At 25.2% G+C, this 72,089-nt stretch overlaps 3 protein-coding genes across 3 annotated transcripts; 2 read left to right on the top strand and 1 right to left on the bottom strand.

Annotated features, from left to right (window-relative positions):
* Positions 1-7,740: 7,740 nt before the first annotated feature.
* Positions 7,741-11,360, top strand: LOC145829991 (uncharacterized). The gene is made up of 4 exons (XM_082937881.1): positions 7,741-7,996; positions 8,690-8,869; positions 10,499-10,648; positions 11,077-11,360. Exons 1-4 carry the CDS (start codon positions 7,741-7,743, stop codon positions 11,274-11,276), a joined length of 786 nt encoding a protein of 261 aa, XP_082794007.1. The 3' UTR covers positions 11,277-11,360.
* Positions 11,361-19,792: 8,432 nt separating this feature from the next.
* On the bottom strand, positions 19,793-26,011 carry LOC145828881 (uncharacterized). Its single transcript, XM_082936628.1, has 7 exons — positions 25,903-26,011; positions 24,235-24,357; positions 23,495-23,656; positions 22,476-22,567; positions 21,877-21,992; positions 21,315-21,404; positions 19,793-19,911 (listed from the first exon to the last, which is right to left on the bottom strand). Exons 1-7 carry the CDS (start codon positions 25,993-25,995, stop codon positions 19,793-19,795), a joined length of 795 nt encoding a protein of 264 aa, XP_082792754.1. The 5' UTR covers positions 25,996-26,011.
* Positions 26,012-31,322: 5,311 nt separating this feature from the next.
* Positions 31,323-35,055, top strand: LOC145828880 (protein max-like). The gene is made up of 4 exons (XM_082936627.1): positions 31,323-31,364; positions 32,646-32,753; positions 34,233-34,356; positions 34,961-35,055. The coding sequence occupies exons 1-4, from the start codon at positions 31,323-31,325 to the stop codon at positions 35,053-35,055; spliced, it is 369 nt and encodes a 122-aa protein (XP_082792753.1).
* Positions 35,056-72,089: the final 37,034 nt, after the last annotated feature.

Below are 72,089 nucleotides of genomic sequence, written 5' to 3'. Positions count from 1 at the left end.
CTTTTTAGATTTTATATTTACGCACTGATGCGGTCTTTGACCGAATTTTAGTTTGTAAAATAAAGTCTTAAAAGAATAAACTGATTAAATATTAAACAACACATAACTTTTTTTTTACTGTATATAGTAATTATTTCTTATCTAATTTCATTGCGTTTAATAACTGTTTAAAATTCATAATCTTCCAAGTTCTTTTCCTAAATTTTTAAATGCCAGTTTATTCTAGTTTTTTCAAATATTCCATGTTGAAAGGACACCCTTACATGAGCTTTCAAAGTTACTAAAATCAATAAAGGTTGATAAAGAATAGTATTGGTACAACCAAATTGCAAACACTACTTTAAACGAAAAACTGGACCAATTATTATGAAACCACTAATTGAAAACAACTAATCTTGTATACTTATACTATTTGTTCATGTATATTCATCCATTCATGTTTTCTAAGTGAGCTTGCATAGAATCATGTCTCAGTTTTATCAACAATAATAAGTACTACTTCTTTATTAATATCTAATACATCAAATGGTTACAGTAGTAATTAACTTTTGATTATCAACTAAGAAGTAACTATTTTTAAAAGTTAAAAATAGATAGTTGTTTTATTTTTTTAATTAAACTACAATGGAGTTATGGGGAAGTAGTCCTTTGAAAAATCTTGTTGTTGGAATATGCAATATGGAAACCCAACAGTTAGCACATATACAAAAGAAATTTATAATAAATAATCCGCAATAGTCAAATAAAGTAGAATTACTGTAATTTAAGTAAAAGAACTGAATGATCATTAAAAACAAATAGATTACTTAAGGTACTAAATCAAAGTCATGTAGATATACTATGGCAAAATAAGTTAAGAGAAAAATATTTTGTTCCATTGAATATTACTAATTAATAAAAATTTTTGAAAATTTGAAACTCCCCTACGAAGTTACCACAAATTGCTTTAAAAACAAAATTCGACTAAACATTTCAGCTTCGGCTGAAAATCTTCTGATTAGCTTTTATTTTACTTGTTTTAATTTTTAATTTTAAGTATTTTTTTTCGGTTTATCATTTATATATTTTAGTAAGATGGGTAAGGGGTATGGTATAAGTATAGATATTCTTGATATTCGGCTGTATTATCACTTAACCTCATTTGAATAATGTTATGAATAAAAACATTTCCAAAACTGCAGCGCAGCCTGTATAAGTGTTTACCTACTTTTCATTACTTTTATACCAAGAAATTTATTTACAGAAGACCCAATATTTCATGTGAAAAAAAGAATTGTGATTGATATAAAATAAGTAAGCAAGTTGTAAAAAAAACTTTTTGAATAAAATTTTTTCAGATAAAATCGTATATCAAAAATAAAATCAACATTTTTCAAAAATAATTCTAGATACAAAACTAGTTTTTAATTTAAGGACTCAATGAATAAAAAAGTAAATAAGTAATGTTAGTCTGCATAACTTAAAAATAATTAGAATAGAAATGTGTAGTTATTTTATTTTTTAATAGCTTTAAAACTTGTTTTTGTTAGTAAAGGTTTTTAATCTGTTTGGTTCTACTGTAAGATCTTTACGGATCAATTTACAGCTTCGAAGTCAATTCAATAAAAATGAAAAACAGAAGCCTAGAATCTAAGAGTAAAAAGTTAAAGATTTCAACAGTATGTATTATGAAACTAATTTGCATGTTTGCAAAAAAAGAATCAATGATTTTCGTACTATTTCTAAAATTGATAAATTTTTATTGATTTGCTTAAATATGTTTAGGTAAGGTTGGTTAGGGATAGCTATACTTTTGCTTGTATGGCAAAATATATAAACTTGAAAATGAAGGTAAGAACGTAAAAATAACATTTCTAGGTTAAGTATCAGTAGAGTTTCGTGCTTATCAGAATTCAGGACTCCTTAATCGTTCAAGCTATTAGTTTTTATTTACATATAATTAATTTTTAAACAATCTATTATTCAAGAAAAGGTTTTGAAAGTTCTATCAATCTTTTTAGTGTTTTATGAATTAGAAGTAGCAGGATATTTTATTCCTTAAGTGTTAGATAAAACAATAGAACAAACTTATACTTAGATGAAAATTTTATCTGAAAGTAAAACAATAAAATTAATCACCTAGCTGCTGCAAGTCTAAGGCACTTTTAGGGGCTATTATTTTTTTAACTATATTTTAAGTTTTATTTTATTATGTGTTTACAAGTTATCTTTTATATATTTAGGTGCGTTAAATTTGGGATATAGGTATTATTTAAAATTAAATTTTTGTTAATAGTTCTTAGGGATAGGGGTTTAGATGTAATTAATATACTGCTGTGCTTTGACGTTACCTCTTTTGCATAACCTTATAAATAAAGAAATCCAAAATCTTACAAGTGCAGGCGAACTTTTAAGAAACTTTTAGAAAATAATGGAAATGCATTAAGATATATTTTTTTGGTTAGCGTATAATGTACAAAGTTGCTTAAATTCAGAGACCAACTTTTAATAAGTTATTACTTATCAATGATATACACTTTAGTTATTTTTAATACAATATAAAATAAAACACTTAAATCAAATACTTATTTTTCAATTATATGTAAACTAGTTGTCTTGACATAATAATAAGTGCAACTAAAATTAATTCTATTTCAACAATATAAAATAATTACTTGTCAGGGATGGCTTTCTGAAGCATGTGCTGTCCCGAAAATAATGAAAAAGAAAAATAAAATTTCTATTGTTTACTGAAAATTTGATAGAAATATGACTTATGACAATGAGTTTGAAAACCAATGTTTAGTTGTTTTTAACAGGGTGAGTTATATATAATTTTTAAAAGTTTATAAGATTTGTGAAAAATTTCATTTTATACTTAATAAATGTATAAATCGGAGCCTGAATACGATAGTTTTTTTGTTATTATTATTATTATTTAAACTTTAACTTACTGATGAGTATATGGGGTTATATTTCTCATATACGAAACGGTCGTATAAACCTAATGTTATCAATACAATCAAATATACATATCTCAAGATATCCAGGTAGGAAACATAAGTTTAACTGAATTAGTAAAAATACTAGTAGAAGACAAATAGAACTTTAGTACATACTTTAGCACATGTAATATGAGTTGTTGTCAAGCGCAACATCAGTTGAAACAGAAAACCATATATTGACAATCTGATTGACGTACCTTAACTGCAGCTTAATAAAAATAAAATAGATTGTACGTGTTACCAAGTGATTTAAGTATTTGTGATACTAAAATCTTGTAGTTCTTTATTAATTGGAGCTATTTTCGAATTGCAATCAGAAATAATTTAAATACGAAACCGTATATTACCTGACAATATGCAATACAGTCAGTTGTAGGTTCATGATTATATAAGCATTATTTATGAAAGTAAGGATGTAAAATATAACTTCCTTCTTTTTTTTTAATGATTTTTGTTTAATTTTGATAAAAACTACACTGGTTTTAATTTTATTAGAAAAGGATAAGTCTTATTCTCATTAATATTTTTGTTAGAAGATAAAGCATAACATTAAATGCACGAAATTTAAGGAACTAAATATATAATTTAAATATTAATACTAATTAAAATGTTTTATCATCAGCCTTACCAAGTTCCTATCTAAATAACAATGCTTAGACAAGCTAGATTTTACTTTAACACTCATCAAATAAAACTTTACAAGGAATTAAACTAAAATAAGACGATTAACTTATTTTTAAAAATATTTCAGACCGTAAAATTATCAAAATGAGCGACTGAGCTACAAAAAAAAACAAAAAACGAGACAACTCCCCAAAACCAACCTAGAACGCTGTTTGAAGTGAAAAAGATCTATGCCGTGGTTACGTGGTCATACGACACCAAGATTGGATAAAAAATCTGCCAACACCACCTTCAGGACGACTGCATCCAGTGTCTGTCCGACAGGAGAGTGCTTGTTGTTTGAAAAATCTAGTTCGGACCTACTAAATCTTGTACTACTTTAATTTATAAAAATCTAAGCAATAAGTTTTTTCTGGTTTTTTTAGTACTTGTTTTAGTAATATATTTATTCCAGTCGCTAATGAAACATCTATACGTTGTATAGTTAGTATTTTTGTTTAATTACAGTTTAAATAAGTTTTCAAATCTTTTAAGTTAGCAGTTCACAACGACATGTTTTATTATAATTTGGGCGGTAATCTTCAATAAAAAGCATTAAATTATTGGTGTTTGTTTGCAGCTTCATACTATTATGTGGCGGTTGCGATTTTTATTATAAGTTGTCTGTTAAATTTCACATTAATACCTCTACACTATCATTTAAATTTCATCAAATGCTTCCTAGCAATTTAAAAATCAAATTATAAAAAAATTAGTAAACAAATTTTGAAATCTCTGTTATCCTAAAATCATAATGTTTAAAATCAAAATATGTTAATTCTTCTTCAGATATTTTTTGTTATCCGTTACAACGCTTAAAATTTTTATAAGTTAAGAGGAAATAACTAACTAAATATGTTAAACGAGTTGACTTAAGATGCATGAAGTATTAAACAATTGGCAGTTAAAACTTATTCGAAACATTTTTCAAATAGCTTAGTATGGTTGTTTATTATAACAGATAAAAATTGAAAATAAGTGACTAACAATTTTCATTCTTAAACTTTAACATATAATAAGCAGTAGAAGTAAACTACTATTATAACATTTTCAGAAACTTAAGTCCTTCTAAAACTAGACATTCTAAACTACGACACAATTAAAAGATAAGTATGTAAAAAAAGACTTAATCCTTTCAGTTCTGTTCATCTTTTTAATTATCTTAAACTAAAATAATTTTTTTTTACTTATTATTTATCAAATGCAACGTTTTAAAACTGTTTTACGTTTAGTACTAAATTTTAATATTTTTTTATAACTAAAAGCTATAGCTTTAGTACTAAGGTAAAAGTTTATGTTGATAGTATTTTGTAATGAGTTGCTTGGTTGAAGTTTACATAGCATTTAACTAATAGTGTCGTTGTATAAAAGTAGCTAATAAATTTTTTGTTTAGAAAAAAGTTTATACAAAATACTTAAAAAAGTTATGCTTTTGTTTTTTGATCACTTAAGTTTAATAATACATCAACCAAATAGTATAACTTTTATTTGATTATATAATTATGAAAAAGTTCTTTAATTTTTTGGTTAATACTGTACTATTAGTATATTTTAACTTTAACTTTAAGATACGCACGCAATTTGTGACGAAAAATAAAACCCAAGTGTTAAATTGGTTAGGTTTAATTAAAGTAACACATTACATTTAAGTGGTAAACTGTGTTATTATTGAAAATTTACTAATGTTTGAAACATTTCTTGCTCATTTACATTAAACTTGCATGGGTCTTATCTTATTGGAAATTAATAAATTTAATAAAAAAGTATTTTAGCAATGTGAGAAAACATTTATAAGTGTGTTAAAAATTAAAAATATATAAATTTATTTTACACTTGCACTAAAGTTGACGAGAGAAAAATCAGAAACTTTTTATAAATTGTTTTTCGTTGAAATTATTAGTTGGGAATATTTTATTAATAATAGATAACTTTTAGAAAAAAAGTGCAAAGCATTGATATTTAGTTTAAAAAGAAAAATAAAGTTTTTTTCTTGCACTCAAATTATTGAAAGAAACGTGCAAAATAATTAAATATTTTAAAGGGGACCCATTATAAATTTCAAATCCCAATTTGATAAAAATTGTGGTAAAAAACAAGGCAAAGAAACGTTCTATCGATAAAAAGTTCCTAGTTTAGCTTTAAAGACAAGATAGGAAAATAATAAGACTTTATGTTTCAAGTTTGAAAAAGCCAAAAAAGACTGTTGAAGTGAAACACTTCGACTGTGAAATTCTACAACCATGAAATTTTAAAACTTTGTTGCTACCAGCTAAAAGTAATAAATGTAAGGTTGAAATAAGGTCAAATCAGCATATAAATTTGTTACCAAAAGTTATGAAATAGTGCAAGATACTAAAATTAAAAAAAAAATCATAAAATATGACTGGTCTTAATTGATAATAAAGATGAAATAAGTATGTACACAACTTTAGAAATATTTTTTTGTTTTATCTCAATAATTAAATAATTTTAAAAGTTTTGTAAGGTGTAAAGATATTTCAGGTAAAATTTTATGAGGTTAAAGAAAGTTTTTTATGTTTAGAGTTTCAGGGTCGCTACACACTTATGCTAGGTCAAAGGTCAGAAAACTGCATTTTTGAATTAAATGGGATGTTGCCGATAATAGGTAAATGCAGCCTACAAGCATGTAAATTTGGCCCAAAAAACAAAAAATTAAACTTACACCACATATTCTGAAGTTTTTACTAATTAGTAAAAAAGAAACTTAATCACAATTTGCAGAGAGTTCAAAACTTTTTCCTGATATTCATGTTTCTGATTTAAACAGTAAAAATGAAGCTGCTCATGCAAATACTTTTATTTTATAACCGTCTATGACCACAAAAGAAAGAAAATGTGAAGGCTTACAACTATAGTCAATAGATTGGTGTAGAGAAAAACTTTTTGGTTATCTAGCCTCCCACCATATATCTTGAAAATCAATTTTTTATCATCATTTTAACCCATCACTCCAAATATTAACCATGAAAAACAATGTCTACATTGGGGTTGACACTGTCTCCTCCCCAACAATTAAATTTTTAAGTTCATAACTTTTGTTGCCCTTTCTACAAAAAAAACTACTATAAAATATGCTAGTGAATAAACCCTGTTCTAGCTAACACACTCTGGGTAGTAAGAAACTTTTATAGAAATTAAGAAAACTGACAAGCATGGTTGCAGCATTGAGCTCTATTTCAGTCTGTTCAGTATTTATGATAATACAACAAAAATTTCTTCAAAACTATTATCTAACTCAGAGTTAGGATATAACTCAGAGTACAAAACAATATTTGATATGTAAGTTTCTACATACTCAGGCTAGTTTGAAAACAAAACTACAACAAAGTAAATGGCAACTGTAACAAGGTTTCAAAAACTTTTATAAATTATAACTTTCTTCATTTAAACTAGAACAGAAATAGATAGATTTAGTATTTTTCATTGAATTGCCTGTCACACTTCTCAAAAAATAATATCAAATAAACAAGCAGTTTTAAAAAGAAACAAGAGTTTTCAACAACTTGTTTTAAGTAGAGATACAGAATGCAGTGTATAAGATAAAAGAAAAGGCTGCAGCTTAAACTGAAAAAGCATCGTATACTTTTCAATATTTTGATTACAACAAAAGTTTAATGTTTACTCAGGAGCTCATCACAAGTCAATTGCAATCCAAACCAATCCTTTAAAGGCTCCTTATAAATACAACCATCTTCTCTCACTGTTTTACAAGGCAATAAACAAGCATGTTGCCTTGTACAAGCAAATTTATTTTGATTTTAAGATCAACTAACAGAAATACTTTTCAAACTTTGGCTTGTTTTAATTGTTTTTTAACTTAGTTCAGTACAAAATTAGGATGGTTTGAGCTTCCAATTTTTATAAAAAAACCACCTTATTATTTGTTTTAATCTAAAACTTTTATTTTTCAGTCAGCATAGTTTTAGCTCACTCAGGCTGAGTTTTTGTCACAAAGAGTAGCAACTCTGTACAGAGCAAATGTCAACTGTGCTATGCTAAAATTAAATGCTAAAATTAAAAAAAAAAATTATTTAGTTCTTTATAACAAAAATACTTTACATACAGAAACTTAATGTTTTCTAAAAAGCTCATCACAAAACAACTGCAATCATCAATCAGGCTTCTTTCCAATGCTACCAAAGCAAAATCTTCAGTATTACTGTTCCCATTCTACAAGGCGACAGACAGCATAATAAGCAAGCATGTTGATCTGTACAAAAACATGGGAATTGACAATGTAGTTGTGAGAAAAACTACTGATCATGACGTCACAAGCTATTTGTATTTTGATAGAGAGCTGAAGAAAGAGTTCTTAAATGAAATAATAGGTGAGTGTTAACTTAAGACAAAAAATAAAAATACTAGTACAGGTTTTTGACTAACACATTATTACTAAAATTGTTGACAATGAATTTAAAAAACAATGTTCGGTAATCGAGTTTTGCTTAAGTTTAAATTATTTTCTAATATTTCTCTTTACTTTAAAAAGTATCTATTTCATATATTTTTATACTTATAACCTAAAAATTAGAAAAATAATTTTGGTTAGGATTTAAAAAACTTCAACACATACTTATAACTAACTAAATTAAAAAACTGTTTGTATAAATGAAATTAAAAAAAATTTAAAGTGTTCTCAGAGTAGATAATTTTGTATAAATTTGAAAATCAATAGTGGTTAACAAGTAAGTTGCAAAATATAAAGCAAATTTAATAATTTTATCATTATATATTCCGCAGCAAACATTGATTTTTTAAACTTCTGTTGAGTTAAAATGATGCCTGGTCTACATTGTAGTAATAAATTTTAATTAATTGTGTATAATAAAAGAAATAAAATGATGAATATAACAAAAAAGTTGTATTCTGTCAGTCAAACTTGTTCTTAACACAATTTTAACACAGAAACTGAAGGATGACAACAAGCTCATAATTTGTTGAATGTCAAAGTATTTTTATTGCCTTATTAATATGATTTTAACAGTAAAATTTTTAAGTAATATGGATAAAAAATTACACAGAGGAGTTAAAACTAACAAATGACAGCAAGCTCATCGTCCATGGAATGTCCATGGGGGCATTCCATTGGAGCAAGTGCGTCAACTTGATAATTGAAAATCCTGATGAGTTTGAACTATTGAGAAACTCAATAAAAGGTGAAATTATTGATTCACCTCCATCTGCCAGTGATGAGTACGCAGGTTTGATTTTTTAATTTATTTTTATTTTTATCTTTTTTGTGAATTATTGACACTAATTATTTAACTGTTTAATTTCAATTTTGCATGTTTGATGTATATTGTATATGTTGTTTTATCTTTTTTTTTTTACTTTAGACATTATGTACGTTTAAACTTTTATTGTTTTGTCTATTATGAATTTCATTATTGTTCTATATTGTATCTTCTATTTTTGAGCTTTAAGTAATTAAAGCGCTAAGCTAATTTTTAGAAAACTATAATATGATTATATTTTACCATTGATGAATATACAGCTTTGGTTTTTATAATCAGGTTCTTTTATGAGTTTTAGATGATTTTTTTTGTACATATAAAAGTATGACAGCTAAGCTTGTTTCCAACTCTAATATGTGTACTGTTTGCCAATTTTTATTAGTAGTTCTGTACTTTGAAAAGTTATAATATATTAAATTTTCCTTGAAGTTTGTGCATAAAGGTTCTGTAAAAAATGTTGTTCAGTAACATTGTTTTGTATTGTATAAAAAGATAACACAAGACAAATACGCTAATAATCTTTATATAAAAAGTATTACCACTCTAAAGTTTTTCTTGAGATACTGTAACAGTTAATTCTGAATTTCAACTTTGTTTCTGTTTCATATCTATTAAATAAAAGGTTTGAAAAGTGATAAAACTAGATGATATATTTTTGCAAAAGTTTTGTTTTGCTTTAAGGTAGAAATATTGTTAAGACTTTAAAATTTAAAAACTAAAGACAATATTTTCCAGTTAGAATGCTTATTAAGTTTGAAATTAATTTTCATTAGTCTTTTGTCATAGTTTTTGTTATTATTTAAAAAAAAATTCCTGACAGAAATTTTAATGAAAATTTTGTAAAACTTGAGGTATTTATCTGAAAAAGATAGATTTTTAGTGACTTCCATTTATTTGGTGTTTTAATTTTTTCTCCCATATGGAACCTTTTGTACTCTCTGACTTTAACCAGCTTTATTTAAACATAATTTTAAATATAAAATATCTGTAAAAGGTAACTTGTAGCTTATTAAAACTTTACAAAGTAAGATCAAGTTGTGAAAGAAAAACTTCCACGCCCCTTTGCCTGTTTCTCTGAATATAACTTTGCAACATGTGTAATTATTTGTGGTAACTTGTATTATTATGAGTACTAAAAAAGTTTAAACTTTGTTCAAAAAGTAAGTTTGTTATATATTAGCATTTTAAAGCTTTTGTATTGTGCAAAAAACATAACCTAGTTTATACTAAATAATGAAATAGTTTTTACTAAAAGCTTATGATTTTTATTACTTTTTTGGTCAAAATAATCCACCTAAAAAGTTTTATTGCTGGTTGAAATTTTTACATTAAAATAAAAACTATATAAAAAAACAGTTGATTACTTTCATTAGGGTCATATCAATAAGCTCTTTATAGTTCAGTGTCACTTTTTTTCAGTTTCAAAAGTTTATTATTAGTTGTCTTTTTGATAATTTTCAAATTATAATCAAACAAATATTTCACACATAAATCAGTGTTACTTTTTTATGGTCAAAGTAATGCAGTTTCAAGAAATTATTATTCTTTGACTTTTAAATAAAACTATAATTACAGTTAAACACGTATTTTATACAGGAAGAGCGATGAGTTACCCAGTCACATCAGAAGGAATATCAAGAACCATACTGAAGAAATTGATCATGATAACTTACAATCTGGTATTGGAGAGGAAATCGTTGCCGCTGTTTAAAAAGTGCATAAAAGTGATGCAGAATAACCAGCTAGGTAAAGTGAATATATGTTGAAATTTTTTATTAAGTTATTTAGCAGTAATAAACATGTATAACCAACATAATATAGATTTCAAATTTTACTTGAAATGTAACATAGTTTACAAAAATACCAATCTTAATAAAATACCTAAACACAACAAAAATAAACAATTTTTAATCAACTTTTGTAAATTTATTACAACCTCTAATGAGAAAAAATAGTCCTATTATAGATTAATAACTTTCTTTTCAGTTAAATTGTGCATCAAAAAATATTCATAAGCAAACTTTGAAAAAATAAGTTAATATTGATCAACCAGTAAAGAGTATTTTCTATTCCCAAATTATTTTTTATAAAAAATAATAATTTAACTTAAGTTAATTTAAGTTTACTAAAAAATTAACCTTAAAGTTTTTTTATTCTTGAATAAATAATTCCAGGTAAGAAAAGTCTTCTGTTCACAAGCCAGGGCGACCACTTGGGAATGGACACTTATCACGAAATCAACAAGTATTGGAAAGAAAACAATGTGAATCATTTCAGCAAGATATGGCATGACAGCAGTCACGCAGCTATATACAAGTATCATCCTGAATTGTATAGGGAGACTATTATGAACTTTATTGAGGAAGTTGTTTGAATTTTTTGATTAAAATTAATATTTTTCGATACTAATATACAACTTTAAACCTCAGTTGTATTGTAAAATTATTGATAAATTTATCAATGAGGTACTTTTACTTTGATTTAAATTTTATACAAAGTTTTATTCTGAGTTGTATCAGTAGATTATTTAAAAAATTTTCAAGGAAGTAGTTTGAATTATATTTTTTAAAGTAGTAGCTAAAACATGCTTATTTCGATGATCTTGAATTTTTAATTTGTTTACAAATTCTATGTTATTCTTTGATATAAACTTTATTAGGGAAATTTTTAAAATCAAATATAAATTTTATAAATATTGAAATATTTTTAGTAATGGTAAAAAATTATTTTAAAATACTTATTTGATTTAATTTCTTAAATATGTTAACTTCTCAGCTTAATTTCAACTTCAAATTATTTTGTTACCTCTTGGATATATTTTTATTACAACATGTTAAAAAAGTTACAACGTCTTGAATTTTCAGATCTTATGTACTTAACTTGAATTAAGTTGCTTATACCAAGTATTTTATGTTAATTTACATTTAATAATATTACTTTTTTATTTATAAGGTTAGCCTTATGATTTTTATTTGATTTTGTTTATTAGAAAACTGTTTTTTAATCAACTGAAAAAAAAAAAACAGTTAATGCCATTGAGATTTTGTTTTGTTTATTTTTACAAATTATTAGTTTTCTGCTATTGCCAGGTTTCTGCCTATAGGTTATTATGTGTTCACAATATTTTAAAATTTTGTTTGAAGTACTATAATTAACATATATATGTTTTAAAGTTTAAGAAAAATTTTCGTTTCAAGTCTATGATCTAACTTAAGGTTAAACCTTAAAATTTTCTTAAAGTTTAAATATTGTCGTTGTTTTATATAAGGATAAATGTTACATGTATTACACTATGTATTTCTAAAATATATTTAATTCATTTTTGAGCTTTGTTGTTCTTCTTTATAATATGTAAGTATACATTATGTTTCCATTTAAAAATTATTCAAAATTTTGTGTTCTCAAAATTTTATCTTTTAATGTATTAGTTTAAAATAATTTTATGCCTTAATCGTTTTAAGTTTTGTTATTTTCAATACTTACTGGTAACAATGTAGCATATAATTTATTTTATTTGAACTGATCAATAAATTTAATTACCTTATTTTTTTTTAATCTAAGCTGCATCATTCATTTTAAATAATGAATTAAATATAAGAGTTTTATCTATTGTAAAAAATTTCATTCTTTATATTTTGAAATGAAATAAAGGTTGAACTTTTAATTGAAATTTTAAAGAAAGAATCTTTTTACTGTTATTTAGCTATTTGTTAATAACTTATATTTGTTAAAAATAAGTTAAGTAATATTATACCTAACTAGATTTAAAATTTATTTCTTTTTTCTTATAGAAGTTACCATTGTAGTGAAAGTTTGTAATTTTAAATCTATAAAATTTACATAAATTTTGTTGGAACCCACAAATAGGACCTATAAATGTTTTTCAATTTTATTTAATGTTTTTATCTAAATTAATTGCTGTTGCATCATATATCATACAAAAATATTTTTATTCTTAACTCTATTTAAATTAAATTTTTTTATTTAGTGTTTTAAATATCACATACTATCAAAGTAGACATATTTTATATAAAATCTTCTTTTCATTCAATAGCTTGAAATGTATTAATACATCATGGCTAAAAAAAGATGGAGTACTTTTCATTTTGTTTCATATATTTAAGTGGCCTCTAGGTTTTATCATGATAAGTTTAATTATTTATGATCTGTTACTATTATATAATAAGATTACAAGAATTATTTAACTGAATAAAATTGTATGTTTCAAATAAATAATGTACTGTGTTAATTTATATCGACTTTATTAGCCATTGTATACTTGGAGCAGTTTTTTTATAATAGTTGTGTTTAGAAGTTTAAATTAAAGGTGCTATAGTTTCAAGTTTTCAACTTTTTGCACGCAGTTAAGCCAGTATATAATTAAAAATTTTATCAGTATGTATTTTAATCCATTTTTAAATAATCCCAATTTATAATAAGTTTATACACAAAAGTTGGATAAGTTTATTCATTATATATTTTCTATTTGAATAAGATTTAAATTGTAACTGAAGATCTCTTAAAAGGTGAAACTTAGTTTTGCAAATAAAAATCTTGAATAACTAATCTTGTATACTAAAGCTTTAAAGCAATTTATAAGTTCAAAAGTATTATACTTTATAGAAATTAATACTTAAATTGCATACATTTCGATAATAATATTTTTGAACTCGTTGAATAGTGGCTGTAATGACATGTTTTATTGTGACGTAACATCAATGCTTACCTCAAAGTTTTAAATTACATGTCGAGAAAGTTGTTTTTTTTATGATTCACTGCTACAAACTTCATATTTACTCATGCACTACGTAATTGCTTACCTAAGAGGCACAAATTTGTTGTTAATTTACAAAGTTAATCTAAGTATAGTAAAAAATTTATTTGTAGCTGACAACATATAATTTTAATAGATGGATACCTATGGTTAGTAAGGCATTTTTTATCTGGCTCAACTAGGTTGTTTTGAGTTGCTTGATTTATTTTTCAGCTTCAAATAAAAAAACAATTTAATAATTTGTTATTGAATACAACATTTAGAATGTTCACTGTTTACATTGATTTTTTTTATAATTTTTCATTGAACCTTATTCTTAATGAAATCCTGGGATAACTGAGATAGCTATATTAAAAAATTCTAAGTTAAACCACAGTTTGTAAAGTAGTTTACAATATCGTTCTTTTTGCATAAACTTAGTATCTCGTAATATTATTATGTAGAACTTATTCTTTTAAACTAATCTTTGTACATTAGCCATACATTACTAGTTTGCTGTTTGCAGGGTTTTCAAAACATCTGGAATTATACAATTGAAATTTGAATAAAATAACAAAAAAATCGAATTTTAAACAAGTGTTTACATTTAAAACAAATGAAAGTATTTTATTTAATATGAAAATTCTATCAAAAACAATAGTTATTTTATCTTTACTTGTTATAAAACGCATACAAAATAGCATAAAAGTTTTTTTTTATTTTCTACTATTCTAGCAGTTTTAAAATTTACCTTATACCTTAAATTAAAAAAAAAGAACTTGTAGTTTTAAGAACCTAAAAAAACTCAGAAATAACGTCGAAAAATCTTTGACAATGTTATCTGAATAAAATGAATAATAAGGTAGTGGTTTATTGAACAAAAACGAAAAGTTGCTTAAAATTTTTTGTTTCAAGGACCTGGATACGCAAAATGACCTCTCGGTCATCGAGTTGCAAATCCAAAAAACCCAAATGTTGTTTTAAATTTAAAGTTTATAGTGTAAGTATCTAATCAAACTTTTTCATTGTAAATTCTGAAAGATTTTTCGCTTGAAACTGTTTATAGTAAAACTAATAGTCCAAGTAATTTAAAAAAAAAATCTAATATGTAACAATGTTTCACACTTTTAATGATCTTTAATTAGAGACTTTTTAAAGTTTAACTTCTATAATTATATCATTGCAATACAATGGATTTCTTAAAAAAAATATTTATATTCTTAAACTTAAATTGAGCACTCTAATAGTTACACTTAAAACCAAAAGTAAAAAATATCGAAATGTTTGAAACTCTAATGCTAACCAGGAATATGAACAAAATATACAACACTTTACAAACGTTTTTAAAGTTAAATGTTTTTTTTTATTAGTAAAGCTATATTTACTTTAACTTACTTAAACTTCATACAAAGAAGAACAAACTAATTATTTCAGATATATATCAGAGAAGAAATTTTCTTCTAGTAAAAAGGATAAACTAAAATCTTTAAATCATAATCAAACTTAAAAACTTCTAAGAGGCTTCTAAGTGGTTTACGTTGTTTAATACTTAATAAATATTATTTAGTATGGAGTAAACTAACGTTATTTAAATATTTGAAAAAGTTTTTACACTTCAATGTAGCTTTTGAATATATAGATATTTTTTTGCTACATCTGATAAGTAAATATTTAATGTCATGACATAGTTATTTAATTGTACTTTTACTAATTCATTTACAAATAACTAAAATGTTTTGTTTCTGATCTGGGCAAGACGTTAAAAGGTACCCAACTGGTGTACGACTCGATAACCGAAAGGTTTATTCGTGCACCATTTCATAGAACAAACTATTTCAGCATATTTTTTTTTGTCGTTCAACAAACTATACTTTAATAAGCCTTGCGTATACTTTGTATACTTTACACTGCAAAAATCTTGTGTTTGACTATTTTTATGCATTTCAGACACTTATAGTAGAAAAAAAGTAGAAAACATTTAATTTTTCAATTAACTTAAACATAAAGCAGCCACAAATAAAAATAAATGTTACCAGCTTTATTTTTTTACTCTGTTCAATTTAACTCAGCACAAATGTATACTTACGCAAAGATATTATTTATGTATATTATAATCACAACGAATACTGATGTTGTTAAAAATTTTTGAGTCAGTTAAAATTTAAGATAAATAAAACTGTTTTTTGCAATAGTTGTCTTTTTTTTCACATATTTAACAAGGTTGTGATGTTTTAAAGAGTTTTTTATCTAAATCAGGTATACAATGTTTTTGAGCTAATGTTTAATGAAAACATAGTTAATAAAAAGTATGGAACTTAAAACAAACACAGCTAGCTTTAAAGTAATAGTTTGAAAAAAGGAATTTAAAAACCTGTTTTTGTATTTTAAAATTATTTAAAAATATTTTACTTGGAAGTAATGCTTTTGATATCCTAAATTAAACTTTTTTAAAACAAAATGAGCAATTTAAACAATTTAGAAGAATATCTCTTATATTGGTAGCAACTGAAATCAGTACAGACTAAATTTGTTTTCTTATATGTTATTGTTTTTGAAATAAATTTACAGTAAGCTATCAAAAAGTATAAGTACAATGGCTTGTAAGTCAGAAAGATTTTGCATAGAATTTTTATTTTCAAACCATAAAAAGTATAGAGGCTACAATTGCAAAACTTTAAAACTGCTTACTAACTTGTTAATAAATTTTTGAACTCTAAATACTTTTTGTACTTTTGATCGTTTTTTTAGGTTAATTTTTCAAATAAAATGTTATATCTAGTTTACTCATTAATTTATTTTTATTTTAGAAAAAATATACTTTAAGCTTCTTGCTTAAACTTTTTTGCTTCATTTTCTTATTTTTTGATTAGTCAAGGACATTTTACAAGTCAACATATGAGCTCTATTAAAAAACATTTCCTTAAGACTTTGATAGCAAAATAATTAAATTTTACAGTACAAACTAATCACAAAAACATCTTTATTTATTATATGCATGCGGTCACTAATAAAAGTTTGCATTGTTTCTTGTTTTAGAAATTTTATACCAAAACTGTAACTAAACAGTTATAGCTCAAACTATAATGATATATGTACAGAAGCAAAATTTTACATCATAACATTTTATTCTAATTTTTTGTATGTAAACTAATATTAAAAACCAAATAAATAAAATATTAATAGAATTTCTTAAAGTTGTGTATAAATGAAAATCATAAATGTTATAAGACTTTGAAAACTGTTTATTATAACCATATTGCTTTTATATTCAAAAAGTTTTTGACTCGGGTAAATTAAAGTCTATTTCGGTTGTAAAAAAATTCACCTCCAGAAGATAATAAATTACAGTTTAGTATGTATTTATTAAAGATAATTTTAAATGGTTTTTGTTTCTCAAATACTATATAAAAATAAGGATTTAAACCTTTTTTAAGAACCATGTACGTATATTTATTTAAACTATTAGATTTGAACCTCTTCTTTACTGTGCTGTACAATTTTTTAATTCTAGTGTGAATTTTAAAATTAAATAATGTTTTATATTTATTGATATTTATTCTTAAAAACATAATTGAAAAGTAAGAAGACTTTAGGAGCAGTAGTACAACTTGTTTTGATTAACATAATTTAAAATCCATTAATTGCAGAAAAAATTGTTTAATTCACTTATAAATACTGCATATAAATAAAAAGTATGTGCTAATATCTTGTTTTTTTTTTTAATTTAGTTGTTTAAGATTATGTATAAGTGAAAAACTGTATGAATTAAAGTGCTCAATCAATATAAAACTAGAAAGTTTATTTATAGAAAATATATTCAAAAGATTTTTCTGCTGACAATGTTTCAACTATAAAAATCCTTAGAGGTTGAAGTAACAATATAATATAATAAAAAAATTACATAAATAGTGAACTAGTAATCAAACTGTGAGAAATCATTAATAATTAAATATTCATTATTGTTATATGTTTAACTAAATTTAAGGGAAACTAATTGAAGAAAGATGTTTTAAAAAAATTTAACAATACTTATAAAAAACTGAGTAAAACACTTATCAAAGTGAAATGGTAACAATAAAATTACAGGAAGTATATAAAGTCAGATCAAGTTATTAAGTAATGAAACAGTGAGAAAGTAATAAAATACTTATAGTTTAAGTAAAAGTAAAGGAAGCTAGATGGCGAAGATATTTAAAAGTATAATTTCCAATACTTCATAAAAAAAGCTAATGTCTAAAGCTTATTGATCATTTTACTCACTACATGATCTTACTATAAAGCTACATTTTTTATTGTAATTTTTAAGCTTTTAGGATCGTTATAGGTGAGCTACTGTCAGCTAAGTAACAATCTGTTGAATAAACTTTTAATCAGAACTAATTATAAATTTTTAAGTTAAAAATGCATAGATCAAAATACTAATGCTGTTTAGCTAAAATGAATGTTTTACAAAATTTATTTTTAAATTAAACAACATCAAAAACTGTTTGGCGAAAACAGAGCACTTTTCTCAAATTATGTTAAAAACAAAGTCTTTATGTGAACTAAACCATAATACTTATTGAGTACCTAATTTTGAAAACAACTGATGGAAATAACACTTTTGCGCCATATATTTTTAAGTAAATACAAATGTGGTAGAACAAAATTATAATGTCAGTGACTGAAATTATAAACATCTTAAATAAATTAATTTTCACACTAATTTACTTAAATTTTTTGTTTTTTGCAGAGGCAACGAAAAATCTAAATACAACATTGAAAAAACGAGGTTTAATTAAAAAACTTTAGTTAGCAAAGAAGTTTAACTCTATTCAGTAAAATTAAACTATAAATAGCTTTACTTGATTAGAAAGAAAAACTAAATCACAATGTGTATCTTAAGATCACAACCTTTTATTTCATGACTTAATTTTACTAAACTGCATTTATCAACTTTATAAACTTTTTAAAACAGTTATGCAAGTAAAATAATTTGTTTACTAATATATGTTTAAATCTTTAATTCTAAAGAAATAAGATGTCTAAACAATCCATAAAACCACTTATTTTGACTAAACAGCTTACAAAGCTTTTAAGTATACTTGCTTTTAATACTTTAAACAAATTATAAAGGGTTTAATTTGATTAAAATTTGAAAAGGAGATATTTCATAAGTTTATTAGCTTTGGGATCATTTAAAGTTCATACTTACTTTAATACTAAACCATAATACTTTATACTTAATTAGTAGATTTAAACGAATGTAATCGAAAAGTTTTAACTTTTACAGAAACAATTTTAACTTATTGGCGACTATAATTTATTCTTCTATCCATTAAACACTTAAAAACAAAATTAATACATAAAAAAAAAGCAAAATGAAAAAGTTCTAATCACCAAAGTATTAAATAATCTAACAACTAATGAAATTAATTTTATTTATAAATTTCCTAAATCCTATGCTAGAAGTATAAATTTTAGTAAAATTAGTTGGCAAAACAAACTATAATTTTTGTGTAACACAAATATAAAAGCAAATAAAAATAAAATAACACGGAACTTATTTAAAACAAAAATATTAGACACTTAAAAACTAATAGAATGCAAACAGCATAAACTTTATTTAAAACTAATACAAAATTTTATAATTGTTAAAAATATATTTGACAGGCTAAGGAATGTTTTTTACAAAGCAATTGGGCACTTAATATTTACATAAAATAATCTAATCAATATATTTTGTAAAAGCTTCTTATTTTTGCTAAAAATATTGCTAAAACGAAAAGTGCAACAAGTTCTAAGTTGAAAAGCAATATTCAAGGAATGAGATATTATTAAATTTCTAAAATTATTAAAAATGTACATTGTGTAAAATAGATTATAAAGCGAAAAAATCTAGTTAACAAAGCAATGTGTATTTAACAGCAACATTTTTATGAATATAATGTTTTTAAATTTCTATCACGAAGAGTGCAACAACTTTTTAGGTAAATGACATTTTTGTAGACTTTTCAAGGTAGTACTTTTTTTATATAAATTCTAAAATATAATCTATAAATTATACTAAATCAACTTTATAAAGTGTAACAAATTATGGTTAGTTAACAAAGCAATACACTTAAACAGCTATATATTTAAGGAATGTAATTTCATGATTAAAAATAGGAATAATGGCTAACTAATTTATTGGCATAGTTCTCTTCTTCATCAACCCAGCTACTACTAAATTCTTCTTTGTTGTCTATTTGCTGGGCTGGTAACGTCATAGGTGTTTCTACAAAAATACTTAATAAGGTTTTAGTATACATTTAGTTTGCTGAGACCTACGATGATTTGTAAATAAACGTAGCTTGATTATTTCATACAGAAAAATACTGAGTTCTATTCTTATTTCACTATGTATAAGCTTATTGGTCAACCTCAATTAGTTTTACTGAGTTATTATTTATAGTCTGTTTTTTGTATGGATAATTACATTGGTGTTTCTGCAAATCAGGGTTTCCCAAACTTTATTTAAAAGGCCCCTTTAAAAAAATGAAAAAAAAAACAAGGGCCGCTTTAATAGAATTACTCAAAATACTACCATTAAAGAACTTTTTTTTTTTGATCTTCATCATCAAATCCAGAATATCTAGTGTAAGTTTAAAACTATGACCTCATGGCCCCCCAGTGGCTCCTTTGCTGCTCATGGCCCCCTGAGTGTCTGTCATGGCCCCAAAAGGGGCAACTTAGCACACTTTGGGAAACACCGCTGTAAATGTAAGTATATATATAAACGTAATAATCATATTCTATATGTTGGGTTGGTAATGCCATGGGTATTTTCGTAACTGTAATAGTTGTAAAATTACATTTCACTAGGTACTAAGTTATGTAAAAGCAAAAAAAAACTTTTAAGGTAAAAATAACTATCAGGGTTTCCACAGATAGAGCTGAAAAAAAATCCTAACTTTTTTAAATAAAATTCTTAATCAAAAATTAACATGAAACACTCAATACATTTTCAAAGTTTTAAATAAGCACCATGTTTTTATATCATGTAACAAAATAGGGTGATAAAAATTCATTTCCATACAGCAATAAAAAGACTTGCAGAAGTAGTAAAGCTCAAAGTTTAATAGTGCAATCAACTACAATTTATACCTAATTTATAAAGAAAACAAACTATATCGACAAATTGTTTAACAAAGTTTTGAAAATAAAAATATTTTGATAGAAATTTTAAATTATGTGCAGTTTTAATTTATACTACTAATAATCTGCCCTAGAAGTTGCCACAGTATAAATTATAAGTGCTAACCAGAGTTAAGTAAAACTAACCAAGTTTTAGCCAAAAGCTCGAAAAAAAAAATGACTTACTATTAAGAAACTTAGCATTACCTCTTGTTAACAAAATCAATTTTAAATGCATAAAAACTTATAGATTAAAAACAATCAAACAATATCAAGCACTTTTTGGTTGGCCTGAGCTTTTCAAAAATTTCAAACTTTACTGAGTTAGCTTGAATGCGTGGTAACCCATTAAACATTATAAGTTTAAGGTAAAATGTTACAAGTTACAAAAAAATCAATAAGCAATTTTTTAACTGATTTTTTTAGTTTTTACAAAAACAAAACAACAAGTAGATTTTTCAATATAAAAAACTAAAAGATAACATAACAAAATTATACAAATACCTTCGTTTAGCCTCAACTTCTTACAGATGGTTTCATTTTGTAGTTGTGCTGAGTTTGTGTAGCTCCTTTTTTGTACGTTTCCCGAAGATCCTAAATAAATAAATTTATATAATAAAATACATCAATTACTTATAACATAATAATAAAATATTTTTATTAGGTAAAAATAAACAATAAAACCAGCCAAAAAAAAACAAACATTTTATTCTACATCAATTACAATCAATAAAAATATTAAGTTCAATGATTCAAACATTTGTTGAAAATATATTAATTATTTATTACATAATAGTGAAACATTTAAAAAATCTATAAATACCCCGAAAAAAATATTTTATTAAACATCAATTACAATCATTATAAATATTTAAACCATGTCCAATAACTGTATATAAAAAAATAAAGTTTGTGAAACTTTTTAATACAAAATATCAACATTATGCTAAACACCATGGAAATAGTATTCTAAAATAACAATCCCAGTTTAAAATGAGTATGAACTGCAATTTTGTACCAATAAACATGAAATTGCACAAAAACATAATACAACTAAAAAACATACCTAGCCTAAGCGGGGTGTTACTAATACTATTATATTGCGACAATATCTTTAAAATTTCATCAAAACCTCGCAACCTTGCGAAATCGATGGCGTTAAGGCCTTGGTAGTTCTGCAGTCTGTAAAGATTTTCAATTAGTATTAAAAAAAAAAAGAAATATTTTTAATGAAATTGAAAAAAAATTGAGGGTAAGCCTCAACCTTTTAGTTGTTAATATTATAATGCTGTTAAAACAATTTGGAAATATTAGTTTAAATAAAAACTACGTCTTACTGGAAAACTATATCTGGGTGTTTTAAGTTTTGAATACGTTTTAAAATACAACTACATGCAACTTTAAGATAAACAAAACACTTTGAGTTTTTAAAAACTTTTAAACAAGCAACCAAGTTACTGACAGAACTTTTTAATTAAAACAAATTAAGCTATAAAATGTTTGACATCAAATATAATTTGAAAATTATTGAAAAACTTAGTACTTTATTCTTGCAATGATTAAAGCCGTAGTGATCTAGTTCAGTTAAAGTGTGAACATAACTGTAAAACTCATAAAACCATAAAAATCATTGACTACTTGAAAACTTTATTGTAACAAACTCACTGGACATCGGGTGTTTTTGACAGAAAGAACTTGATTAAATTTAAGTTTCTAGACTCGACAGCTTTGTGAAGTACTGTATTGCCATCAACATCCTTAAAACGTTGTTAATTGATAAAAAATACAACAAAAACTTGTTAAGGCCATAGGGGGGAGGGGTCCGACATTTTTTTTACTAAAAATAACATTGGCTTTTATATGAAAGCTTTAAATACAAACTACAAGCCAGTTTTTATAGAATTCAAAAATATGATTTAACTTTTGAGATATTTTATTTTTTGTAAAAAGTTTCCGATACAAATGTATGGACAGCAAATTTTTTGTGGTCAATTTTCTTGAAAATTTAAAAATTCACTAAAAATCTATCTCCTCCTTCATTTTTCAAACAATGTTTTTTAAATTTTTAGGAAATGTTCCTTATATTAAAAGGAAAAACATTACTTATGAATTTTGATAGATTCTAAAATTTAAAAAAAAAATTCTACAATTATTTTTTTAAATTCCCAAGTAACGTTTTTTTGTTATAGTATAAAGATTAGACTATGAAAGTTTAAAGAAGGTTGCAAGAAAAAAAAGGAGATAGATTTTAAATAAAATAGTATTTTTTTGCTATTTTAGTTTTCCCTTCCCATAGGGAGCCTTTTATGCGACCCGACTTTGACTGGTCATATCTTAAAAAATTAATTCAAATTTTTCAAAACGATAAATAGCATCTTGAACCTTAGAAAAAAATTAATAAAGGAAGATCAACTTGTAAAATATCCACCCCCATATGGCCTTAATTTGTAATACAATCAAAGAAGAGTTTGAAGTTTTTTTATGATTAGATGTATAATTCACAATTATAGATATTATCTCTAGAAATCTAACATCAGAATTCAGTTTGTATATGAAAAATATTACTACTTAAAACTATACTTTATAAATTAAGGTAAAATATAAGCAAAAAGATATATCACAATTCAACTTAACATTGAGAGTTTTTTTAAAATTGATATTAACAAATTAATTAAAAAACAAACTTGAACATTGAGATCAGCTTTCAGTTTGCACACAAGTGTTTTGACTAACACCTCCTTGTTGGATCTTGCATACATTGAAAGGTATAACGGTGTCAGCTTGTGGTCTGATGTTTGCGTATTCACGCTGACACCTAATTTCACCAGGCCTTCCAGGATTTCTACCTAAAGAATAATGTTAACTATTTGTTGTGCATACTGCATTAGTTCCTCTGTGTATTGCATATGACTAACACTTTCATGATAAAAAGATCAGTGAATTAAAAAAATTAACATTTTTGTCACAACTCTTAGTGTATAGTTGTACTCCTGCACAGAAATTCTAAATATAAATCTAATAAAACTAATGAATCGATCAACTAATTTAAAACTATATTTCCATAAGAATAAAGAATACAAAAAAAGTATTAAAAATTAAATTACATTTCAATAAAAATAAAGTACATAATTAATGAATGAAACGATTCAAACAAAACTTTTATTTCTATATTAAGAAGCCCGGTTAAAACAAGTAGTGTTTAATTTTAAAGCAATAACATACATTTCCATAGTAAGCAGCTCAGTTTTAAGAAAACTTTTATTTCTATATTAATAAGCCCAGTTGAAACAAGTAGTGTTTATTTTTATACTTTTGGCATACTTTTTCATATTAAGCAGCCCAAGCAAAAAGTTGCCCAGTTAAAACATACATCCAAACCTGCAATTGAATTATTATATTAACATTATTTTTTGGTTTTACTCACGTTTCCATAGTAAGAAGCCCAGTGTATGGGTGCCCAGTGGAAATGTGGATCCTCCACCTGAAAATCTTGCAATGTGGTTTTTCCGGAATGCACTGCTCTGGTCAACAGTTCGCGATTGTTGACCTGTTTAATTAAAAAGTTTGTTTGATATATGTTTACCAAGTTATAAACTTACAATATTTTTAACATTTTTTAACAAATTTGTTTTTGTTTAAAAGGCTACAAGTTGACTTTACTGTGTACTTAAGTTTTTATATAATTTTGATAAACTAAATGTAGAGGTTTCAAAGTTTAATAAAAACACAAAAACTATGTTTAAAAGTCTATCCAATTCAAAAAAAAAAAAAAAAATTTAACTAGCCTGAAACTAAGTTCAAATAAAATTTGATAATATTGAAATTTGATAATTTTTAAAACTTAAATTTGATAAACTTAGAAATCTTGTTATTAAAGAAATGTTATGTTAGTACAAGAGGTTGACAGGAATTAAAATTAACAAGATATAACTAATTTTTGGAATCTGTTTTGGAATGAGTTATTTTTAGTTTTGTTGAAGGACATACTAGTTTCAAAATGTTACAATAACAAAAAGAAAAAAACAATTTCAAACAAAAATATTGTTAATATAAATAAACTTTTTAAGTGTTAACATTGGACCACTGTTTGTTAAAATCAAAACAGCTTTTGATAGGCTTCTAAAGGACACATTACAATACTGAACATAACTAAAACTTTTGTAACTTATGAAATATGCATAATTTTATTTAAATTTTTAGATGGTAATAAATGTTTTAAAATACGTAAACAAATTTAAACAATTAAATACAGTACATTACAAGAAATAATTCTACTTCATGAAGAGCTAAAGTATTTTTTGTTAAAAACACAATGTTAAAAATATTAGTTACTTAACAAATTTTATTGTTACATTTTTCTACTGAAATTGGTTTTAACTATTTCTTTCAAGTTAATACAAAAATTAAAACAAAAATATTAGAAAACAACTTATCATACACACCAAGCATACAACTGCTACTTACATAATATATTTTTTTTAAATCATCAAACCTACAGGGTTGCCACTGACTTTTGGCAAAGTTTCTCCAGGTTCTCAAAATATCTTCCAGGTTTTTTGAAGCCTATTTTATGTTTAAACTTGAGTTTAAGGTAAAAGACCATATGAAATAGTATAAAAACATTGAAAAGATACTGTATAACTACTTCATCTGTGTTTTTTAATACCAAAATTTTGGATGTTTAAAATTTTTTTTTATCTAAATGGTGAATTTTTTGTGCCAAATCAAATTTTTCTACACTAAAATGTAAAAATTGTTTAAAGTTCCAGGTTTTTATGTGATTTTTGTACAAACTTATTAACTAAGTTGTTTTCAAAATTTCTCAAGTTCCAGGTTTTTTTTTTGCCTAAATTGTCAAATTCCAGGTTTTTCAGGTTGCCAGGTAAAGTGGCAACCTTGTTTTTATTATCAGTTAATTTTCAATAGGTTTGTTTAAAATTATTTCTTACAAAATAACTAAAAATTTAGTAACATTTAAAAAAATAAATTATCAGACATTGCAGGCATAGTGTATGGGAATATATTTTTAATAAATATGATTTTCTACAAACTAATTTAAACATTAAGTTATAATTCAACTATAAATACTAACTTTGCAGGCATAGTGAATGGGAAATTTATTCTTCATGAACTCTTTTGCATCCTTGCCTTGCAAATGGAAGCTTTCACTGTGTGGAAAGTCCATCGCTAGATAGTTTAGTTTAAAAGTTCCTATTGCAAAATAATGTTTAGATCCTTGCAGCATTTATAAAACTAATAATAATAAAATATTTGGATAATGAAAAACCATTGCTACCAAGGTCAAATTAAAAGATTTTAAAACAAAGTATTGTTAAATGTTTTTCACACACTGGTGAAAAAACTATTATTCAATAAGCCAAATGCAGCCTGCATGCAAAGCACAATGCATTTTCATCTTAAAATGTCCTTTTCAACTATTTATCACAAAAACTTACAATTAGACTCTTAACTTGTAATAAGCAGTTGTTAATAAAGCTTAATTTTTGAAAAAATCATTTTCGTGGTTTTATTGATTTAATACAATAATATTTATAATCATGGCCCAAAGCTACTTTTTCTAAGAAAGTTAGCCCTTGACCAAAAAAAAGAAAAATGCTGACTTCAATAGTAGGACAAATCCATGATTGTAGAACCAGAAAAACTTATTTACACTTATTATAAACATAGTTTATATAAAATAAAGTATGGTAAAAGAATATATTTTGAAAGGTAATATTTGAACATGAAATATTTTATTGGAATAAAAATATATCTATGCATAATCAACTTTTACAGCTTTTTAATAATTTTTTAAAGTTGTGTTTAATGTTGTTTAGGAAATAATATCAGTATAAAATATAAAACAATTACTATTGCCTCTTTACTAACTTTTACCCTCTGATATTTCTCAACTTAACAAACCATGTTTTATTTTACAAGAGGATATAATATTAAATAGCTTTAAAAATATAAATTCTATACTGTCTAACAAAATTGCAAAAAGTTTTCAAGAAAACAACCACGCAAATAATTGAGGAATAAATTTTAAGTTTTAAACTATTAAAAAATAAAAGCATTAAGTGTACAATTAGAATAGAAACTTGGCATTCTAACAACTTTGCTAATCAAAAACCATAACTTGCCCCAATGTTGTAAATGTGCGACTGGGTTTTTGACTTAACAAAAGTTCACAAATGAGGATAATTTTCTTATACTTGACTTTTACTGTTGGTTCTTATTTGTAATAGTTTTTATCTATTTTGAAAATATCAGTACAATGTTTTGTAGTTTTAATAATGTTTGTTTCATAACTATGAACAAAAGATTTTCAAAAGTATAAATTCCCCATCAGTGAAACAATAGTAATGATATGTTCGAATAGTGAAATATATATACATATACTACTTGTGTTTTTACTTTTTGAATATTTCATTAAATATGACTAAAAACTTTTACATTAGTTTAATGTGAGAAAAAAAACATTTTTTAAGCAACATATACTTATAGTTTTTTTTGTTATTTTAGGCTGTATGTGTGAATATACAACCAGTGTATCTTTACTTTAACTTAAATTACAATTTTTTTTTTTTAATTCAAAATAAAACAGGTAGTTAGATATAAAAAGTTTTTAGCTCGTAACTTAATTTAGGATTTTAGGCTAAAAAACTATACTTTGTCTTAAATAAGCTATATAAATACATAGAAAGAACTAAATTAAAATTTTATAAAAAAAAAAATTATCAATTTTATTTCACAATATCATAATCAATAAAAATAATTGTATTGGTATAATCACTTTATGTTGTAAAAAAAAAACAATTACATACTTTAGTTTATTAGTTTTTAATATATAAGTTTAATTTTGTTTATGTATTTATAAAATTTTTAGCCTTAAATTATGATTAAATAAGACATCAAATGTATTATAATTTCAACTTGATATTGGTGCTCACCTAAAGTTAACCATAACCCAAAATATTGTTGATTGTGTGTTTGTAACTTTATGACTGTTGAACAACTTTTAGTTTTTGAGAATAATTAAATAATTCTTAAATATATTGACAGAAATTTATTTCCAAACTGTGATGTAAAATATAAATCTACTACTTGTACACTATTACTGTAATTTTAAAACAGTATTATTTTGTGCTCAGTAAACTATTACACTTGCAATAAAAACTGGTGCATATTTAAAGGAAAAAGTTCACGTTTGACAAGACACCCTACATATACTACTTGTGTTTTTACTTTTTGAATATTTCATTAAATATGACTAAAATTTTTTACATTAGTTTAATGTGTGAAAAAAAAATTTTTTAAGCAACAAATACTTATAGTTTTTTGTTATTTTAGACTGTATGTGTGAATATGCAACCAATGTGTCTTTACTTTAACTTAAATTACAATTTTTTTTTAATTCAAGATAAAACAGGTTGTTAGATATAATATTTTTTTTAGCTCGTAACTTAATTTACTTTAAACTTTTAAATGTTGACTTCGGTGTCGGTAGCACGGTTGCCATTGCAGAAAGATGTAGTAACCAAAAGTGTCATACACTACAATTAAGCAACCTTTTTTAAACTTCGAAACTCTATATCTAATTGGTCGGCAATTCGAAAAGGAGCTATTTCAATCAATTTATTTTCTATCTGGTACTTTTCAAAAGGGGTAGTTTTAAAGGCGTCATTAAAATTTTTTGTATAAAAAATTGACATAAATTTAGATATTATGTAGCAAACCAGCTGGAAACTTTTAGTCATCGATTTTGTTAATTTAAGAAAAATAGCGCTCAAAAATTTGGCCTAAGGACTTGGTGTACGAAAAAAAATATTTCGGTTATCGAGTCATACACCAAGATAAATCACTGATTTACTACAAACACTATCAAGCTTTTTGTATAAACCCCGCTTTACTTTTACAGGTAGAACTACTTACACTAAAAAAAGATTTCTGAATAAACGGTTCTTTGTTTTCACTAAATGTAATTATTGAATATTTTTAAGCTTTTCTCAGAATAAATTTGTTAACTTTAGTCGTAATTAAAGATTTAAATATTTGGATATAGGCAAAAAAAAGGGTTAAAGTTTTAAATTTGTACCGCTGCATTATTAATACTGTTTTTTTATTTCTGTTAATGAACCAAATTATAAAATTTCATTACTATAGACAACCCTCGTTTTTGTTGTTTTGTTATTTATATATTGATACTGACCATATTTTCGCAAGTAACAGCATCAAACTCATTTCAACATTTGAAGCTAATTGTAGAAATAAAAATAATAAGTAGTCAATATTAAAAAAAGTTTCACTGTAGTTTTAAGCTTTAAACAAACTTAGAATTAACTATATGGGTAAATATTAAAATTTTGATGTTTTATAAAGTGTTAAATAAACGAAAACCTATATTATAGACATTTAACATAGTTTTCCTCTAAAATACTTAAAATTTACTAAACTAACTACCACTGAAGTTGTCGGTGTAAAATTGATAACACTCGAAGAATAGATTGCTTACTTTAATTTTTTTTAATATGAGATCTATATCTAGAAGATAGTGTATATTTCCAAAAGATTGTGATATTTTAAACTCATGGTTGTTGTATAATATTTATGACGTTTTTTATTGTATTTAATAGATAAAAAACTTGCACCTAACAATACAAGTTTTCTTTCTGTAGGAGGAAAATATATCTACAATTTTACTTTTAGTACTGTTACAGAGTAGTTGTGAACAAACATATTTTAGCAAAGCTACTAGTCCATAATATTATGTAAACTTGTATATATCTTTAAAAAAAAAACACTACTAATGTAACCCGATACATTCAGTACAAACAAATACCTAGTCTTATTCTCAGTTTGATAAGTAAACTGTTGATGTTTAGTCATAATTGCTTAATGGAGCAAGTAAAGATTATAAGACAATAAAATAAAAGACTGTTTGACATACTATTTTTCTGTAGTAACTATTATAAAAATGCCATTGTTATTTAGAACTGCACTATGAGAAAAGTGTATAAACTCATATTTATAAGAAAAGCAGTTTTACATAAACAAAATCAAAATTTACAAGGTATTAGTACATTAGACAGCCTTTACCTTTTTATTTTTATCCTCTGGTAATATTTTGTATTTTTTAAATATTAGACAATTATTTATAACAAATTTACACAAAACATTTATACAAACTATTCCAAAAGTTTAAACAAAAGTTGTTTTTTTTAGAGATCAAAGTTTTCTTTTTAGATTTTAACACTTTTAGTAAGAGTTACCATAGTATAAATTATAAAGAGTTTTTAAGATTTTTTTGTTTTTATTCATTTTGTCGTCTTCCAGTAATTCTGGTCAATCTTTTTCAAAGAAATCTATCAGTGACATTAGTAAATAACCACTATATTATATTTTAACACTTTGACGATTTCATGTATATAATCATTATAACCTCATTAATTTTTCAGTGTATTAAAAGTTATTTTTTTAATGAGAAACATTTAAAACTTATCTTTTTGTTAAGCCTCATACATGCATGAATACTAAAATTTGAAAATTTATAATTAGAAGAAAAAATTTCATAAAAAACTTTACAAAGTTTAACACTACTATTTTTCAAAACTATGTTATAAATTTTTTAAATATAATAATTGTTAAGTTTTTATAAAGTTATGGTTTATTACAAAATAGCTAATGTACAGCAATCATCTCTCTTTAATTTAAAAAACAATGTTTCAAGTTTAGTCATAACAGTAATAAAAGTTTTGTTTTTTAGAAAAATTTATTGTAATTAAGGTGTATAATGTTAACATTTATGTAAACTTAGTACAACTGGATTAAAGTTCTAGTTTTTTCTATCAATATAAACAATAAAGCTTTTCAAACTTTCTAGAAGTTATTTTAATTTATTTTTTAAAAAAGAATAATACAATAAAACTTTTGGATATAGTAGACAAAAAATAAATATGATGCTAAAAGTACTTATTTCAGAAGTTCAAATTTCAAGATTTTTGAAGAACTATTGTATAAAAAATGTTTTTCAAACGGCAAAGTCTTTAATTTAAACTAATCATTAAAAAACTTTTTTAAATAAAAGTAAAAGATAAGTTTAATGTTTTTTGTTTTTATTTGTTTAAATCGCTTTTAAAATTTGTTATTGTGTTAATTGAGCTAGTATGTATGTAGAAGTATTGAACTGCTACTGATTTTAGTATTATCAATGTTTATCTTAAATAAGTTCGTTTTTAATTATCCTTGTTAACTTTTTAGGTTTTTAATTTTAAATAAAGTAATTAAACTTCTCTTTAAATACTGCAATGAACTGTAAAATTGATTTTTTTGAAACAAAAAAAATTAAAGTAACAGCATAAAAAACTATATAATTTTTTTTTTGTCTTTGAAAATCTTTATTCACATCAAATATAAAAATTCATACTAACTATTTCAAAAATTGTACTTTCAAAAAAAAAAGTATTTTTTACATATTTAATAAAAATTATATTCAGAATAACAGTATATAAAATGGCTGAAAACTGCAATACTGAAATCAATCAAGACATTAAAGTAAGTAAAAACGTGTTTTGTTACAATAGATAACTATTATAATTGATAATAGTAACAATCATACAACATTTTAAGTTATTGAAGCTAGATTAACAGGAAAACTTTAAATAAAATTAGATTATTATTTATATTAATACCTTTAAATAAAGTAAAATTTTAGTCAGTAGATTCTTGTTTTGTGTATCAATTTTTCATACTCTTTTAAATAATTGTTTTTTTTGATATTCTTTTTTTTTTTGAATAAAGTTTAATTGATATAAACTGTTATACCTAGTGTACTTTTTGGTAAAAATCTATGTTTTAAAATGTCTTTGTTATAATTTTTTGAATGTATATTCTTTTGCTTTTAGAACAAAAATTTATTTATTGAATATTATTTGTGTTTAGCAAGTTTTTAAAAGTTTTTCTGAGAAAGAACTTTTATCAATTTTAATTTTTTTTTGTGCCAAAACAAAGTTGTCAGATTTTTTTTTAAAATAATTAAATCAATATCATTCAGTTTGATCGTGGTGGATAATAAGTTTATTTTCAAGTGTTACAGCTCTATTTTTTAAATGATGTAGCCGTAAATTTAATATTACTAAGCTAGAAAAATACTCAGTAACAAGTTTTTGCACTATGGTAAATATATTTTAGATATCTATATATTTTTTTGTACTATACATTTTTTTTTAGTTTTTGCAAGATGTATAACTTCAGTTTATGTAAAATTTAAGTATTTTTGCTTTTGTTTTCTTTTATATTTACTTTTATCTTAGTTTTTTAAGCAAAAAACAAACTGAATTAGATCAAACAATTTAAAACTAGTTAATTTTTGATTATCAATAAGTGTAAATCTTGAATAAAGAAAATAATTTGATTCTACTTAACTTTGTTTTTCAACTATTTTTAAACTTTTACATACTTTTTGTTTTTGCAAATAAGCCTAAAATTAAAGTTAAATGCTTGTTTCGAATAATTTTCTAATAAATCTGTTTTATATATTTCTCTATTGTATTCAAGTGATTTGCTGTTATAAAAGAAAAAAAAATCTTTTTGAATATTAGAAAATTCAAGTCTTTTTCAATTTGGGTTATATTGAATAGCGAATAAAAATGTTTTTTTTTTAATAAAAGATCGCTGTCTAATTGCTTTATTTTAATAATTAAATCAATTTTTTATGCTTTTTATCCAAAACTATATACTTCAAACTATCACAAGAAGTCTAATTCTTTTATAAGTTCAGAGCAGACTACAACTTTTTACCTTCTTACAACTTAAATTTAAATAAATAATTCACAGGTACTGAGAAGATCTTACTTTAACGAGTATGAGCGAATTAGAAGAGGTCATACCAAAAAGGTACTTGACAATTTGAGAGATTCACTGCCAGAATTAAAAGGAACGAAAGTAAGTAGTTATTAAACTTGTTTATAAATAATACAGTAACAATATCAATCTTGATAAATGCATTGACAAATGTCAATGAAGTCAAATTAAAATATTGTTCAGTGCAGTTGACTGTTGTATTGATATTTGACAAAGTAAAAATGTGTTTTTTTCCCACTAAAACCTGATAATAAATAGAATAGCTTATTTATACTCTTATTATCATCAATAAGGACACATCAAAAATAGTTAATTTTAGCAGGTTTTAGCAGATTAATTGCAATAGTTAAAATAAAATGAGGATGGAACTAAAGTATGAAAAAAATAAATGCAATCACATAGACATAGAATCTTTAAATATACAAAGAATTTTTTTTTTATTATGAATAATTCTTGGTAAAATATTTCTAGGTTAATATTTCGTCGTAATATTTAAAAGGATTGCGGTATAGAAGAAAAATTTATTTATATTGGTTTTAAATATTAAGACTTAAAAACAAGTAATATAATACATAACTTAAAGTTAAGCAGATGAAAATTTTTGCGTTATTTTGAGTACAGTTTAAGTATTAGAACTGATACAATTTTTATTGTAGTTTCATTGGAAATTCTAAAATATTAAAGTCAGTACAAGAAAACTACTGATGCAAATCATAAAGTCTATTATTAGAAGCGTTCAAATTCTACAGTTAAACTTCTTAGTCGGCTTAATGTTTGCTTGACATGACTTGCTAATACAATAACCTGTTGCTAATCTCCGCATTCACGTATTCTAGATGTTTTAAAAATACAAAAAGAAATATCTATAATATTGTACAAATTAAATTTGTTGTATGTATCGAGTTAACAGTTTATTTTCATTTTGATACATAATATTTAATGCTTAATCATTTCCCTATATCTTTTACGCTTACTCACCTCTCTGTATGTTTACCGTTTTTAATCAAATGCAATATCATAAAATAGCAAACATAACACGTGTATTTGCTATCTCTTTTTTATTAACGCACTTTTTCGGTAAGCGTAGTGTGTGTTGACTTTTAAAATGTTACAGTCACTATAAAACTAATTCTGTTTGATTTTAAACACAGATTTTACCTCAAATGTTTTGCGTGTACACTAGAATATTTTAAATACATACCAATACTACTGTAAACAATGCACGATGATTAAAAACAATTGTGCCAAAAGCAAAAAAAAATTCTAATTAGGCTGACTTAAGCCAGTTTTTTTCTTTAATGAGTTGCAATCCTGTTTTAAGGCCACAAGTTCCTAACAAAGGAATCTTTTTTTTGTTTGAATTTATTAACATTTCTACTTAACTATCAAATTCTTTTTACTGTTTAAACTGATTTTACTGCTTTACTGCCAGGTGATTTCAGTATATTTTGTTTAAATTTTCTGGAACACTTAAGTTTTGTTTTCTTCAATCAAAATCTTAAATAATTTAGTTTTTAATCTTCACAAAGACGATAACTAATATTTATTTAATTGTTTAAGGCAAGCAAAAAACTTGTATTGAACACTGCAACCGAGTATATTTCTTATGAGACGAAGAAAAACGAAAAGTTCCAAAAAGATATTAAAAAACTTGATAGGGAGAATCAAGAGCTTGAAAGGAAAAGTTAGTTTTTAGTAAAAAACTGTATTGTTTATTTTGTAAAAAGATGGTGTAAAAAATTATTATTTTTTCAAATATATCTATTTTGCCTTTTTAATGACTACTTGTATATTACCTACTAGATGTTCTCACATAACTTAAAACTCTGCTTACAAAAGTTTAATCAAAATTAATAAACAAATAAAAAAAGTATAGTAAAATTATTAAAAAAAAATAAAACTTATAATTTTCTAGAAAACCCGGACTTAAGTAGGGTATATTAAATATTTTTGTGAATATCATTGAAAAAAGCTTTAATTACAACAACCTTTGCCTTTTGTTATTATACATAGTTGTTGAATAAATTCAAAATTAGAATTAATGTCAATTAATCAATATAAGTTTTGAGATAGGAGGTCAATTGTTAAAACGTATGTTTACCTAGCTAAATTTGATATTAAAATTAAAAATGTATGTAAAAAGATGTCTAAATATTTAAAATCGAACATAAATAACAGTCCTTAGGTTAACAGACTAACATAAAGTAGTAAAATGTCTAAGCTTAACAATGCCATAATTTACTAAATACTTTAGTATTAAAAGCAAAATAAAGATATATTTTTAACAGTCAAAATACTTGAAAACGCAAGGAAATACAATCTGATTGACAAGCAACAAAAAGAAAACAAGGCACCTTCTCATTCAAGTTCTGACAACTCATAGTTGACTTACTAGTTACAAAAGTAGGGTGTCCTAAAAAACTGTTAATGTATTTGTTTGAATACTTATTCAAAGGCTAGCTGTCATCAATCGATTTAACATAAAATAGTAAATCTTTTAAATTTGTAAATAAAAAGTTAAACTAACTTTTACAATGTTTATTTTCATTCAATTTTACTATATAATAAGTTTTGTGTTTATTAAAATTTTGTACAAGTCATTTTGATAACTAATTTTTTTGGACACCCTGAAATGGATTTTATTTTTATTGCTTTGACTTTATTTATACTAAGCTAAAATTTTCCAAAATTTTATTACAGAATATTGTGTTTTGTTTTATTATTAAAATAACTCTTAGACATAACTTTTTTGGAAGTCGCTAGTTTAAACCATTGTTATTACAATTGATAAATGTAATCATACAATATTGTTTAATTGGGTATATTATTGAATTTGTTACAAATATACCTATTGCCCAGAATTCAAGCTAATTTTAAGAAAAAAAGAATGTTTTTTCTTATTGTTTGAAAATTGAAACTGCAAACTATTGTAAAACTAGCATTTTGATTAAAGATTTCAAGACTGTTTATAAATCATATCAAGTTTCAAAGTTAAGTTTAAGAACACTTATGTAAAACAAAAAATTAAGACTTAGAAATAATTTTACGTTATAAGCAAATAATACATTGAAAAATTATAATTTATGCATGTTACTTAAAACATTAATGTTTTAATGCAATTTAAGGTTTTAAAGAAATAAAAAAAAAGTGGAACTTCTTTAAATATTATAAAAAAGTATAAAACTTTGAAATACTATTTATAAATACTATACTTCGTCATTGCAACTTGTTAAACTAGTGGTTTTACATAAAAAATATTTTTGTTCTTATTGTTTATTATTCATAAACTACACTGTTTTTATAACTTGTGGTTAAAGTTACTTTCAACAACATGTCCTAATTTATTGAATACAAAAATTATATCTAATAAGTTAAAAAAAATTTATAATCCAATACAAACTTATTTCATCAAAGTATTTTTCAAACTCACGTTTTTAAAATTTAGTCAGTATAGCAAATATATTACTTTTCTATTGTCCGAATTTAAAGACTTATTTAATTTAATACATAATCAAACAACTAATAAAATAAAGATATATTTGCATATGTCACAATTAATGTTTCCAGCACTACTTTATATAAATTATTCAAAAGAAATAAATCATAATTACAAATGAAAGAGTAAATCATAAAACAACAATAATGAAAGTAGAATGTATAAGTAAACTTGGAAATAAAATTGCCAAATAGTTTTTATATAATAATTTCTGAAGCAAAAAAACTCAAAACACAACAATAACTGTTACAAATGACGCCGGCAAAATACTTTATAAAAAATGTTTGTTTGCATAAAAAGTTTGTAGAAAAATATAAAATAACTGCCATCTCAATCTACATAAATGATAATCATTTTGAAAAAAAATTGAAATACTTTTATTGCGATAGAAGCCGTTTATGTTTTACAAAATGATACAAATAACTGATACAAATAAATTTTTATTTTTTTTAAAGCTAAAAATAGTTAAAAAAGTACAAAACTTGTGGAGTTAAAAGGACTAATTGATATACAACAAAGTTAATGATAGCTTTATAAATTTTAAATTTCCAAGCAAGTAATTGTTCTGTTTAACAGAAAAGTAAGATGTAACCAAACCAGAGCTCTAAACTTAGACGCTCTGGGTTGTTTTGATTTCTCGAAAAAGTAAATCAAGTGAAACCATCAAAAGCTGTTATAAATAATTTATTTGAAGTTATTAAAACAGTTTCATAAACTATCTTTTTTAATCGTATATGTTTATTTCTATTAATTTAACAATTTTAGTTGGTGAAACAAAGAACTAAATCTTTATCAGAACAGTTAACAAATTTAATAAACGAAGTACTTTAAATGGTTAGTTTTGACTCTTAATAATTATATAAGGCTGTTTAAACAAGTATAAAACATCAAAAAGTAATTTATTGTACCATATTTAAAACAACCTAATATTGTAAATAGCATTTATTATTTATCACATGGTTTTTTAATCAGCACCGTATGTTTTGAAACAAAAACCTTTTGTTACGTACTTAGTTTTTGTATATTTCTAAAAACTTACGAGTTAAGTTAAACCAAAAGTTATATAATTGTTTACTACTTAACACGGAAATAGCTTTTAAAAGTACATTTAAACGTAAGTATGTATAATAGAAACAAAACAAACTTTTTTACAAACTATTATCTCTATACTTTCGAAAAAAAGAGTTTTTATTATAACAAACAATATTACATTTATTTATTTTTATGAGCACATTTTTACTCAAATTTTTGTTCAAAACTGACATGTTTTCTACTTATATTATTTTACTTTACCGATAGATTCGCAATTTAAATACAAAATAGAACTCAAATTGAAGTGACGAAATTATTGAATACTTATATATATGTTTGTTTAAATATCAGTTTGCTAAAGAATTGACTTTTTTTTTACTTTTAATGTTATATGATTAATAAATCAATGAAATTGTTCGTTTATTTTGCATGAGATTTTTTATTAGTATTGTATTGAAAATCACGATAAACTTGTAATGAAGAAGTTCAAAGTATACTTATCATTAACTTTATTTATGTTGAATTTTGAGCAGCAATAAAATATAAACTAGTAATTTCAATGTAAAACTTTTTTATTTTAATTTTTAATAAAATTATACAAAGAACAAAAACAACAACAATTAACAACAAAACAGACAAAAATTCTGATGTATTTTTTTACCTAGTAAAAGTTTTATAAAAAAATAATTTGATTAAAATAAAAAAAATTCAAATTTTTCTCTTATGAGGTTTACTAATTTAAATTTAACAATCTTTTTATATGCTTAAATACTTTAAAAAAAAGAAAAATAAACTTTTTCTTTGTAAACTCCAGAGAAGATAAAAGTAACGAAAAATATAAGCTTTGATTATAAAAGTTTTTTTACTCATTTTTAATTAGTATCATTTAGTGGATAGAAGAAGTCAAAAACTTATGACTTTGATTTTACGTATAAACTTTACAACAAAAAACTTTTTTTTTGGTTATTGTTAATTTATTCAAACATTTTCGTACATCAAAAATTATTTTAAAGCGAGTTTATATTTGAGAACTCATTCAATGTTTAAAATGTACTTTTTTAATAAATACTATTATACTTTAAATTATTGCAAAAAGAATATAAAAACAAAACACTCTTAGCAATTTGTAAAAAATCAAAACAACTATTTATGTTATACAAAGTTCATACGACAACAAGCTGCTTTGATCATCAGATCAAACTTTCTTTGAACTTAATATTAAGTATGTGAGTATCAAAACAACAAAAAATTATTAAAATGTTACTTTAAATACTAAAAAATCGCAACATAAAAGAATTAAAAAAACTAACATTGCATTTTCTTAATATTAGCCACAAAATATAACATCAAAACGAGGTTTTAGTTTTTAAAACAACTAAGACTTATACGACAATAAGTTACTATGGTTTTTTGTAATAACAATTAACAAACATATTATTACTAAAAGGAAATAAATGTCAAGTAAGTATAAAACAAAGACTAAAAACAAAACTTTAAATCTTTTAAAACATCAAAAACGAAAAAAAACTACATGAAATATAATTATCTGTGTTTTACAAGTATCATATGACCACTAGTTGCTTTGATCATCAAATTAAACAATAGTTTTATTAACACATATTTAGAACTAGTAAAACTTTTTATTACTATCCAAAAAAACGTTACGAAAAAAAAAATAATAAAACTACCCATTATGATAATATTATTCTGTATATTTCATAACCATGATCAAAGAGTCAAACCTTGTATGAACTTTATGAATAAACATGTTTTTTTTTTTAATTCCAATTACCTTAAATATTACTGTAAATAGAAAACAACCAAAAACAAAAAAAAAACATATATAAACAATGTATTAAAAATTACACTTAGTATACTCTTGTACATCAGTCACAAAACTAAACATCAAAAACAAATAGCAAGGTTTTACAAAGTTCATATGACCTCAAGTTGCTTTAATCAATAGGTTAAACTTCCTTTGAACTTTAAAGAACGAACAATTTTTTATGAGAAGTGCTCATTGAGCATAAGAGGTATTGATTTCAGTTTTGAATAAAAAACATGTTATTGTTTATTATTAGCAGGAAACACTTGATGATAAAAGGTATAAAAGCAAAGAACGAAAACTAAAGTTCGCCTATTTTCACAAATCAATTGTACAAGCATGTCAAACGGCTTGCAGAAGTGGAGAGATTGTGATTTGTCGCAAAATGAAGACTACACCAACAACGAGAAGTTTCAGAAGGACTACAGAGAGATAGGTGAGTACTACAACGATATGAACACATCAAGTAAAGAGTACGCTGATTCTAGGGAGAGGGACCACAATTGTGGACAAGTAAACTGGAATGGAAATAAGTTCACTATGGATATTTGATTATGTTGGTATTTTTTCTGCCTTCTTTTTTATCTTTGTAAAGTTTATTTTATCAAGATGTACATTGAACAGAATGTACTGTAAAACTTCAGTTAGTTCTTAAAAAAATAGTTTATTATAAATACTTGGTTACAAAAGTATATGTTTCTAGTTTCCTGGTTATTTTATGTTTAATATATCATGTTTTATAACTTACTTAAATGTGTTCAATTTGGATATTTGATTACAATGGCATTTTGTCTAAATTCCTGACTGTTAATGTTTTGTTTGTTAAATTGTAAAACTAAAGTTATTAAATTATGAATGTATGTCAAATTTTGTAAAGTTTTTACCAAAAAAAACTTTTTTCTACTTTGTTTCCACCAGTTATAATTTTCTAGATGTTTTGATGTCATTTGAAAACTATAAATAGTTCTAAGTATAAGTTAATTTAAAATTTGTACTTAAATAAAATAAAGTTTTGGTTAGATTAATTTTTGTTTTATTATTTAAGTTTTGTTGGCATGCTAAAACAAGAAACAGAAAATCTTAATATTAGCAGCCAAAATAAAGCTAATGCATTTTTTAAGCTTTAGAATCACTATAAAATTTTAAAAAACAAATAAATTATTTATTTTAAACTATGCTTAAAATAGTTAGATAATATTAAATTTATTGAGCTGATTTTGATATAAGTTTATTGTTGTTATAAATTATATCTCTAAAAGAGGTTTGTATTAAACCAAATATTCAATATAAAAAAACTGTTGATTGAAAAATAAATCTTAATATTTATAAAATGTCATAATAGGTTTGAGTTTATTAACTTATTATATTTTGATCACTATTATTAATAACTGTATTTTTGTTAAGCTTAAATGTTTTCTAAAAAATTCTTATTTCATTTAATTCAGTTTAGTTAAAATATAAAAATATTTTAGTATTTTGTATGACAAAAAATATCAAACGTTATAAGCACAAGATAAAGATATTTTAGATATGTTAGTAAAAAGTTTGTTTATAAACCGACTATTTTCGTATTTCATATTAAAGCAAGCTAAAAAATTAAAAAAACTTAAGTTTCTAGTACATTGGTTTACTCTATTTGTATTAAAGTAAAGTATATTTCAGTTGCATACGAAAGTTAAAAAAAACTTAAAAATATTGTAAGAAATTAAGTTTTGATGAAACTTAAAGTGTCAAACTAGTTAGAAACATGCTTTATTGAAAACTTATGGTAAAAAATATTAAAGCAAGCTAAACATACCAGAAAAAAAGTTTAGTCAAGTAGTTTTTAATTTTTTATTGCAATCAGTAGAAAAATATTTCATCGCTAAAATATTTAGTTCAGTAAAATTTATAAATGAAAACAAAGTTTGTTTTCTTTACACACTTGTTTCGCATTTACTTTTATATCACATTGAAAATCGAAATTTTTTTACAAGCAATAAAACGATTTCAATGTAACACGTTTGACGTTGTAAATTGTATAAAAGTTAAACGAGTTTTAAAGCAAATGCGATATAATCTAATGTTTATGAAAATGTTTTGTTACACATACTTTAGTATTAAAACTGGCGTATTCGCTATAAAGGTCGTAAAATGTATTGTACTATTACATTACTAATATCACTAAAAACTAAAAAATACTTTTGAAAAGTTTTTATCTAAACAAATTTAAGCGCTACTAAAAGGAACTGTAAAACTTATTTTAAGAAGTTTATAACAAGTTTATCTTCTTTAGTTGTTTCAAAACTTTATAATTAAATATCAAGTTGATGAGTTCCATAAATATTATAAAAATGTTTAGATGTCTTATTTTCAAACACAAATTGATACAAATCAAATAAAAGTTTTAGTATTAAACGCAAGTTAATTTGCAATTCCCAAATCATATTTTAAAACGTTTTCTCTTGTATCAAAACTATAAACAAATGTCTAATAGACATATAAAATGTTTAAAATTCATTAATTTAATTTGTAACTATATTTAAGTAATTTATATATTAGAACAAGCTAAGTTTTCCAATATCGATAAACGACAAAAAAAAATTGCTTTTATAAATTTGTTTTTTATTATGAAAAACAAAAGTTTAAAAAACTTTACACTTTAAACACCTAAAACAGTATCAAAATATCAAGCAATCAGTATAAGTACTTCTTTGTAGTGTAAATTTTAAAGCACCTTTTGGAGCTTTGAAATGTTTTTATTAACTTTTTTTTTTAATTTAACTTAATCAATTTGATTTGGGGTCGGCAGTAGAGATGAAATTAGAGCGACTTTTATTATTTGCACTTAATATGTTAAGAATAAATTCACAACATTAAAAAATAAATGTAAATAATCAAATTCATTAAAACTGCAAGACTTACAAAAACTCTAATCATGGTAACCCTGCTTTCCACTGAAAACTTTATAAAAGGTTTTATGAAAAACTTGCTACACGTTTAGTAGAACACCATATTTTAAGTTAAAACATACTACTCAGTTTACTCAGTTTTCAGAGTTTTTAATTTCATAAATTCTGGTAACTGTGATCTTAACGTACAGTAAGTATAAATAAAGGCACAGTTGTATGTATATCAAGAAGATATTTATAGGAAATAAATTTTTAATTAACATGAATTAAGTAACATAAGTTAAATTAACATCTTTGAAACTTTAAATGTTGTTAGTTACAAAAATACTTTTTTCATCCCTGGTATTATACGAATTTGAAAATAAAACTGGAGATTAATATGAAAACGAATATAAAAATGAAATAACGTGTTCAATGTTAACATGCTTTTTATGTGTAATCAAAAAATTGTATTTGTGTAAATGGAAATGTTTAAAGCTGTTTAGTTTAATAATGGTGCTAGTTTAAAAAATAATAAGTACTTAATTGAATACTTAATACTATCAGAAGTCTAAATTTTTTTTTGATTTTAAAATGACATAACTTTAATTTTTTTAATTTAACAAACTTTATAATTTAAGGAATATTATACACACAATATTAACAAGCTAGTGGCCACAAGTAAATAACTTACATATTCAAAAACGTTGGAAGTTTTGTAGTACACTATTAGGTCACACATATGAATTTATTAATAGTAGAATTTATTTTAATGTAAAAAATACACTATATTCTACCTAATCCTTTACTTTTAATCACAATGTTTCATTTAAGTCTGAATTCAATAGAGCTTTTTTTTTGTAAAAGCTATGTAGTTTCTGAAGTAAAATGCCTTAGCTATGATTAATCTAAAAAAGCTATATTTTACATAAATTTTGAATAGAATTTAGTTTAAAAACTCCTTCCATCAAATATTGCTTCCATGTCTTAACAAGAAATAGCTGAATAGGTTTTAAAAGGGTTTCTGAAAATTCAAGGCAGTTTTTTTATTTATTTTGATTCTAAGACTAGCAACCCTGGTAGTAGTTTTGTAAAAAAATATTACAACTTATGACAAAACATATTATAAAACAATGTTTTAACTCTTGTTAGTGTACACAACCGCTAGTATCATAACTAGAAAAATTTTTATGCAGCTCAATAAAAAAAATTTAAAAACGTTTTCAACTGTAAGTGGCAGTCATGAATGGTAAAAACATTGAGGTGTGTTTAGAAAAAAGAAATCAGACTAAAACGAATCAAGGTTTAATGGAATCAAAATCTCCCAGCCAAAATAGAAGTGGAAATCAAAGTAGTCCTTGCAGAAGTTCTACTCAACACACCCAAGGATTGAAAGAAGCTGATTCTCCTAGGCAACTTTGGAGTTGGGGTCAAACAATCCGAAATAGAAGTGGAAATCAGATCAGTGTCTGGTGGAGCTTCAATAAGAAAAATTCAAACAGTAATCAGAGTCAAACTAATTTATGGAAAAGAGGGAGTAAATGCAACTCAAAAAAAGTGAGTGAAACAGATTTATGGACAAGAGGGGGTCGATACAACTCAAAAACCGATTTATGGAGGAGAGGGAATCAATACAACTCAAAAAGTGTGAGTAAAACTGATTCATTGAGAAAAGAGAGTAAATACAACTCAAAAAATGAGAGTGAAACCGATTCACGGAGAAGAAAATTACAATCTAACTCATTGAGAAATAAGAGTCAAAATAACCAAAACAGAATTTCAAATCAAACCTCTCCAAAACTGAATCAGACCAACCAAAATAGAATATTAAGTTTAAGCAACGACAAGGTTTGGAATTCCAACAAAGATCTGGTTGTATTGAGTTTAGATGGTGTCAGTATGAGCGTTTGTCTGACTAAGACGACAATTTCAACAAGAGGTATTCTTGAAGATAATCAAATGACCGTTTTGCAGCTGCTTGCCAAGAAGAATTGTTTGCAAGGTCATCTGTACCACCAACCTTGTAAAACCTGTAGTTTCTTTGTCTACTACAGAAGCCAGCACACGACCACAGAAGCCACCATGTATAAGTACAGCACCATCAATGCTGCCATAGAGCATTTCGAGAGAAAGTTTAAGCAGGCTGTGAATGTAAATTGGCCAAATGAGGGACTAAAACACGGTTGGCAGGGATTTACGAGTGGTGTAAATCGCTTTTACAATCACTCGTTGGCGTTCAATGCTCGCCATTCAAAATACTTCAACTTCGACTCAGCGAGTTCCCAAGTCAAAGATCTGTTAAAATTGTGCAACGGGAAACCACCAACAAACTTTGAATCAGCTTCCGCGGAGTTCAGGCGTTTGTGGTCTGGAATGCCTAACGAGCAGATTAACGAGGCCAGAAAAACTCTTTTTAACATAATGAAATGTTTGAGAGATGGCCAAAAAAGCAAGCTACCAAGCTTGAGTTCCGCATTTTACACTCTTACACCCTGCTGGACATTCAACAAACACACTATGCTCATAAAGTACTACACGAAGCTCGGTAGCGAGTTGAACCGTCTGGACTTTATAGAAGGTGTCAACAACGATTTCCCATCACGCTTGCGTTATATTGAAGAGGGAACTAAAGTGTTCAAGATGATCGAAACTGCAGTGAGGACTACACACGGACCAAACCATAAGTTTGAGTTGAATGTGGACAAGGTGTTCTCTTTTGATGATCAGGATTTAGCTACAGGTCACAAACCGGCTGTTAGTCTTAAGCCAGCTTCAGTTAAAAAACCAGCTCCGCAACAGAAAAAAGCCCTAGATCTGATATCAGCCTCTGCTTTGAAATCAGTTCAGGCTGCAGATCAGAATACCGTTCCAAAATCTCTGATTGATGGTCATAATTTATCTAAAAATTTAGATCCAAAACTTTCTTTTCATGATAACAATGCTGTTTCAAACCTGAAACCAGAATCAGACCAAAAACCGAAAACTCTTCTTCTTTGGCACGGCACCAAATCGACCTTTGTGCCGGGCATCCTGCGCCGAGGGTTCAGCATTCCGACCACTAGGGGGCAGCTTCACGGACCAGCGGTCTACTTCACACCTTGCGCTTCGAAGGCGTCCAAGTACTGTAATGTCGGACTTGGTAGTTCCCTTATAAAGGTGAAACATTTTTTTTATTTAATTTTGAAATCTAATTAGATCATCTACTTAATTCACTTGCATTGATAAGATTTGTATGTCAATTAAAGAATTGTTAAAGTGTCTCACTTGTAAAACTAAATCATTTAAATAATTTTAGCTCTATATAGAAAAAATTTAATATGTTTCTCTGTTCTTTTTGATGTATATTTTTAGTACGGAAAGCTTAAACAACATAGAATTTGTGAGTTTATTTTTAGTATATAGCCTTCGAAATTTATTTGAGCCGAGTATAATTCTTTAGTTATTTATGATAGACGATGCCGGGTATCCTGCTCTTGTGCGAAGTTGATGTAAGTAACACTGATGTCAAGATGGACCAGGAAAGATGGTACTGGCCGGAGAGAAAAACTCCCCAAAGTAAAACCGTTCACACTGTTGGCAGGTGCAAAAAATTTTACTTCAATATTTAAGAGAAACATTGTTTGTCGTTTCGAAATCATTTAAGTCTCCAACTTGTAAGAATAAATAATGTAAGGAACTTTAAAGTTATGATTTTCAAAAAAAAAAAGCAAAGTTAAAACAAATTTTCTTATATTAATGTTGAAGACATTTTAATTTAAATTTGAATTGTACACTTACATCCATAATAACAGTGAGAGGTAACAAAACTCTAGTTTGTAGCATTATATCATAAACTTTTAATTAACAACTGTTGATTTTTTAGCACAGCTTAGTCGTTATTTTTTCAAGTAAAACCAAAAGGTTTTGTAGGTAAAGTTCAATCAGTTAAATAGAAATACTAAAAAACATTCACACATTTGTCAGGTACCAAAACTCGGGTGGTTGCGTCAAATTGGACGGCATAGACATGGAAGTCGGTCCCATGAAGGACATGAGCAAAGTTGACAACTACCTGGTAAACTTCGACGAGTACTCCATCTACGATGTGGGCAAGATAAAGATCAGGTACGTGGTGATGGTCAGCATTGGTACCGGAGTTCCGCTGGGAAAGTGAATGTTTCAATCATGTATTTTTTTGGTGCTGAATTGATTAGGAAGTTTTTACTACAATCATCTGCGCCTGCAACTTGTATGAGGTTCTGTACAACTTTGATACTTCGCAGTGTACTTTGCAATCAATTGCCTGCGAAGGCTTTTTATTTTTTATGTTATCTGTGCATTGTGCTGGGGTGCCATTAGGAATTAAATTTTTCTAATCATGTTTTTTTGTGACATTTTCAGCAAATTTTTACTACAATCAGTTTCACCTGTATTTTTTTTGAGAATTTAGTTAAAGCATTAACTTCGATGTTTGCAGTTCAATTTATAGCCAATTGACATAGTAGGCAATTTTTTTTTCATTGGTTTGTGCAAGCAAATATATTTTGTTTGTGTGGTTATGCATGTTGATTTCCTTTTATAAAGTTTACTATACCTCAACTTATAACTTGTTGTGTTTTTTATTGCAATGCTTTAAATAAAAGCTAGTGGACGTGACAATTATTTTAATAGCCAACTGACTGAGTAGGCAATTGTTTTATATTTTTCCAATGACTATTGCAAAAAAAAAATATTTTTTATAAAGTATTTTGCCAGCGTCATTTGTAACAGTTTTTGTTGTGTTTTGAGTTTTTTGCTTCAAAAGTTACTTTATAATAAACTATTAGACATGACAAATTTATCTTCAAGTTGATCTATGTATACTATTTTATTGTGGCTGTTTTATGATGTACGAAGCGCATTTATTTGTAATTTGATTTACTACTTATAAATAGTTTTTATAAAATGTTGCTGTAAACGTTTGTTGTGACATATGCAAACATATCTTTGTTTTATCAGTTGTTTGATTTTGCGTTTACTTAAACAAGTCTTTACATTCGGACAGCAGAAAATTTATATTTTAGTTTGCTGTACTGACTAAATTTTAAAACCTTGAGTTAATAAATTACTTTGATGAAATGATTATGTGTTGGATTATGAATTTATTTTAAACTTATTAGAGATGATTTTATATTCTAAAAATTAGGATGTGTTGTTGGAAATAACTACACCACAAGTTATACAAAGAGTGTAGCTTAATGATTAGTTTTGTATTGGTTTTTTAAACAATCAAAAAGTTGTTAACATGTTTGTTCAGCAGTAAAATAAAATATTTAGCTTATACTGTTTTTAAAAATCTCAAAAGTTATTTCTGTAAGTTAAAAAATGTTAATAGACATTAATCATTTAGTTATCAGATTATATAAAGATTTAAGAAAATTACGTAAAAAAAAAATAAATATTATATTATAAGTTTATCACATAAAAATAAATCCAATTAAATAAAAGTTTAGACGCTTAAGGTTGTTTTAACTTCTCAAAAAAGTAAATCAAGCGAAACTAACAACAGCTGTTATAAAAACTTTATTTGAAATTATTAAAACAGTTTCTTAAACTATCTTTTTAATTTTTTATATTTATTTCTAATAATTAAACAATTTTAGATGGTGAAACAAATAACTTTATTTTTATTAGAAAAGTTAACAATTTAATAAACGAAGTACTTTAAATGATTAGTTTTGACTCTTATAAACTAATATAAAGAGGTTTAAACTGTTTAATTAAATTTGAAACATCAAAAAAGCAATTCATTATTATAAATACAAACCAATCTAATTTTGTAAATAGCATTAATCATCCATTACATATTTATTTTAATAGGCACCGAATGTTTTGAACAAATAACTTTTTGTTATGTATTTAGTTTTTGTATAATTTTAAAAATTCGAATTAAGTTTATTCAAAATTTATATAACTGTTTATTGCTTAACAAGTAAATAGCTTTTAAAAGTGCATGTAAACCTAAGTACGTATAACATAAACAAAACAAACATTTTACAAACTATTATCTCTTTACTTTCAAAAAAAGAGTTTTTAAAATAACAAACAATGTTACATTTATTTATTTTATGTGCACACTTTGACTCGAAGTTTTGTTCAAAACTGACATGTCATGTCTTTATAGTATCTTAATTTACCGATAGATTCGCAATTTAAACACAAAATAGAACTCAACTTGAAGTTACGAAATTATTGAACATTTATATATATGTCTATTTAAATATCAGTTTGCTTAAAAATTAAGTTTGTTTACTTTTAATGTTATATGATTTATAAATCAATGAAATTGTTTGATAGTTTTGTATTGAAAAACACGATAAACTTGTAGTAAAGATGTTTAAAGTAAGATTATCATTAACTATATTTATGTTGAATTTTAAGCAGCAATAAAATATCTGTTAGCAAGTTCAATGTAATACTTTTTTGTATTAGTTTGTAATAAATTATACTAAGAACAAAAACAACAACAATTAACAACAAAAAACAATAAAGTTCTGATGTATTTCAACCTAGTAAAAGTTTTATAAAAAAATAATTTGGTTAAAACAAAAACTTTTCAAAAATTTTGTATGTGATGTTTACTTATTTAAGTTTACCAATCTTTTTATTTGCATAAATACTTTTTTACAAGATAAAAACAAAGTTTTTCTTTGTAAATTCCACAGAAGATAAAATTAACAAAAAATATAAGCTTCGAAATTAATGACTTAGTATAAAATTATTCATTTAACATTTTTAGAATAGTATCATATAGTGGACAAAAGAAGTCAAAAACTTGTGACTTTGATTTTACGTTTAAACTTTACAACAAAAATTTTTTTTTGGTTATTGTAAATTTATTCAAACATTATCCTACATCAAAAATTATTTTAAAGCGACTTTATGTTTGAGTACTTAAACAATCTCTAAAATGTACTTTTTGAACAAATACTATTATACTTTAAATGATTGCAAAACAGGATATAAAAACAAAACACTTTAAGCAATTTGGAAGAAAACAAAACAACTATTTGTGTTATACAAAGTTCATTCGACAACAAGCTGCTTTGATCTTCAGATCAAACTTCCTTTGAACTTAATATCAAAAACATTTAAGTATCACAACAACAAAACATTTCTTAACATCTAACTTCAACTACTAAAAAATGACATCATAAAATATTAAAAGAAAAAATAAAACTTAAACTTTGCATTCTTTTATATATTAGCAACAAAAAATTATATCAAAACAAGGGTTTAGTTTGTAAAACAACTAAGGTTCATACGACAATAGATAATTTTGGCTTTTTTGTAATTATAATTAACAAACATATTATTACTAATAGGGAAGACATGTCAAATAACTATAAAACAAAGACTGAAAACAAAACTTTGAGCCTTTTAAAACATCGAACACGAAAAAAAAACATCACAAAAAAATACTGTGTTACAAATTTCAAATGACCAAAAGTTGCTTTGATCATCAAATTATACAAAAATTTTGTTAACACGTCTTTACAACTCTTAAAATTTTTTTGTTACTGATTAAAAACACGTAACCATAAAATTTTAAATTCAAAATAAAGCAGCTCAGCAAAAACTAGTAATTTGTATTTTACATAGTTTTATGATCAAAGAGTCAAACCTTGTTTCAACTTTATGAATGAACTTGTTTTTTTTAATTGCAATTACCTTACATATAACTGTAAATAAAAAAAAAACTTAAAAACATATATCAACAATATATAAACAATATATTGAAAACTATACTTTGCATACACTTGTACAATAGTCATAAAAAGAAACATCAAAACAAATAGCAAGGTTTTACAAAGTTCATATGACCTCAAATTACTTTAATCAACAGGTTAAACTTCCTTTAAACTTTAAAAAAACAAACAAGTTTTTATGGGCACTGCTCATTGAGCATAAGTGGTATTGATTTCAGTTTTGAATAAAAAACATGTTATTGTTTATTATTAGCAGGAAACACTTGATGATAAAAAGTATAAAAGCAAAGAACAAAAAGTAAACTTCGCATATTTTCACACATCAATTGTACAAGCATGTCAAACGGCCTGCAAAAGTGGAGAGATTGTGATTTGTCGCAAAAAGACGACTACACCAACAACGAGAAGTTTCAGAAGGACTACAGAGAGATAGGTGAGTACTACAACGATATGAACACATCAAGTAAAGAGTACGCTGATTCTAGGGAGAGGAACAACAGTTGTGGACGTGGACAAGTAAACTGGAATGGAAATAAGTTTACTATGGATATTTGATTGTGTTTGTAAATTTTCTGCCTTTTTTTAACTTTGTAAAGTTTATTTTATCAAGATGTACATTAAACAGGTTGTACTGTAAAACTTCAGTTAGTTGCTAAAAAAATGTTTAGTATAAATATTTGGTTACAAAAGCATATGTTTCTAATTTCCTGGTTATTTTATGTTTAATATAACATATTTTATAACGAACGAAATGTGTTCAATTTGGATACTTGATTACAATGGCATTTTTTCTAAATTTCTGATTGTTAATGTTTTGTTTGTTATCAAATTGTAAAACTAAAGTTATTAAATTATGAATGTAAGTCAAAGTTTTTAAAGTTTTTATCAAAAAACACTTATTCTACTTAGTTTCCACCAGTTATAATTTTCTAGATGTTTTATGTTATTTGAAAACTATAAATAGTTGTTAAGTATAAGTTAATTTAAAAGTTGTACTTAAATAAAATAAAGTTTTGGTTAGATTGATTTTTGTTTTATTATTTAAGTTTTGTTGGCATACTAAAACAAAAAACAGAAGATCTTAATTATAGCAGCCGAATTAAAGCTGATGTATTTTTTAAGCTTTAAAATCGCTATAAAGTTTACAAACAAAAAAATTATTTATTTCAAACTATGCTTAAAATAGTTAGATAATGTTAAATTTATTGAGCTGATTTCAATATAAGTTTATTGTTGTTATAAATTATATCTGTAAAAGAGGTTTGTATTAAACCAAATATTCAATATAAAAAAACTGTTGATTGAAAAATAAATCTAATTATTTATAAAGTGTTATAATAGGTTTTAACAATAATAGGTTTAATAAGTTTAAATATGTTCTAAAAAATTCTTATTTCATTTTATTCGGTTTAGTTGAAATATAAAAATATTTTAGTTTTTTGTATGACAAAAAGTATCAAACGTTATAAGCAGAAGATAAAAATATTTTAGATATGTAAGTAAAAAGTTTGTTTATAAACCGACTATTTTCGTATTTCATATTAAAGCAAGCTAAAAAATTAAAAAAATTAAGTTTCTAGACCATTGGTTTACTCTATTTGTATGAAAATAAAGTATATTTCAGTTGCATACGAAAGTTAAAACACTTAAAAGTATAGTAAGAAATTAAGTTTTGATGAATATTAAAATGTCAAACTAGTTAGAAACATGCTTTATTGAAAACTCATAGTAAAAACTATTAAAGCAAGCTAAACATGTTAAAGAAAAAGTTTAGTCAAGTAGTTTTATATTTTTAATGCAATCAGTAGAAAAAATATTTTATCGCTAAATTATTAAATTCGGTAAAATTTAGAAATGAAAACAAAGTTTGTTTTGTTTACTTTGTTTCGCATTTACTTTTACATCTTATTGAAAAACAAAACTTCTTTACAAGCAATAAAACGATTTCACTGTAACACGTTTGACGTTGTAAACCAGGGTTTCCCAAACTCATTTACTAAATCACCCCATTTTTAAAAATTTGAAAAAAAAATTGCCCCCCACGATTTTACAAAGTAGTTTTTCTCTTGAGTACAAACTTTTGAGCCGAAAAAGTTGTGTTTGAAATGTAATTTAGTCTGGTACTTCTTATGCATGCACTTTTGGGCTGTGGTAAAAGTAGTTTCAGGGCTTGAGAAAATAATTTACAGTTTTTTTCTTATAAGCCCGGTAAAGTGTATTAAAATACTTAATCATTTTAAAGCCTTGTGTAATCTGTAATCAATCCTGTTTAAATATTAATTGTTTTGAAACTAATGAAACTTTTATGGTAGTGGTGAACAACTTTTGTAGCCAGCAATTCATATTTACTAAAAATTTTTTCTAGTTTCAACTCGTTAAAAAATGTAATTGCGGGCTGCATAATTTAATAATATAACATATAAGAGAATTAAAAAACTCGAGCAAAATTGTAATAAAATGATTTAGTATTATTGTGATCTAGAACATACTATTGTAAACCGAAAACCAAATTGAAAGTGTATTTCCAAATATTAAGTAACAAAAAACTAAATTTTGTTTATTTTGCACAAGTTGTTTTCAAGTTATTTAACGGGTCGAAATTTGACTGGATCTTAACCGTACGTTACCCACCTGAAATCTTAACTGAAACAGAAAATCTTAACCTGACATTATAATAATCTCTCGTATAACGAATTTCGGACATTTAGAAGTTAATACTAAGTAACTTATTTAAGCCGTTAGTTATTAGCCTATGATAATTTACCAGAATAAAATGGTGAAAAACTAAAAGCTAGTGTTGAACTATTAAAATAAACAACACATTCTAATTGCTAATATATTAAAAATTAAGATAAAACAAAAAACTGTTGTATTAATAGTTTAAAATTCCTTAATGTATAGATTTTTAACAATAACAAATCAAGTTAAAAAATAAAATTGAGTTTAAGAATGCTTTAAATAAAAGATTTGAAGTCATTTCAAATGAGACTTCAAATTCATACTCTTTTAAAACCAAAAAAAAAAATTAAATAAAAATTTTAATGGTTTTCAAGATTTTTTTATTTATACAGATTAAACAAGTAATAAGAAAAGTATGTCAGATAAGTTTCTTTTTAACAACTACTTTAATCACTACACTATAAAAACTTTTAGTGTAATGTAAACTACAAAATTAATTAGGTCAAAATAAAACTATTAACAGATTTAAAACATAAACCATTTAATAAATACAGTAGACTTCCGCTTGAAATCGCACTTTGAACAAAATCAAAAAGTGCAAACTCAAAAATTATCATCATTTTTTGTACAAAATGATAAATTTAAATATGTTATATGTAAAAATGTTATGAATAAACATGAAATAAACTAAAACACAAAACAAACATTCATAAAAGAAAAAGATCTATATAATATATTAAATACTATGTATTTTTTGTTTTATTAATACTAAGTTAGTAGTAGACTTTATTTAAGTTAAATTTAAAAAAACATAAATTTGCACTTTTTTTTGGGTAAAAAGTGCGAACTAAAGAGGAAGTCTACCGTAATTAATATTTAGTTGGAATTATGCAAACCTGTTTTACAATAAATAACTTTAAAAAAAATTAATATAAAAAGACTAATTAAATACAATACAAACCAAGTTAAATAAGAAGTATTTTAAAAGACCAAATAAAATAAAAAAAACTTTCATAAAACAATGTCTGCTACTAAAGTCTATTATAATGTGAAGGATGAAGTTCATGACTGCTTGCAAAATTTTCTAATTTGATTCTTAATCAGTAACATAAAGTCTTCTTTACAAATATCTAGGATATATCTTTTGCTCAAGATGTTGATAATGAACTTAAAGCTTTCTTAACAACATAGCTAGAAGGAAAAACTATAAACAACAATCTCAATTTCTCTCAAATGATTGGATACTTTTTCCTTATTTTTTGTTGAGTGCAAAATCTTTCATATCGTTCATTGGAAAAATTTACTTTAAGCTCAAAGTCAGTTTGTAAGTCTGAGAAGGTTTCCTGTAAGGCGTTTACTTCAAAAAGATCTGCCTCGAAGGGATCAATATTTTTATGATAGCTTTTTTGTGTCAAATCAAAATTTTACTACTTAATATGTTAAATTTATTAAAACTTTAAAAATTTTTAGGTTTTTTTTTGCCTAAATTGTCAAATTCCAGGTTTTTCCAGGTTTCTAGGTAAATTGGCAACCCTCTATAGTTTTATTTTTTAGTCTAACTTAGTGACTTTTCAAAAAACATGTAAAAATATCATAAGGTGATAGTTGATAATAGATAACATAGATTTTTACAAACCATTCAGGATCCCAAATAACATATATGTCAGGTTATAAAATGGTGAGAGGGATTCCGATCGTCTACTGCTTGGCTTTTTACAAAGCTTTCTAGCCAAATGTAGAAGAATATGATGTATGTTGTGCTTTGTATATATAGTATAAGTGTATAGTATAAAATATTTATAATATATATATAGTGTTTTCTTAAAGGTATGACGAAAAATAAATTAGAATTTTAGTTATATAACTATTAACGTATAAACTAAAACAATATTTTAACTTTAAAAACGAAAAAAGGTTAATTTAGATAAATAAATAGAATATGAAAATACAAAAATATTTTTTAGACTTTTTAAAGTATATTTTAAAGAAGTTTGATTAATATTAATATAACAGTTTTGAAATGATAACAACATTTTAATGTTAATGAAAGTTATTACTGTAGCCTTATCTTTTTTAATATTTAAAAATTAAACAGATTACCTTATAATACAATTCTAACCTTGGACTATATAAGCTACTACAATCTAGTTTCATGAGAGTTTAAAAGCGTTAATATTTTTTTTAACTTAAAATAGAAGTCAATTACAAAGGGTTTAGTAGTTTCATTAGTTTCAATAGACTATAAAATATATAAATTAAAGTATAACAAAAACGATTAACAACGGAGTTAAACAAAAACTTAAATAAAAACAAGATAGTTTGAATTAAAATAAGCACAAATTTTGGTTTTACAAAAAACTCTTTTTCTAACTTAAAAATAAACATACCAGTTTAATTACTTGTTAAAATTTTTAACGTTTAACAACTCAACCTACAGTTACTAAAGTATTATTACTATCAATTAAACATGCTATAAAATACCTAACATAACTTTGTGAATTTTAAAATTTATGAGATGGTGTATAATCAGTAGATAACTTTTGCTTAGTTATGAGTATTTTTTTGTGATTGTTTTGTAATCTATTCATTATGGGTTTATTTAAGCTTAACAACTATAGTTATAGCCATAAAACCTGTTGAGGCTTAGTCTATATTTATAATATTAAAACAATAATAACTATAAAAAAAAATCTTTCTGATTAAGTATTAAAGTCAAGAAGCAATTTTGATAGGTTTTAATTTTTTATCTTAAATACCAAAAAAGCTTAATTTATGTTTATAATCTAGTTCACACAAATAAGAAATCATTTCACAGTTCAAAATATTTTAAATATTTGGTATGACAATAATAACTTTTAGTTTTAAAAGATTAGTATATGTCAAATAAACATAATGATCAATGAGCATAATCAGTTTTATAAAGTGAGCTACAACTTGAAAAGAAAGTTTAAAAATTAATATTTAAAAAACTAAACAAGCTTGTAAAGTATCCTTTTAACCTTAATATAATTAAAGTAATCATTGTTTAAAAAAATAAGCTAATACCTTAGCATTTAATCATAATTAAAAGTTAACAAATAAAATTTTTCAGTTATAACTCAGCAAAATGATGTTGTACAGAATCGCAGTAAACTACAGACTTTATTTTCAATACCCGCCGACTTCAATGGCAGGTTTTCGTGATGAAAATGGGCAAATTCCAATAGAATCTCCGTTGAGCAACTCCGTAGCGAGCTTCAGAAAATGGATCAAAGAAGACCTTGGTATTGAGGAAATTTTCCCACAAAACCCTCATAATAGATATGGTCTCACAGTCAAGTTTTCCAAGGAGCCTTATCCCAACAATTTCGTGCACAACGACCGAAAAGAGTTTTTGAGTGATGATGAATTGCTTCAGTATGATGAACTTGTTTACGTTTCGATCATGAGAGAAGTAGCTTGAAGTTTCAGCCGCTTGTTATAGTTTATAACGTGAAATTTTGTTTTGTTATCAGTTTTTTAAGTTTGTTGTCCACTGTTTATGTTGCGCATTTAGTTAATAAAAATCGTATCTAAGTATCAAAAGCTTTTTTGTACTTTGCCTGCCACATGGAAGTAAATTTTTGCTCAACGCGGAACTTAAAAACAAGTTATAATAGTAAAAAAGATTTTAAGAGTTTCATTAGTTTTTCAATTGCTGTTTTTTAGACAGACGCAGTAAATATATAAAGAATGGAGTTTTGTATTGAAAAAGTTTTAAAGCGATAAAACGCTGCATGAACTGTTAATTAAAACAATTTTAATAATTTACTTAGTCTAAGCTTAACTAGTTTATTTTCTCATTTCTAATTTATTTAATTAATAAAATTTTAAATGAGTTACCGCGGAAACACTTTAAAATTCATAAACAATGTTTTTTACTTTATTATCCATTGAGTACTTAAAAAAAAATGCAAAAAAATATATTTCTAAACAGTAATAAAAGAAAAACTAAAAATTCTTAAGAATGTATAAATTCCTAGGAGAAATTGAAAAATTGTCCTTGTAAATATAATATTTGAGATTTTTAAATTCACAGCAAGTAATAGCATTTTCTTAGGATAGCTTAAAGTTTGAGAAAGACTTTAAAGAAAGGATTTTTAAGCCAGTACAAAACAATTTAAACTGCCTTTAGTTGTTCATTATGATTAAAGTATATACACATAAATGAAGTTTCTTAAACATACTCTTCACTTGGAGTTCAACACCGGTTTATATTCACAAAAAATTACAAACCTCAAGCTTTCCAGTAATTACTACAGAAATTCATAAAGTTTAAACTTTATAATAGTCCAGATAATTAATAAAAACACAGTTGCTGCTAGGTTTTTTTTATATAAGTCTAGTAAATTGTACAAAAGCTCGAATTTTAATCTTAAAAAATGTTTATATTAACTATATACTAACGATATTTAACATTTGCATAAATTTCAGCGTTAAAAGTTTAATAATTAGTATTAATAAGTTTTTTGATTTATTTTGTAACTAATATGCATAAACGATAAGTGGTACAAAAACAAAAATTAAATTTTCTAATTATCTTAACCATGACAAACAAGATTATAATTACGTCTAGAAAAGTTTTGGTTTTATTTCCGAATGAAACTAGCCAGTATTTATTTCGGCCATCATCAACAAGTTGAGATGTTTTATGCCATCGGTAATAAACAATGAACTTTACCACAAGATCAACAACAACAGCATCCGAGACAATCCTACGACCGAAAGGACGAAACTGGTCGTAGGATTGTCTCGGATGCTGTTGTTGTTGATCTTGCGGTAAAGTTCATTGTTTATTATCGATTGAAACTAGTGATGTACCGAACATACAATTTCGGGTCCGGCCGGAACCGGATCCGGACTTTTTTTTCAAATTAGAATCCGGCCGGAACCGGATCCAAACCTTTTTTTTTCAAATTAGGATCCGGCCGGAACCGGATCCAGACTTTTTTTTTAAATTAGAATCCGGCCGAAACTGGATCCGAACTTTTTTTTTCATATCAAGATCCGGCCGGATCCGGATATCAGACAAAAATGGCAATATCCGGCCGGATCCGGACCCGGATAGTGAGTCCGGTACATCACTATTTGAAACACAACTTTTGGAAAATTAACATCTATAATTAGAAGATTATGTTTCATATGCTTATATTAGATTTTTTTTTGCAAGTGTTTAAATACAAAAAAAAAGTTAAATGTGATTTCAAACCTTAAAAATTATTTTCAAATAAACTTAACGAATAAAACTTGAATTTTTACCTAAACAAAAATATCATGTTGTATATAAAAGAGAGGTCTTTTTGCGTATCCAGGTTCTCACACCAAATAAATTTTGAGCAACTACTTTCATTTTTGTTCAACTAACCCCTATAAAAGAAAATTTTAAATAAAAAACTTTCATAAAAAACGCAGGTAAAATAAAAACATAAAGTTTGAAAGAAGTTACTTGAAACGGTATTTTGAAATATTTTAATAATAAAACTAAGTATAGTAATTGTTAAAAGTTTACAATTAATTTTTATTTCCAAAAAGTTTTAAATACTTAGAGCAATAATTACAGTTTTAAGTTTTACCAGAAATATAAACAACGTCTGTTTAGAAATTAAACGCTTTTATAAATGTTAAAAGTTGTTTTTCAATGAAAAGAGTCAATTAAATGATTGTTTAATTGTTAAGCAATTTAGGTTTGTTATTCAATAGTAAATTTATGTATTAGTTCAGCCAAAAGCATTAACATTCAGTTAAAGACTAAATAGTTTGATAATAAAGAATTCTAATTGAATCAGAAACTTATGAATTATAAAAGAAAATGTTTTAAAAGATCTTATTCAAAGTTTGTGTTGTGTTTCAAAAAAAATATATAATTCATCTGCATAATATAAAAAAATATATATACTACTTAGTTTATTATGTACGTTAACTCCAAAAGTATAACATTTATTTATTTTGACTTATTTTAAAATACCTCAAAAACATACCATAATAAATGAAATAATAATAATTATAAAAAGTTGATCATTAAAAAAAATACGAAAACTATCGCTAGTTGAAGCAATAACTTACTATACTTTATTTATAAGCAGTTTTGATTAAATTATAACATGGAATTGTAGATATTTCACATGGATATTTTTGAGCAATTAAGTATTTCATCAAATCATACAATTCGACGAATTAACAAAGAAATATGTTCTACTTTGAATTTGATGCTTGTTAATAAGTGTAATGGTTTAACTGACAAGTAGATTGTGCTTACAAAGAGTCGTACAAGCTATTGCATTCAAAATATTTTGTAAAACTAATATTACATCATAATTTTTATTAAAATTGAATAATCAGTTTGTATACTATAAAGCATAAAAGTTGAAACTTGTTTGAATTTAGATACAAAGATTAAATTAAATGATAAAAACTAAAAAATTAAAGGGTATATTACAATTTATATGAATAATTTTCAGCTTTCTTTGACTTATAAAAATCAGACCCTCTAAAGTCAATTTTTTTTATTAAATTTAAACTTTATGGCAGTTGTTTTTTTAAATTTATAAAACCAAAAATATAAATTTAAGAAGAATAACCACGTAAAAAAGAGTAATTAAGTAGTTACAAAAGATGATTCACACATATCAATTAGATTTTATTTTCCTTCACATTAACTCAGAGGAAAAATGTCTAAAAGCAACAAGATTTGCGTCAATGTAGTGATGTATGCTGGTGCTATTGAGCACTTACTTATCAGGTACGCTGGTACTATTGAGTACGCACTTATTAGGTACGCTGTTACTATTGAGTATGCACTTATTAGGTACGCTGTTACTATTGAGTATGCACTTAACAGGTACGCTGGTACTATTGAGTGCGCACTTATTAGGTACGCTGTTACTATTGAGTATGCACTTAACAGGTACGCTGTTACTATTGAGTACGCACTTAACAGGTACGCTGTTACTATTGAGTATACACTTAACAGGTACGCTGTTACTATTGAGTACGCACTTAACAGGTACGCTGTTACTATTGAGTATGCACTTAACAGGTACGCTGGTACTATTGAGTACGCACTTAACAGGTACGCTGGTACTATTGAGTACCCACTTATTAGGTACGCTGGTACTATTGAGTACTCACTTATCAGGTACGCTGTTACTATTGATTACGCACTTGTTAGGTACTCTGTTACTATTGATTACGCATTTATTAGGTACGCTGGTACTTTTGATTACACACTTATCAGGTACGCTGTTACTGTTGATTACGCACTTATTAGGTACGCTGTTACTATTGAGTACTCACTTATCAGGTACGCTGGTACTTTTGATTACGCACTTATTAGGTAGGCTGGTACTATTGAGTATAATACATAACGGTCTCTGCTAATTTTTTTGGCTAAACGGAAACTGACTTTGCCGTTTGTTAAATGTAATGTACTTTTCATATATTGAAATAAATTAATTCAAAAAAAGCGATAAAAAATGCTTGAAATTTGTCATAGTTAATATTTGAGTACTGTATCACTTAAGACATACTAACACGTTATAACTATTATTAACAAAAAAAAATTATTGTGTATAAAAGTAATTTGTTTTTATTTAGTATGTCAAAGTTTACGAATTTTTTATAATACTAACATGTCCTTTTAAATCATAGCAAAGCTTTCTTACAATTATTATTTTTTTTAAAGCATAATTATTTATCAAATTATTTAACATTTTATGGTAAACAGACTTGGTTTTAGTGATATTTTATTCCAACTAGAATAAGTGTATTATTATTTTTACAATCAAAAACAAACTTAAAACGAGGTTATCCAGTTTATTGTAAAAACACAAAATTTATAGTAAATTTATTTACTTAGATAATAAATATTTATCTAAATTGTAAAAACCAATAGTAACAAAACTAGTTTACAAATTTAAAATTTCTAAAACAATTTACCAAAAGAAACAATAAGGTTTCGATTATTAATAGTCTTTTAATGATAAGTTACAGAATAAAAATATTTTATTAACAGAGGGGTAAAAGTTTAACTTGTCAATTTATATAATTCAAGGACTAAAATTCATGATTTTCAAAAAGAAAACTATTTAAAATAGTACTTTCATGTGATAATTTTTTTCTATAATAATTGGTTTGAATTCGGACAATTAATGATCTATAGTTTAGATATTCTTGATATTCTGTATTATCAACAACTTTCTTAAAACTTTTGTTAAACTTATTTATGAGAACTAGAAAGGTTTTTTTTTCGTAAATTTTGTTTTGAATATTTTTCAGTTATGTATAAAAAACCAAAAAAAATTTTGAAAATTCTCTTTTAATATATACTTAGATATTCATTACTACACCATACTTATTATAAAATAAGTATTTTAAACATAACTTTCTAGTTTTGCTCATTTAAACATTCATTTTAAGTTTTTAAGTTTTTATGTAAGAAACATGTTGTACTTCTTATTTCTTAAACAATTTTATTAGAAAAATTAAGCAGTAACAAATGAATTTGTATCGAATATTCTCTTATTTTATTTAGAAAATTTATAGTCGATGTTCAATTACAAATTACATTATGAATTATAAAATTTAACTATAAGATTCACTTATTTTGTGTAATGCATTTTATAAAAGTGTTTTAAAAATATTTAAAAGACTCTAGCTTAGTGCACTTGTAAACGAGTAGTAAAAATTAGGTAAATTAACAAAAAAAAGTACTTTTAATTGTATCACGGCTATTACTAAAGCTTTAAAGATCTGATAGAAAGAAAGTAATACATTAAAGTTATCTTGAATACGGTTAGTATGATAATTTTTAAACATGCTTGATTTCGTAGTTGAGTAAATACATGTTAATTTTTATAAATAGTACAGTAAGGTACAAACAAACACTTACTTTGTAATAACATTGCAAAAAAAAAACCGAAAGTAATAAATATGTTATTACAACGGTGTATTAGATTTTGAAAAGCAAAAATTAAAATAAAATAGTGAAAAAATTTGACTGCGTTTTTTTATTATCATTTTAGTACCTTTTTAAGAAATACGTACAATTACTCCTTTACCTTACTACATACAACTTTGCTGTCAAAACTTTCATCATTATTTAGGTATTAACTTTTAATACTTTTACTTAGGAATTCTGTAATAAACAATCGAAGTTTGTTTTTATACTTCAGTTTATAATGTATTGTAATAGTTCTGAATATTTTCTTTTATCTTCAAACTATTTCAAAAACAAACCAAATATAATTTAGCATAAGTGAAAAAAGGATTAAAAATACGTAATTGTTTTCGGTTTAAGTCCTTTTTATGCTGCAAAAAGTGTTAAATCTATTGTATATTTTGTAAATAAACTACACAAACGGTTGTTAACAAACTTCTACAAAAGTTTTTAAATAAACTTTGAAAAATTAAGAATTGAACAAGGTATTCCTGTCACTAAGCTTAAACAAAGCATACATGACACTTTTAAAACGATTAGTTAGCTTTAAAAAACCTACTTAACTTTTTTGAACACATAATACATTACATTTTTTAAATAGACTATCTAAACTAAAAACATTGCAAATTTTATGCGACTGTAAAAAAAAACATTGTTAAAGTTTGAAAATCGATAAAAAAAAGTCAGTGCTTATGTAAATTGCGTTAACTTTAAAAGACTTAAATGTAGAGGAAGAATAAAAATACTCTTCAGCTTAGTTGAAAAAAAACCAAAAATGTTAAAAACCAAAATATGCACAAGTTTTAGCCTTACAATAAAAAAATGTTAAACGTGGTTTTTATAAAAGTACGAGTTTAAATATCTATTATAAGTTTTAGAGTTTGATGTTTTAATCTGTACTAATAACATATTGTTTACTACATATTTATCATAACTTTGAAGATATATAAACTTTTTTGAATTTCAAACTTATACAAGATGGTACATGATCGATACTTCACTTTTGTATAATATCAATTCTGTAACTTTTTAGTTATTTGATTTTGTATTCCACACATAGTAGATATATCTAAGTATATCACTCATCACTAAATAATATTTTTTTTGAGTTTTAAAGTATTAAAATATCAATAAAGCTAAAACAACTTTGTTTTATTTTTGTACAATATTCACAAATTAATCCGTAAACGTTATAAATATAAATTTCTATCTACAACAAAGTTTAATTTACGGTTAGAAGTTTAGATACTGAAACTCATGGTTGTCTGAGCAACTAATGTACGGCGTGAGTTAAAAACAGTGTGAACTTTTTTATTTCAGCTTCATTTAATCAAAATGATGTTGTACAAAATTGCAGTAAATTACAGAGTTTGTCTTAGATATCCGCCGACTTCAATGGCAGATTTTTGTGATGATGATCAACAACGTTCAATAGAATCTCCGTTGAGCAACTCCGTAGCGAGCTTCAGAAAATGGGTCAGAGAAGACCTTGGTTTAAATCAGGGTGTCACAGTCAAGTTTTCCCGGCAGCCTCATCTCTTCTACGATCCCAACAACTTTGTGCATAATCATCGAAGAGAGTTTTTAAGTGATGATGAATTACTTCAGTATGATGATGTTGTTTACTTTGTGCTCCACTTGAGAATAGCTTGAAGTTTGAGAAGCTGCTTGTCTGTAGTATATAAGGTGAAATTTAGTGCTTTGTTTTGTTATCAGCTTGTTAAGTTTTCTATCCACTGTTTGTAATGAGCATATAAATAATAAAAGTTGACTCAAAATATAAAAAGCTTTTTTTGTAATCGGCCTGTAATATGGAAGTTAATTTTTGCTCATCGCGGAACTAAAATACAAATTAAATAGTAAATGAAAACAAAAAATTTTCTTAGTGTTTAATTGCTCTATTTCTTAATATAACGATTTGTTAGACATATGCAGCAAAACTATGAAGAACATAGTTTTTTATTGAAAAAATTTTCTATTGATAAAACTGTGCATGAACTTTCATTTATAACAACTTTCATATTTTACTAAGTCTAAACTTTAATAATTTGTGTTCTCAATTCTAGTTTATTAAACTATAAATTAGTTGCAGTGGAAACACTAAGCCAAGGAAAATTTATCAAGAATTAATTGTTACAATATCATCTATTCAGTACTTGAAAAGTAAAGCAAAAAATCATATTACTAAATAGTAATAAAAAAATGTATTTATTCCATGGAGAAATTGAAAAAGTTGTCTCTGTAAAAATAAAGTATTCAAATTTTAAAATTTACAGCAAGTAGTAGCATTTTCTTGGAGTATCTTAAATTAAAAATAATTTTAATAGCCTTTAGTTGTTCAAAATGATTAAAGTATATATATATATATATATATATATATATGTATATACTGTTATATATATACTATATATAATAGATATATATATATATTATATATAGTATATATTTAACAGTATATATATATTTATAGCATATATATATATATATATATGCTATAAAGTTATATACATACATATATTTTTACTTATCTAATTATATAAAAACTATTATTTAAACAGCTGTTTCACACATTGAAATGTAAAATTTCATGTGATCGTCAGTATGTTACAGTTTATTATAAAATTGAACAGAAATTTCGATTATAAATTTTTTATAATAATTGTGACGTAGTAATGGTACAGTTTATTGTACGATTAGCTGAATTTGAAATACGCTGTGAATGTTATAATATGCTTTTTAGGAAAATTTAATAAAGTTATTTTGGAAAAATGTTTTAACTGTTAGGAAAATGTTATAAAGCACTCGTTTTTGCCGCTTCGATTTTACTTTGTTTTAATATTTAAACGTTGGAATTTTGCCGTACACCATTAGGTTACACATATGAATTTAGTAGTAGTAAAATTTATTTTAATGTAAAAAACACACTATATTCTACCTAATCCTTTAGCTTTGATCACAATGTTTCATCTAAGTTAAGAATTCAATAGAGTTTTTTTTTGTAAAAGCTATATAGTTTCTGAAGTAAAATGCCTTAGCTATGATTAATCTATAAAAAGCTATATTTTACATAAAATTTTGAGTAGAATTTAGTTTAAAAACTTCTTCCATCAAATATTGCTTCCATGTCTTAATAAGAAATAGCTGAATAGGATTTAAAAGGATTTCTGAAAATTCCAGCCAGTTTATTTATACATTTTGATTCAAAGACTAGCAACCCTGGTAGTGGTTTTGTAAAAAATATTTATAACTTATGACAAAACATATTATAAAACAATGTTTTAACTCTTTTTAGTGTAGACAACCGCTAGTATTATAACTAAAAAACTTTTTATGCAGCTCAATAAAAAAAAAATCCAAAACGTTTTCAACTGCAAGTGGCAGTCCTGAATGGTAAAAGCATTGAGGTGTGTTTAGAAAAAAGAAATCAAACTAAAACGAATCCAGGTTTAAAGGAATCAAAATCTCCCAGCCCAAGTAGAAGTGGAAATCAAAGTAGTCCTTGCAGAAGTTCTACTCAACAAACCCCAGATTTGAAAAAAGCTGGTTCTCCTAGTCAACTTAGAAGTATGGCTCAAACAATCCGAAATAGAAGTGGAAATCAGACCAGTGTCTGGAGGAACTTCAATCAGAAAAATTTAAACAGTAATCAGAGTCAATCTAATTCATGGAGAAGAGGAAATCAAAACAACTCAAAAAGTCTGAGTGAAACCGATTCATTGAAAAGAGGTAGTCCATACAAGTTAAAAAGTGTGAGTAGTACCGATTCACGGAGAAGAAAATCACAATCTAACTCATGGAGAAATAAGAGTCAAAATAACCAAAACAGAATTTCAAATCAAACCTCTGCAAAACTGAATCAGACTAACCAAAATAGAATATTAAGTTCGAGCAACGACAAGGTTTGGATTCCAACAAAGACCTGGTTGTATTGAGTGTAGATGGTGTCAGTATGAGCGTCTGTCTGACCAAGACGGCATTTTCCTCAGCAGGTTTTCTTGTAGAGAATCAAATGACCGTTTTGCAGCTGCTTGCCAAGAAGAATTGTTTGCAAGGTCATCTGTACCACCAACCTTGTAAAACCTGTAATTTTTTGTCTACCATAGAAGCCAGCACACGACCACAGAAGCCACCGTGTGTAAGTACAGCACCGTCAATGCTGCCATAAAGCATTTCGAGGGAATATTTAAGCAGGCTGTGAACGTAGACTGGCCAAATGAGGGACTGAAAAACGGTTGGCAGAGATTTACGAGTGGTGTAAATCGCTTTTACAACCACTCGTTGACGTTCAATGCTCGTCATTCAAAATACTTTTACTTCGACTCAATGAGTTCTCACGTCAAAGAGCTGTTAAAATTGTGCAATGGGAACCCACTAAGAAACTTTGAATCAGCTCCTACGGAGTTCAGGCGTTTGTGGTCTGAATTGCCTATCGAGCAGGTTAAAAAGGCCAGGAAAACCCTTTTTTGACGTAATGAAGTGTTTGAGGGATGGTCGAAAAAGCAAGTTACCACGATTGAGTTCCGCATTTTACACTCTAATCCCCTGCTGGACGTTCAACAAATACACCATTCCCATTAACAACTACATAAAGCTCGGTAGCGAGTTGAACCGTCTGGACTTTATAGAAGGTGTCAACAACGATTTCCCATTACGCTTGCGTCATATTGAAGAGGGAACTGAAGTGTTCAAGATGATTGAAACTGCAGTGAGGACTACACACGGACCAAAGCATAAGTTTGAGTTGAATGTGGACAAGGTGTTCTCTTTTGATGATCAGGATTTAGCTACAGGTCAGAAACCAGATCAAGCTCAAAACCCGGCTGTAAGTCTTAAGCCAGCTTCAGTTGAGACATGTAATCTTTTAATCTCTAACATAAACGTGACAAGTTATTCTTTAGAGTTCAAGTCAGCTGAGACGTGTAATCTTTTAATATCAACATAAACGTGACAAGTGATTCTTTAGAGTTCAAGTCAGCCGAGACATGTAATCTTTTAATCTCTAACATAAACGTGACAAGTTATTCTTTAGAGTTCAAGTCAGCCGAGACATGTAATCTTTTAACCTCTAACATAAACGTGACAGGTGATTGTTTAGAGTTCAAGTCAGCCAAGACATGTAATCTTTTAATCTCTAACATAAACGTGGCAAGTTATTCTTTAGAGTTCAAGTCAGCCGAGACATGTAATCTTTTAATCTCTAACATAAACGTGACAAGTGATTCTTTAGAGTTCAAGTCAGCCGAGACATGTAATCTTTTAATCTCTAACATAAATGTGACGAGTTATTCTTTAGAGTTCAAGTCAGCCGAGACATGTAATCTTTAAATCTCTAACAATAGTGACAAGTGATTCTTTAGAGTCCAAGTCAGCCGAGACATGTAATTTTTTTAAGCTCTAACGTGCCTTTCTAGAAAATTCTGGATTGAGAAAAAATTAAGTTTGCAATTGTATATAAATGTTGGATAATCCAGTTTAAGTTCATTTGTTCAAGTTGGCAGTCTGAGAAAGGTTTCAAGTTGTAGTTGTTGATTTTGTTAGTTATACTCTGTTAGTACTATTTTGTTTTGATAGTGACTTTTAATTTAAGCTTTAGAGTTTTCATGGTATGATCTTTGTTGTGGCTTTTTAATTTTAATACCTGGTTGTCAAATGTTTTTAGAAAGTTTTCTTCTAGTTTTCAAAATTTTTCCAAGTTTTAAAATCTATACGCTTTTAGGTTTATTTCAATTTAAAACTAGGTATAAGGCAAATAAAAAACTGTGTTCAATGGCATGATAATATTGCAAAGACATCTTAAGGCTTCTGTAAATATGTTGTTTATTTTTTTTTATTTAGTATAATGATTTCAAAAAATATTTTAGTTATATGATAAACCCTTTGTGTCAAGTCAAAATTTTATTACTTAACAAGAAAGAATTGTTAAAAGTTTGAGGATTTTTATATTTGGTTTCAAAATTTTTAAAACTTATTTATTAAAACTAAAAGAAAAGTAGTAATTAATTCAATGATAGTTCAAAAAATATTTAAAGGATTTCAAATTTAGTATTCATTTTTCAACAATGCATATGCAGGTTAGTGTGTTTAAAACAATAGCTGTCTTAGAAATTACATTTAAAAAAGGGTTATACATTTAAGAATTTATTTTAAAAATAAGAATCTCAGTTTAATCTAATTAACTTTATTTCTATGTTAAAGAAACTAATTTTTCTAACTTTTAATTTGGTACTTTCAGATAAAACCTATGTATGTTAATCTAATTAACTGAGTTTTTATGTTAATGCTAATCTGTTAATGTAATTAATATTGCTTAATTTTAATTGTCTATTTTCTGATAAAACCTATAACTGTTAATGTTAATCTAATTAACTGAGTTTTTATGTTAATATTAATGTAACTATTTAAGAAAGAGTTTCTAAACTGTTTGTTTGTTTAAACTTGAATTTTATGCTTAAGTTGTTGTGTTGCAATTTCCTCATAAAAATCTGTCATTTATGTCAGTTATCCTTTAAAACTAACAAACTTAAGAAACAGTCATTTCTACCAGTTTCCAAAGAAAACTATGGCTAAAATTTAAAAATAAAAAAGTCAGTTTTGTAAATTATGAAAATTGCATCAGTTGTATAAATTTGTTTCACAGTTTAAAAGGATTTGAGGTGTTAAGGTTTAAGTTAAACTAAGCTACACTTGTTATCAAAATAATTAAGTTGTTGTTAGTTTTGTAATAGTTCAAAATTCTTTAACTTTGTATTTTTTCTTATTTTAAATAAAAAATAAATTTAGTCTTAAATATTAAGTTTTAATAAACTTGGATAAAATTTTTCTAAAAATTAGCATTGTTTTTAAGTAGTAGGTAACTTTTAACTTCATTAAAACATAATTTGATAATGAATTATTGTTTTACAGATATCTAAATAAACATCATTTAAAAATATTAAAAATGGCTAAAAACTTGTTGAAAATTGTAATCAAGTACAAAAAAAAATTGGAATCTTGTAACAACCATGAAAGTGTAAAAAAAACTTTGGGTAAGCTTTCAAAACTTCCAATTACATACGAAATTCTAGCTGAAACGCACATTGGTTGGACTGTAGGTATGCTGCACAAAAAACACGCAGATTATAAGATGCTAACTAAACCACTTATTAGAAAATGGAAAACCTTAGTTAATGAAAATAAAGATTGTATCACGAAAGCTGCTTTAAAAGATGAAGAAGTTAAAAAACAAGCTGAAAACCCAACAAGCAAGAAAGAAGTAAAAGTTAACGCTGAAAAATTAAAAACTTTTAAACAAACTAGTTTTGAAGAAGCGTTAAATAATAATCAACCAAAAGGCAACAAAAGGAAAATGTCTCCAACAGTAGTAGACGGAAGTCTTGATGTTCAAGAAAGGCTATACCAACTTGTCAACTATGTAAAAAGGAAAAGTCCAGTAATGACAGCACATTCTTCACCAGATGAAATTTTGACAAATGACGAAGAGTTTTTTAAACTTTCTACTTCTAGAAAACGAGGAAGAACTGCATTATTACCTTTGGCGTCAAAAGTTAGCAATGATAATTCAGGTTTTCTGCAAAACCAAGTGGACTGCCTAACTTTCTTAACAACGAAAACTGATTTAATTGCAAACTTGAAATTTTTTCTGCCTTTCGAGACTGCAAGACCGATATTAGAAAATTGTAATGCCGTCGAGTTGAACAAAATAGAAGCCCGCAACAAAGCGTATTTGAAACATACCAATTATATTTGGAAACAGCTTTGCAAAAAAGACTTTGAAAAAGAATCAAAAGTTGAAAACGAAAATCTTGCGTGGAAATCAGTTTACGAAGAGCTGAGACAACATCGACAAGACAAAATGCAAGCCGTGAAAGACAAAATTCTTAAAAACCTCAAGAAACGCGATCAAGCAAAAAACAGAATCGTTCTTATTGAAGTTGGCGGGGAGAAAAACAATCGTTGTAAGAAAACCGAAAATAGCTCATTTAGTTCTTTTAACAGGCCTGTTGTTGTTGTTGGATCAACGTCGTACAGAAGACCTGTCGAACCTGAAGAGATTAAAATTGAAAAGAAGAACGTCGCTCCGCTGATGGCTAATGCAAGAAAACAGTTTCAAAATAGATTTCATAGATGATTCATAAAGACATGCTGCGTAATTTTCGCAACATGATTTTATTACTTTGTGTTTTATATCGTCTCATGTTTAAAATAAAACATTTAGTAACTTGATGTTGTTAAATTTATGTTACTAGATAAATTTAGATATAGAAAATAAAATAAGTTCGGATAAAATGTTGAATTTTTGTTATTACATTGGTAAAATATTATGTATTTTTTCAATTACATTTTTTATCATATAATTTTAGTCGTACGCTTGATGTAACAGCAAGAGCTATTTTTTTAATTATTTATTACTAACACTGCAAAGTAAGAAAAAAAGAAAAACCTTATACCAAACATTTTTTGTTAAGTAGACTAGAAATAAGATACATTTAGTCCTTGCAGTTTTTAAAATAAAAATAATTGCAAATCCGTAATTAAAATTTTTGTTCCTCATTGACGAGTTAAAATACCCCGTAAAAAAGTTCATGAAATCATAGATGTAGGTTTCTTAAAAGTTTTAGAATTTTTTTTCCTAGCCACAAATACATACTAACGGTTCAAAGTTTATACTTTTCATAACCTGCACCCGATTTAAAATAAAAACATGCTTGCGAGCCGAACTGCAACAACAAAAAAAAATTAAATTTAAAGTTTGGCCCGCGAGAACCAATTACATGTTCGCGAGTAAATTAAGTTAATAACTAGTTTTATTTTGTAATAAGTTCCTCATAATATAAACTTTGTTCATACTTTTTATATATATAGCTCTAGCACTTAGATTTTTTTTTAATTATTAAAACAATATTTTCATATGTTTTAGGTTTTAAACCTTTAAAATGAGAAGGGAAGAAAGGTCTCAATTCTACAAAGAAGACCAAAATTAATAAATATAGTAAAAAATTTTATTAAACACATCGGTCTTGAATAAAATATTTTAACATTTACATTTAAATAAATAAGAAAACCTTGTTAATAGCCTTAGGTCAAACTTGTTAAAAAAGACCTTATAATCTCATTCGAGTTTTTTTTTATGCATCGACTCCTATAATTTATACATTATTTTTAGTAAACTTCGTTCAGATTAGGTTTTTTTAGTTCAAATAAAAATTTTGATTTAAGAATTTTTAAAAGTCAACAAAATGACATTAAACAATTTGTATTCTCTGGCAAGGTTTTATTTAAGAAATACTTTAACTGCGTAGAATAATTCGGACATGGTTGGAACTAACTGAATAAAGAAATCGGTTCAAAATGAACATTTATGTTTTAATAAAATTTAGTTGAAAAATTCAGAAATTTACTGTTGTTAACCGAAATCAAATTATCAAACTGCGATTCTGTAACAAGAAAATAATTAAAACGAAAAACCATTAGACATGTACTATTAATTTATTTTAATTGTGAAAGGATAATATAAAAATTTATTTGAATATATGAAACACAAAAAAAATGCTTGATTAAACGTATGGTGCATTCTCCACTTCCTAAAAGTATCAAAATAAATTCAGAATAATAAATCAAACCTTTTGCTAACAGCTAAGTAATTTTTGAAAAATACATTTGTAAATATTTTAAAGCAATGTTACATTTATTTGTTTTTATGTGCACATTTTGACTCAAAGTTTGTTCAAAACTGAGATATTTTGTACTTATATTATTTTACTTTATCGATAGATTCGCAATTTAAACACAAAATAAAACTCAAATTGAAGTTACGAAATTATTGAACATTTATATATATGTTTGTTTAAATATTAGTTTGCTGAAAAATTGAGTTATTTTACTTTTAATTTTAAATGATTTTTAAATCAATGAAATTGTTAGTTAGTTTTGCATGAGGTTTTTTATTAGTTTGTATTGAAAAATACGAGAAACTTGTAATGAAGTAAAAAGTTCAAAGTAACTTATAATTAGCTTTATTTATGTTGAACTTTAAACAGCAATAAAATATATATTGGTAATTTCAATGTAAAACTTTTTTGTTTTAGTTTATAATAAAATTATACAAAGAACAAAAACAACAACAACTAACAACAAAACAGAACAAAATTCTGATGTACTTTTTTACCTAGTAAAAGTTTTATAAAAAAATAATTTGATTAAAATAAAAACATTTCAAACATTTCACTTATGATGTTTACTTATTTAAATTTACCAATCTTTTTATTTGCTTAAATACTTTTTTAAAAAAGAAAAATAAACTTTTTCTTCGTAAACTCCAGAGAAGATAAAAGTAACAAAAAATTTAATTTAATGACTTAGTACAAATTTTTTTCTTTACTCATGTTTAGAATAGTATAATTTAGTGGATAGAAGAAGTCATAAACTTATGACTTTTATTTTACGTTTAAACTTTACAACAAAAAATAAGTTTTTTTTTCTTGTTGTAAATTTACTCAAACATTTTTGTACATCAAAAATTATTTTAAAGCGAGTTTATATTTGAGTACTTATTCATTTTTAAAATGTACTTTTTGAATAAATACTATTATACTTTAAATTATTGCAAAACAGGATATAAAAACAAAACACTTTTAGCAATTTGTAACAAAACTACTTATGTTATACAAAGTTCATTTGACAACAAGCTGCTTTGATCTTCAGATTAAACTTCCTTTGAACTTAATATTAATAACATGCAGTTATCTCTATAACTAAAATATTTTTACACATGTAACTTCAATTACTAAAAAAGACAACATAAAAGTATAAAAACAACTTTGCATTTTCTTATATAT

The sequence above is a fragment of the Thalia democratica genome, chromosome 2 (genome assembly GCF_965202585.1).
Source record: "Thalia democratica chromosome 2, ktThaDemo2.hap1.1, whole genome shotgun sequence".
Taxonomy (NCBI): Eukaryota; Metazoa; Chordata; class Thaliacea; order Salpida; family Salpidae; genus Thalia; species Thalia democratica.
The sequence above is the reverse complement of the archived record's forward strand: the minus strand, read 5'-3'. Positions and strand labels throughout refer to the sequence as shown.

What these genes read in the sequence shown, in the direction of transcription:
- LOC145829991 (XM_082937881.1), top strand. Translation starts at nt 7,741, where the DNA reads ATGTTTTCTAAAAAGCTCATCACAAAACAACTGCAATCATCAATCAGG. An exon ending in GTTCTTAAATGAAATAATAG is followed by an intron (nt 7,997 to 8,689) that starts GTGAGTGTTAAC and finishes AAAATTACACAG; the next exon opens with AGGAGTTAAAACTAACAAAT. An exon ending in GATGCAGAATAACCAGCTAG is followed by an intron (nt 10,649 to 11,076) that starts GTAAAGTGAATA and finishes AAATAATTCCAG; the next exon opens with GTAAGAAAAGTCTTCTGTTC.
- LOC145828880 (XM_082936627.1), top strand. Translation starts at nt 31,323, where the DNA reads ATGGCTGAAAACTGCAATACTGAAATCAATCAAGACATTAAA. An exon ending in AAATCAATCAAGACATTAAA is followed by an intron (nt 31,365 to 32,645) that starts GTAAGTAAAAAC and finishes AATAATTCACAG; the next exon opens with GTACTGAGAAGATCTTACTT. An exon ending in TCAAGAGCTTGAAAGGAAAA is followed by an intron (nt 34,357 to 34,960) that starts GTTAGTTTTTAG and finishes TATTTTTAACAG; the next exon opens with TCAAAATACTTGAAAACGCA.
- LOC145828881 (XM_082936628.1), bottom strand. Translation starts at nt 25,995, where the DNA reads ATGGACTTTCCACACAGTGAAAGCTTCCATTTGCAAGGCAAGGATGCA. An exon ending in CCATTCACTATGCCTGCAAA is followed by an intron (nt 24,358 to 25,902) that starts GTTAGTATTTAT and finishes TTAATTAAACAG; the next exon opens with GTCAACAATCGCGAACTGTT. An exon ending in TAACACCCCGCTTAGGCTAG is followed by an intron (nt 21,405 to 21,876) that starts GTATGTTTTTTA and finishes TTATTTATTTAG; the next exon opens with GATCTTCGGGAAACGTACAA.